Source organism: Nicotiana tomentosiformis, chromosome 2, assembly GCF_000390325.3.
Source record: "Nicotiana tomentosiformis chromosome 2, ASM39032v3, whole genome shotgun sequence".
NCBI lineage: Eukaryota > Viridiplantae > Streptophyta > Magnoliopsida > Solanales > Solanaceae > Nicotiana > Nicotiana tomentosiformis.
In genome coordinates, this window is record NC_090813.1 from 93,592,853 (window position 1) to 93,664,085 (window position 71,233).

General features: G+C 35.4%; 7 protein-coding genes across 8 annotated transcripts; 4 read left to right on the forward strand and 3 right to left on the reverse strand.

The window, feature by feature from the left end:
• Positions 1-6,066: 6,066 nt before the first annotated feature.
• LOC104112422 (thaumatin-like protein) lies at positions 6,067-7,882 on the reverse strand. The gene is made up of 3 exons (XM_009622342.4): positions 7,732-7,882; positions 6,676-7,139; positions 6,067-6,587 (listed from the first exon to the last, which is right to left on the reverse strand). The coding sequence occupies exons 1-3, from the start codon at positions 7,793-7,795 to the stop codon at positions 6,324-6,326; spliced, it is 792 nt and encodes a 263-aa protein (XP_009620637.1). The 5' UTR covers positions 7,796-7,882; the 3' UTR covers positions 6,067-6,323.
• Positions 7,883-15,373: 7,491 nt separating this feature from the next.
• Positions 15,374-18,242, forward strand: LOC104112421 (serine/threonine-protein kinase D6PK). The gene is made up of 2 exons (XM_009622340.4): positions 15,374-16,409; positions 17,221-18,242. Exons 1-2 carry the CDS (start codon positions 15,694-15,696, stop codon positions 18,092-18,094), a joined length of 1,590 nt encoding a protein of 529 aa, XP_009620635.1. The 5' UTR covers positions 15,374-15,693; the 3' UTR covers positions 18,095-18,242.
• A 3,171-nt stretch (positions 18,243-21,413) lies between these two features.
• Positions 21,414-26,253, forward strand: LOC104112423 (glycerol-3-phosphate acyltransferase RAM2). The gene is made up of 2 exons (XM_009622343.4): positions 21,414-22,087; positions 25,209-26,253. The coding sequence occupies exons 1-2, from the start codon at positions 21,455-21,457 to the stop codon at positions 26,106-26,108; spliced, it is 1,533 nt and encodes a 510-aa protein (XP_009620638.3). The 5' UTR covers positions 21,414-21,454; the 3' UTR covers positions 26,109-26,253.
• Positions 26,254-33,453: 7,200 nt separating this feature from the next.
• On the forward strand, positions 33,454-34,805 carry LOC104112420 (probable prolyl 4-hydroxylase 7). 2 transcript variants are annotated; one of them, XM_070195778.1, is made up of 4 exons: positions 33,454-33,611; positions 33,769-33,826; positions 33,913-34,088; positions 34,197-34,805. In XM_070195778.1, exons 1-4 carry the CDS (start codon positions 33,591-33,593, stop codon positions 34,398-34,400), a joined length of 459 nt encoding a protein of 152 aa, XP_070051879.1. In that variant the 5' UTR covers positions 33,454-33,590; the 3' UTR covers positions 34,401-34,805. The 2 variants fall into 2 exon arrangements, with proteins under 2 accessions (XP_070051879.1, XP_070051880.1); XM_070195779.1 differs by having other exon boundaries at positions 34,541-34,805.
• Positions 34,806-36,719: 1,914 nt separating this feature from the next.
• On the reverse strand, positions 36,720-40,648 carry LOC104112419 (uncharacterized). The gene is made up of 9 exons (XM_009622339.4): positions 40,263-40,648; positions 39,727-39,804; positions 39,187-39,639; positions 38,649-38,784; positions 38,337-38,499; positions 38,029-38,157; positions 37,653-37,847; positions 37,079-37,201; positions 36,720-36,999 (listed from the first exon to the last, which is right to left on the reverse strand). The coding sequence occupies exons 1-9, from the start codon at positions 40,447-40,449 to the stop codon at positions 36,907-36,909; spliced, it is 1,557 nt and encodes a 518-aa protein (XP_009620634.1). The 5' UTR covers positions 40,450-40,648; the 3' UTR covers positions 36,720-36,906.
• An 8,631-nt stretch (positions 40,649-49,279) lies between these two features.
• LOC104112417 (uncharacterized) lies at positions 49,280-51,441 on the forward strand. Its single transcript, XM_009622338.4, has 3 exons — positions 49,280-49,702; positions 50,084-50,257; positions 50,352-51,441. The coding sequence occupies exons 1-3, from the start codon at positions 49,449-49,451 to the stop codon at positions 50,389-50,391; spliced, it is 468 nt and encodes a 155-aa protein (XP_009620633.1). The 5' UTR covers positions 49,280-49,448; the 3' UTR covers positions 50,392-51,441.
• A 1,222-nt stretch (positions 51,442-52,663) lies between these two features.
• LOC104112416 (probable inactive receptor kinase At1g27190) lies at positions 52,664-55,080 on the reverse strand. The gene has a single exon (XM_009622337.4). It carries the CDS (start codon positions 54,781-54,783, stop codon positions 52,975-52,977), a length of 1,809 nt encoding a protein of 602 aa, XP_009620632.1. The 5' UTR covers positions 54,784-55,080; the 3' UTR covers positions 52,664-52,974.
• Between the last annotated feature and the right edge of the window lie 16,153 nt (positions 55,081-71,233).

Here is a 71,233-nt window from a genome sequence, read left to right on the forward strand (position 1 = left end):
CCTTCAATTAGTTGATTTTTACTATTAAGCGTCAAAATGCTCCCGGGTTATCCAAAACCCGATTCGGACATACGCCCAAGTCCAAAATTATCATACGAACCTATTGGAACCGTCAAATCCTGATTCCGGAGTCATTTTCTCAAAATGTTGACCGAAGTCAAACTTGTCCATTTAAAGTAACTTAAGGAACCAAGTGTTCCGATTTCAACTCACACACTTTCAAATCCCGAACCAACCATCCCCATAAGTCATAAATCATTAAAAACACATACGAAAAATTTTATTTAGGGGAACGGGGTTCTAACAGTCAAAACGAACGGTTGGGTCATTACAATTGTGGTATGATGGTGTTGAAATATATGACATATCAACCAAGCAGAATTTCAATTTGCGTGCTTATTTAATGTGGACTATTAAAGGTTTTCCTGCGTATGGAATGTTGTCTGGGTGGATGACTGCTGGGAAGCTAGTTTGTCCTTGTTGCATGAAAAATAGTAAAGCGTTCACTTTGAAACATGGCTGAAAGCAATCATGGTTTGATTGTCACCGTCAATTCTTGCCTGATGATCATGAGTTTAGAAGGATGAAAAATGCATTCAAAAAGAATAATGTGGAATATGACTCTCCACCTCCGATACTTTCAGGTGAGGAAATTAGGGCGAGGGTCTAGAACTTCAGTAAAGTTACCGAGGCTCCACCTTATATGTTCCCCGGATATGGTGTTAATCATAATTGGACGAAACAGAGTATATTTTGGGAGTTGACTTATTGGAATGATAATCTTCTCCGACACAACCTTGATGTCATGCGTATTGAGAAAACTTATTTTGACAATTTTTTAAACACAGTGATGGATGTTAAAGGTAATACAAAAGATAACCCGAAAGCTAGAATGGACTTACAAGAATATTGCAGGCGGCCTGAATTATACTTGCAAAAAGCAAACAATGGTAAGGTGTTCAAGCCCAAAGCAAGTTACACATTCACTTTGGAGGAAAGACGATAAATTTGTGATTGGGTTACGAAATAGAAGATGCATGAGGGTTATGCGTCGAATCTTGGAAAAAAAGTAGATATGGAGGTAGGGAAGTTGAGCCATTTGAAAAGTCATGACTGCCATGTTTTCATGGAGACCTTAGTGCCTATTGCATTTTGTGGTTTACCTGAAAGAATCTGGAAACCCATCACAGAGATTAGTTTGTTTTTCAAAGACTTGTGTTCTACCACATTAAGGGAAGAAAACCTACTTCGGATGGATCAGAACATTCGTGTAATTTCTAGTAAGATGGAAAAAATATTTCCATGTGGTTTCTTTGATGTGATGGAACACCTTGCAATATACCTTGTACACGAGGCACGACTTGGAGGGCTTGTTCAATGCAGATGGATGTATCCCTTTGTGAGGTAATATTATAAGTTTGATGTAATATTCTATTTTATTTGAATGTTCTTGGCTAACATGACATTATGTAGGACAATTGGAAAATGAAAATAATTTGTTAAGCAGAGGAATAGGATTGAAGGATCTATATGCGAAGCTTATCTTGCAAAGAAAACTGCACATTTTTGTTCTTATTATTTTGAGAGTAACGTGCCATGTTCTAGGAATAGCCCCAATAGGCACACTGTCGAATGTGTGAATGATCCATTATATCCACCAATGTCCATATTCAATCAACCAGGCCGATGTTCTAAGGATGTTAGAAAAAGAAGTTTGAGTGATATGGAGTACAAGTCAGCTACACTTCATGTGTTGCTAAATTATCTCGAAGTTATACCATTTCTCAAGTAAGTATTGATTTATTAGTTATCAAAATGTAAAATTTACGGTGACTACTTATTGATGCAACTACTAAAAATATTTGATGTGTCACAGTCACTTCGTGGGTCAATTTGGCCATGATGCTGTATATACGAGATTTGATACGTGGTTCAAATAGTTTGTAAGTATATATATATATATATATACGTAGTGAATGTATAAAAATTGATTCATAAGTTGTGCTAACTTATGAATTTTGTTAACACTTTGTAGGTAAATAAACCAAATAATGTTGTAAATCAATTTTTGAAAGATATATCTTGGGGACCCGGGCTGGTCACAACAATGTCTAAGTACGTAGTGAATGGTTATAAGTTTCATACAGAGGATTGCTCTAAAAATAAAAATAGCAACAACAGCGGGGTGTGGGTTCAAGGTGGTGATGGCAACCAAGTTGGAGATATTGATTATTATGGTGTGGTCAAAGAAATATTACAACTAGAATATACAGGTTGGCCATATAAGAAATTGATACTCTTTAGATGCAAGTGGTTTGACCCAAATCCAACAAGAGGTACAAGAGTACACAACCAATACAACATAATTGAGGTTAATCATACGAGGGAGTATGATCGCTATGATCCTTTCATAATTGCACATAACGTTAGGCAAGTGTATTATGCTCCTTATCCATTGCGGCGGAATAAGTCCGATTGGTGGGTTGTAATAAAAACTAAGCCTGTAGGTAGGGTGGAAGTCGAGAATGTGTTAGATGTTGCATATCAAAACGATATCTCCAGTGTTCACCAAATAGTGGACGATAAGTTAGAAAATGATTTGGAACATCCTGAACGCACATTGGAAGAAGTTGATATAAATGAAGTAACAATTATAGAAAATGAGGATGAATAATCAACCGATGAAGCTCAAACAAGTGAGGACGAAGAATTCTCGGACGAGGAACAATACGTCGATGATGATTAAAAAGTTAGTTTTTTAAAGCACTCTCGTTTTATAGCTAGTTTCTTATATGTTTCAATCTAAATGTGTATTATATTATGCAGATGGAAAGCAAGGGTCAAGGTAACAATGACCCTACTAGTTCTCGGGGTCGAGAAAAGGGTAGGAAGGGAAAGAGGAGGGTAGAAAATAATAGTCCCTCTTGTCCACCCTTTTCAGAGATGCCTATGTATTATCCTCCACCACACGTCTATACTGAGCTGACACAGCATCACGAGCCATACACCTTCATTCAGACACCTGGTCTTCCATCACAGGGCCATAGGACTATACGTCTGACATACAGTCCAGCATCCTCATAGCCACATGGATCACATCTATCCATGTCACAACCACTCGGATCACAGCTATTTGGGTCACAACCATCAGTATCACAGCCACTTGGGTCGCATCCAGCTATGTCGCAGTCAAAAGGATCGCAACCATCTTTATCATCGACTCCATCTATTGCAGGTCTTCGCCTGCGAGGTAGTAGCTCTGACCCGCCTGCACCATCTACACATGCCTCTGATACACATGCTTCGGATGTTGATGACGAGGTAGTGCATTATGATCGATATGGCATGATCATTATAGTACCTGAGGGGTGATGGGTAAGTGTTATTCATTATTTTTGCGTCTATTAATTTGTAACATTTTTACTAAGATATTAATGTATTTTTATTGTTAAATTGCAGGTTCAGGCTAGGTAATAAGACTACGAAGATAATCACCAATGCTATCAGAAAGCTTTATGATGGCCCTTATGCGACTTGGACTGATTGCCCATTCTCGCTGAGGAGCAAATTTTCAATCAATTTAAGGTATAAATATTCTTTTAAATAGTTTAATAATTTATATTTATGATATTTCCATCTAATAATTAAATTTTGAAATGCAGAGCAAGTGTGTATGGGAAGACCTCTATAGCGCGGAAGTGGCTGCAAATTTTTATCATAAAGCTCGCAAGAGATTGGCGGATGCTTTCTCGAATGCTAGAAAGAAGAACAAGAGGCCTGGATGGTTACTTGAGAATTTGTGGAATAATTTGCAAAGGCAATGGCTTAACGCGGAGTTCTTAGAGAGGAGCGAAAAAGGAAAGAAAGCTCGCACATCCGAGAAGGGAGGCTCCTTGCACACTGGTACGTAATTGCTTAAATTATTTTACTTTTCTAAGTATATCTATTCTGTTTATTAACTAAATTAATTTATTTTCAGGAAAAGAAGTATGGGCGTCTAATGAGTCATGATGAGCTATTCAAGGAGACGCATATTTTGAAGAAGAAGAAGAAGAAAGAGGGGGATCAATATAAGTGGATCGAGGACCGGGCCTCGACTGAATATGTAAGCTTTCAATTTTCTTTAAGTATTATAATTTACTTTTATAAAAAATTTGAAATACTGATTTAATTTAAAATAATATAGGGTCGCTACCAAAGTAACGTGGAGGAATTCATCCGTAGTCATCCAGCTGGTGAATCGGGTGAGCCAACCCAACTTTCGGACGAGGATGCTGAAAGAATATGGTTGGATTCTGTTGGCGGTCTAAAATGGGGGAAGGTATACGGGCTTCCTACTAAATTCTTCCATCGCTATAAGTGTGGAATGCAAGGAATAGAGACTTCCTCGCAAGGCGAGGAACTTAATAGGGAGAGCCTCTCCGCTATGCGGGAGACAGTGACAAAGCTCACATCCGAGCTAGAAGAGGCCAAGGAAAGAGAAAGGCTTAGAGATGCTCAATTCCTTGGCATGCAAGCTCAGATCAGAACTCTCCTATCTAGTGGAGCTTTTCTGTTGCCCTGGTCTCGTGAGTCATCTCCAGAGGGTCGACCTCCACGTGATCGTTCCTCCCGTCCTGCTCGTGATCGTTCCTCCCGTCCTCTCAGTGATCGTTCTTCCCGTCCTCCATAAGTCCGTTCTCTATACCGTCTTGTAAATGAAAGTTCATCAGACGGTGGTGATGATGTTGTAGAAAATACCCCTTGACTTTTATATACTTTGAAGTAGACAAATAGAACAAGTTTTGAACTAGTTGTAATTAGTTTTAACTTGGTTTTGGATTTTTATGTTCAATTGAACTTTAATTTGTTAGTTTAAAAGTATTTATTGAATGTTTTAGTTGTTGTTGTTGTGTTGTTGTTATTATTAGGTTTATTGGTATGCTGGCAGGTGGTGTAGCTGCCAAAACAGGCATTTTATGCCAAAATTAAACCCAGAAAAACCGACCAACGTTGATCGAATTTTAATTAAAAAATAATTATTCCAAAATACCGACCAAAGTTGGTCGGTTAATGAACATTGAATTCCCTGAATTCAACATTACCGACCAACTTTGGTTGGTATTTTGCCTGCACTGTTGAGGTTACCGAACATAGTTGGTCGGTAATATTTTATTTTAATTATTTTAAATATATATATATATATATATATATATATATATATATATTCAGTTACCGACCAAAGTTGGTCGGTTTTTTTTAATTTTAATAATTAATAAAAAAATATAAGTTAGTTAAACCGACCAACTTTGGTCGGTAAAATTAAATTAATAAAATATGTTTCCGACCAAAGTTGGTCGGTAAGTACGTAAACTTGTCAGATGGTGGTTTTAAGCTACCGACCAATGTTGGTCGGTAATTTCCGACCAACTTTGGTCGGTAAAATTAAATTAATAAAATATGTTTCCGACCAAAGTTGATCGGTAAGTACGTAAACTTGTCAGATGGTCATTTTAAGCTACCGACCAATGTTGGTCGGTAATTTCCGACCAACTTTGGTCGGTAAGCCATTCCGACCATCAAAACACCGTCCATACCCTAATGGTCGCGTTTTGGTCGGTAATTGGCCATAACCGACCAACTTTTATTGGTTTTTTTGATCGATTTTTAGCGTATTTCTAGTAGTGGCAGATTTCAGTAATTTACAAAGCCAAGCATAAGATCATATGAGAAATTAATTGTTTGAAGGTTGTCATAAACTTTATTCAGTTAAATTTTTGATGAATCATAGAGTGATGATAACTTTATATAAAATTTTCTCTTGAAATAACCTAATATGTATTTAGTAAGACTTTGTATAAAGATAACTACTGTTTGATACCCGTCCTCATTTTCAACACAATTAAATAAAATCTGGTCACTTTACAATTTCATTTTACAGTTTTGAAGCCTAACCTAAACAAAGTTGGCGTATCTGTTTTATTAGTTTATCAGGAACTCGGTAACTATATTCTATAGTGATATTGTTTTGTGTTAAATGAAGCCTTGACATTCATGTTGATATTATCTTTCACTGCACAATAGAAATTATAAGGAAAAAAAGAATAGAAGGTTGTATTCATTTATCTTATTGATGAAAATAAAGCACTATGGCCGGTGGGGAACCTAGTAAATAGTAACCCACTCTAGCCATGCTGCTATAATTTACTAAGGAGTTGATCAGAATGTAGACTCAAGATTATTTTGTGTACAAGATGACACTATTACATCTAACTAAAGATTAACATGATTGCTGATTGTATAAGGGAGAAGCCGCAATAGTAAAACGAGGAGGAACAATTCAATCAAGTAGACGAATATTGTTCGGTGCCCCATTTATCTGGACAGAAAGTTATGACAAATTGATCGGATGAACAGCCAACCACAGGTGAAGGTGTGTCAAAAGCATAAGTAACGTAAGAGGGACAAGATTTCTTGAACAAACTCGAGTACACACTTGGCTTGCATTTGTCGGGGCTCCCATATTTGTTCCTGCAACAAAATGAGTCGAGATTGAATGCCAAGCAAGCACTTTTACACGCCACCACTTGTCCTTCATCATTTATAACCTGTCAAAAACATAAAACTATGCGTCTTAAAGTGTACTTCCCTGATAATTTAAGTATTTAGATGAGATGGTTATACAATTCAACAAACCTGAAGCTCTGATGGGCACATGGCATTCAAGTTTCTCGAGCAACTTCCAATGACGCACTTTGATGCTGAAGGTTTTGATGTTACAGAAACAGGGAGGTTATATCCGTCAACTAAGCTCACATCATAGAAACTTGGTTGTCTTTTGTCAAATTGTATAGACATTTCTACTAGTGTAACTGGAGGAAGGCCTATGGTTCCTTCACATTCGAGTTTTCCGTCACAATCGCCAGTTTCACAGGCAGGTTTGTGATTGGTGGGATCGTCGAAATTGCAACCAGTTCGAGCCCAAATGCGTCCGCTCCAATCCCCTGGGGCACCGATTCTGCGAATTCGGCCTGGCGGAAGGTAGAAGCTGCCGTTTGCTATAACTGGATGGCCTGCATTTGGAGCTGTTGCTGGCCATATAGGAAAGGGGCATTTGTTATTGATGTAGATGGTGCATGCCTCCACCTCTCCGAGTTTACCTATATAAAAATTATACCAAGTTTTATAAATACTAAACTTTAGTAAGTATTTGAAAGAGTTTATGTTTCGTCCATATACATCTATTCATAAAATGAGATCATTTATAAGATAACTATAGGTAAATTTCAATAATAAGCATTAATTGATAACTTGATAACTATACTGTAATATGTCAACTATATTAACCTAGTAAAAAGCTTTTGCATTCTATGCCAGTTTATATAGCTTAAAGCCAATTCAAAATACAGGTAAAATATTAAAAAAAATATTTGGGAGTATTTAAGCTAAATAATAAATTGTCATAAATGTTCAATTTTTACTTTTTCATTTTATTTTTTTCAATGAAATTCATGTCCAAACATCAATTTTCTAGTACTCTTTTTCAACTTCTAAATTTAAATACTTTTTTTTATTCAACCAAATATTGTGCAAATGCCTGCTTAAGCTTTGAAAAAAAGAGAGCCATTTGTAGCATTTTCAACCGTCAAAGGATGGCTGGAGATATGGATAAATTAAAATGAATTAAAGAAAAGATTCAAGGGGAAAAAAGAAATTTTAAAACAGCAACTACATTTGAGTTATCTTAAATACCTGATGTAATGAAGTGCCATATCAAGAAGAGAAGGATTGTTGGAGATATCGATGAAAACTTCATCCTGGTAATTTGCAATTTTGACGAATGTAAGGAGCTAAATTAAGAATGTATTTATAGTTGGGATATTAATAGAAGTGGTCCAAATCCTTCTTTGATTTTACTTCAAGTCTTTTACATAGACAATCTTTGAAAATAAGAAAACAACCTTAAAGAGAACAGGTGTTTTACCTCTCCCTTTAAAGTATGATTTATCTTCCAATGGAAGGCTGTATATCATAAATGAGCCCTGGCATTTTGCCACAGGCTTATTGTATATGAGGTAGGGTTGAGCTAATCAACGTAGAGTTTTTCTTTCTTTATTTCTTTTTCTGCAAAACATATATAGTCTTCAAGAAATAGTTCTCTCCAGGCTGTAGTGCAATGCTAACGCTTGAAGGCTCTGATTAATTTACTATTGAGTGATAAATTGAAGTAAAATATATATTGTATCACTTAACTATGATTAAATGAAAAGCCAAGAAGTAAAAGACACACGTCATGTGATGCATGGACCGAGTCCAAAACTAAAGTATATATTTGGCAAAATACATAAAGATCTCATTAAACTTGTCCTAAAAAAAAGGTTTGAACACCTAAATTAAACTGGTAATTTTTAAGTTTTAACCCCCTAAATACATTGTGAGTGAAATTTTATTCCACCTTAATAGCTTATGTGACAAAAAAATAAAAAGAAAAAAATAATTAAACGCGTGACATAAAGAAAATATAAAAAAGTGGGCCCCTTTCTTTCTCTTCTTCCGATCTCTTCAACCACCCCCTTCTTTCTCCTTCTCCCCGTTTCTTCTTCAGATCAGTTTCTTCTTCTTGTTGTTTTCCTACTTCTTTTCTTTAATATCTTTCCATTTATAGAAGATAGAATATTATTATTTTTCTTCCCCAAAAGATTCCCCAAAAACTAATAAAATCATCCCAACAACAGTTCACCTCAATTAAAAGCTCATTTTCGCCGGAATATACAGTATTTTTCTTGAGAATTGATCACAACCCAAGACTTTGCAAATACAATTGCACGTAGAATAATCCAACATGAACAAAGAGGTAAGTGGGTTCTTTGGGCGGAGAAGGGTAATAGATTTGCTAAAAATAAAGCTAAAAGGGAACAATGGTGAATCTTTCATGAGATACTATTGAACCAACAAAAAAAAACAAATCTTTGTTCTCCCTTGGTGCTCTCTTGTCTCTCTGGTGACTGAGAGATGAAACAAATCTTAATGGTTAATTAAAATTATTAGTGTAAACTATGAGCAAGAAAACAGGAAAATAGGAAATACCAAAAATAAAAGATTTCTGACGTGGCGCTGATGCTAACGTGGTTTTGACGTGGCGTATATGTGTAAAACATCTCATATTGTGAGACTGGTATTAGTATTTCAAGGACGGAAATAATTCACTCCAAATAAATTTAGAGGGATAAATAATCACCTGTTTAGCTTAAGTGTTCAAACCTATTTTTTGGACAAATTTAATGGGGTCTTTATGTATTTTACCTATATATTTTCCATGTAAACACCCCTCTCCTTTCACTTGTAGGACAAATTTTGCGGATTCATAATTTTAATACGTGGAAGTAGAATATCATCAAGGAACGGAGTTAGGTGGGCAGAAGGGAGTTCACCCTTTTGTCCATGGTGAATCTATGTTTAAGGTTATGGGTGCCCAAGCACCCATTTACTTTGGAACCCGACATAATTTACATAGAAAAACTAGCAATACATATAAATATATTCACTAAGCACCCAACCTCAGTAGCAAATTCAGAGGAAAAATAGCTAAGCACCCATGAGTTAAAAAATTTGAATCTGCCACTGCCTTTCGCTGAAAATTATATTTTCTGGCCGGTAAACATAGATTATATACTTATTATACATAGACAAATACAATACATGAATTATACATATATTATATATTTGATGGCTGTTTTTAATTTAAGCAATTATGTAAGCGGCTATTTGGGCTAATTCTTCTTCGGTTTCTTAATATGAGCAATAGATTTCAAGCAAATGACGGTGATTGCGGTCGTACCATTAACAAAAGCTACACTACCATTGTACTATTTCCTCCGTTCACTTTGAACTTTTCACACTCCTTAAGAAATAATAAATGAAATATGTATTTTATAATTTTATCGATAATAATGATAATATTTATAAAAGTTTTGAGAAATGATTTGGAGAATGAGTAGTTAATGATACGAGTAAAATATGGAAGAAAAAAAAATTGTCTTTCTCTTGATTTAGTATAATGGACAAGTAAAAATAAAAATATATTTTTAGTATAGTGGACAAGTAGAAGTAAATGGAGAGAGTACAAAGTAGGGATGGGTATAGTTTGGGCAAATCCAAAATCCTAACCGAAATCCAAAATTTTAGATTTTTGGTTTGGATTTTGGATTTAATTTTTAAATTTTGGATATTGGATTTGGTACTTCGGATTTTTGGATATCCGAAAATTCGATATTTTTATACTTTATATTTAGTCAATTATCTATATGTCAATAGTAATAAGTTCAATACCCTACCCATTAGATATTATATCATATATTTAATTTGATATTAATTACTAAGTTAATGTGAGAATACTTTCTATTTGGACATGATTTTACAAGTGTTGCTTCTTATCAGCTGTATTAATTATCTTATGGATGATTGGCACAAGAATGAGAGACTTTTTAGGTAATTTAACATGAGTACTTTATTTGAATACTCATTTTTATAAAAAGTAGAAACATCTCAACTTATACACTCAAAACCGAAAATTCATAATATCCAAACCGATTAATTCGAAACCGAACTTAAAAAATCCGATTCAATCTGAACTTATTTGGATTGAATTTGGATGGTCATTTATTCAATTCGAAAATAAAAAATTCAAACCGAAATTCTCATAGCTAATCCGAACTGTACGAACATAATTTCTAACTCGAAATCTTTAGATAGCATCAGCGCCATTTCAAACGCTCCGCCGTTTGACTCCCAATGGAACCAATCATTAATTCCAACTTATATCATGTTTGGCCATGGTGAAAAAATTGAGAAGCGTTTTTTTCAAAAGTACTTTTGGTGTGAAACGGTTTGTATTTGACTAATTAATTTGAAAAGTACTTTAAGCAGTAATTAGTGTTTGGCCAAGTTTTTAAAAAGTGCTTCTAAGTGTATTTTTTCAAAAGTGCTTCTCAAAAAAGTGCTTCCTAGAAAAAGCTACTTTTTTCTACTTCTCCAAAACTATTTCTGCTTCTACTCAAAAGCACTTTCTTTTCTTCTAAAAGCTTGGCCAAACACTTCAACTTTAGAAGAAAAAAAATACTTTTTTTTTCAATAAAAACACTTTTTTTCAAAAAAAAAAATACTTTTCACCTTGGAGAAACTTGGCCAAACAAACTGTTATTGAAAATCAATGTGCATCACCGTCTTCACTTTTTTTATTCAAATCATCCTCGTCATCTCAAGATTGCTAAGTAGGTTTTACTCTTTTACTTGTATCATTAATTTCTATTTTTTTTATAATTAAAAAAAAACAGAAACAACCCATTGCACTAGACCGCTCTAGGAGTCGAGCGGGTGACTTATTTTTTCATCTATTGTAGGTAATGCTATTTTGTATTTCTAGAAAAGACGGTTTTGTATAGGTAGTTAAAATCAGTATTTTAAAAGGATTTTTTGGAACTCGCCTCGGGACTCGTTTCGAGGTGGGGCACTATCAAAACGCCTTTAGACTTATGTGTGGGGCTTAGTTCTGTGAGGCTTACGCCCTGAAACGCCCGACTATGCGCCCAAAATACGCATAAAGCTCAACATCCTGGGCTCGCTCAACAGTTCTTATGCAAATCATGTGTGGTATTCACTAATTAGTACTTTTTACTCTCAAAATTTCGTAACAACTGAATAATTAAAGTTCTTTCATATATATATAAATATGAAAATTTTGAATAACTCAAATAACGAAGCATAATGTTGCATATTTATTAATTGAGAACATTATGAGATGTATATCATTTGAATATTTTTTTCAAAAAATAGATAGCCAAAATTTATATTTTTACTTGCTAGATCTTCATGACTTAGTTCAATGTCTCTCAAAATTATTATACGTCTATTATTTTGCTATTTAAAAATAATTTTGTATTTACTCATGAAGGAGTAATAATTTTAAATTATAGTATTGATAAAATTTATAGTGTATTTATTATTAAGGAGGTAAAATATGCAGTTTAATAATATTTTTTAGAAATTATAATGTTGCGTAAAGCGTCTTTCTTTCTTGGTGATCATTCAGTGAAGTCATTCTGGATCCCTGACTCGTCTCACTCTGAGCCTCGCCTCCTCTTCAGACGTGTCCTCGACAACCTGGCCAGGTGAAGCCCCCTTCTCATTGGCACAGATGAATCAATGTTTGTTGTCAGCCTCAATCCTTCGGTTTCCGGATTGGGCTCTACCACTGAGCTACTGAGGAACAACAGGAGAATCAATCTCATAGAATTCAATTCCCGTTCTAAACCCATGACCAATATGAGCTCGAAACTTCCTTCGTAACTCTCGGAACAGTTGTGGGTTTATCAGAGCTTGAGAATCTAGCTAGAGCTATTTGAATGTCTTGGCCGAAAATGCCGCCTACACCCCCCAAGAAGTCGACTACGCCCGCAGCAGAGGATATGGATGATGAAAGCCCGCCAGTGAAAGTTGAAGCACAAGTTCATAGACCTCTCTCTCTTAATAGGCGGCAAAGCAAAATAGGAAAGGGGTATGCGTATGCCCATTCCTCCTTTGATGACTCCCAGTAGAGAAAGCCTAAATTTTTCGATGTGGATTGAAAGGAAATCCCGAACTCCGTAGTAAGGCACATGTTCTAAAAAAGAGAACAGACGTCTCATGCCGACCCCGTTTGCAAAGGCCGATAACGCAGAAGTATCCCCGATTCAAAATAGGTGACCTAACGACCGCCACCCGACTAAACAGTTGGTGGGCTTATCATGAATTAGGTCGGGGTGGCAGGAGAGGAGATAGAGCTGGTAAAGATGACCAGCAGAAGCCTCAACAGAGGAAGAATTCTGCACGAGATAACAAGGGACGTTAAGGAGGACGTGGTAGAGATGGCCGCTACTTACACATCTGGAGTTCCAGATTGATTCAGTATGGAAGTTAATACAAAATTATGTACATTGAAAGAAGTAAGCATCTTATTATCTTTCTCTGTAACTAGAGAGGTCCTTTTTTGATCATTTTGATAGAGGGGGATGAAGAAAGTCCAGCGGGAACGCGCAGCGCAAACGAACCAGGGCTGCTATACTGAATCCTTCGTGTTCCGATTCTGATAGGTACGTTTGACATGTCATTTCCACGATTAAATAATATTTTATTCTCTTTCTTCTTAAGGTAAGATAAAGGGCCAGGCATGGTGGGATAGGAGTATCCGGTCATGGCTACTAAGCTATTTCTTTGGAAAGCTCCTACTAAGATGAGAAATTTCCCGATAAAGCTGCTACTCGGAAGTGCCAAAGAAGGAAAGAGCAGGCGGCAGTGGTGAAGCTGGATGCTCGAAGTCATTTTAGATACAGCAAGGCCGGTCACCGGTGGCATAAGATCCTTCTCTGCTTTAAGACGTTATAGTTGATTTATTAGTAATGCATTTTTTATATTTGTAAAACCTGCTAGATATTTTATTTTCTATGAGTTTCTTTAATTTTTTCAGTTTTCTTGAACTTTGAATGTACTTTTTATATTTTTTGTTTTACAATGCTATATTATTAATTTATAAATTAAAAAAATAAAGATATGTGGGGCTTACGCCCCACGTCCCAAGACTTACGTCTCGTCCTGTATCAAATAAAACGCCCCGCCTCACGCCTTTTAAAACAATGGTTGAAATTGATTCTGAACTTAGTCGGGAACAGGTTAACATGAATGCATCTATATTGATTGAATGAACAGGTAAATATTCACTTACTAGTAGGATTAATGATATTTGAATTGAAACAATATGTATTGAACATAGTTGGGACTTCAACTTTTTCGTGGTCAAAATTGGTACTGAAAACTAGTTCCTTCTGGATCATTGAATTGTCAATAAGTTCTGAGAAATATTTAAATTTTGGAGGACTGAGATTCAAAATTGCTGACTAGTTTTATTGTTAGCAACCTAACCAATCGAGTCCATTACTCATACGGTCACTCAACTTTCCAAAATTATTTACCAAAGTCATCTTTCTTTCGTTTGTAATAACAAAGTCACTCAACTATGCTTATAACACTCAGAAGGTCACTCAACCAGATTTATCAAATATTAGATAGCCAAATAAATACATATTTTACTCTCTAAATTATTAACTTTTATCTTTTGCTTTTTTTTTGCCCTTTTAATATTATAATTTTTTCTCTTTTTAATCAACATTTAGACTTACCTATAGAACAAAATATTTTATTTAAAAATAAAAAAAATATTTTTCTAGCATATATAATGTCGAAATAATAATATAATTGGGCATAATATTCAAGAATATGTAATGTATATTACAAAAATACCTTTAAATAATTATTTTCTATAGTACGTGCATGGAATATATATTTTAAAACTTTTATTTTCTTTTATTCTCTATTGTGTAAATAATTTTTTGAGTTTTTTTGTTAATATCAAAATTATTATTATGAACAAATTGTTCTAATTAACTTTCTACTATGCTCAATATTTTATTATTCTAACATTATATATCCTTAAATGCTATTTTAATTTTTTTTAATTTAAAAATAAAATTTATTTATTCTAAGGTAAGTCCATAATATAAATTAAAAAGAGAAAAAAATTATTATATTAAAAAGCTAAAAAAAAAAAAAGAAGATAAAAATTAATAATTTAGAGGGTAAAATAGGTATTTGGCGATCAAAAATTTGAGAAATCTAATTGAGTGACATTTTGAGTGCTATTGGCATAGTTAAGTGACTTTGTTGTTACAAACGAAAGAAAGATGATTTTGGTAGATAATTTCGAATAGTTGAGTGACCATCTTAGTAATGGACTTCTAACCAATCCACCCCTATCTATCACTTTTTTTTTTTTTTTTGTTGTTGTTATACTGAATCTTAAAAAGGGACCGTCCATATCAGTTTCATTATATGTATCATTATCTTATATTTCTGCAAGAAACCATTTCACTATTTGAACACATAGAAATAATAATTAGTGATTCTCAACAAAATTGGGAACAAGTAAATATAAGAGTATCTATATTTATCGAATGAACTGGTAAACATTCAATTACTAGTTGGATTAATAATATTTGAATTATTGTTACTGAAAACTAGTTCCTTCTGGATGCTAAATACAACTCAGATAAGTATTCAAATATCTGGGGACTGAGATTATCTTGGCACTATAAACTGTTACCCCCCCCCCCCCCCAAAACCAAAAAAAATAAGTACTCAATAGAAATCGAAGAAGACCTAATTGGCCCACATTGCACTTTATGTGCAACAAGAAGTGACAGACTTGGGCAATATGGCATTAAAAATTGTGGGTTGGGTTGTTTATGTTTATAAAAATGTGATAGGCTTTTGCATCCTTGTTACTCCCAACACAAACACACAAATCGTTGTATTAAATAGAGTGGGTGTATATTTAACTGTAACTGGTCCTATATATTTTGTCTCAAGCTGTTTGATTTCTAGGAGTGTGTAAATAGATGACTACCCATTCAAATTTGAATACCCTTTTGAGTCCTTATATGCACAAGTTTTAGCATATTCTCTCTCTCATTTCTCTTTGACTACCTCGGCGTCACCAAAACCCCATTTGACCACCATTCATTTTCCCTCCTTTTGCCAAACTCTTTAGGCTTTAAACCCCAAATCTCATTTCTACTTCTTTCAGTCATTTCATCAAACAGGTGTCTTTCGTCCCTATAGTCAGTCATGAATAATAGAGGAGAAGCCAATAATAGCATAGACACTGAGCCCACTTCTCTCAAGGTCAGTTTCCAAGACCTTAGTATTAGCAATACTAACAGTACTAGCATTGATTTTTGTAGTACTAGCTTTACCCTATCTGAGAATAATAGCATAGGCAGTAAACTGAGTTCTGATGGTGGTTTTGAAGGGAAAAAAATGGAATCTTTGAATGTTGAATTGGAAAAGGCTGTTGAATATGTTGACAGTGAAAATACCAGTTTTAGTTCAGTTAGTTATTGCAACAGTGCTGACCCAAATGAGGCTAGTTTCAGGGGCATTTGTGCATCAAAACCTCACAAGGGTAACGATATTCGGTGGGATGCAATACAATGCGTCAAAGGGAAAAATGGAGAGTTGGGCTTGGCCCATTTTAGGCTTTTGAAAAAGCTTGGATTTGGCGATATTGGGAGCGTTTATTTGGCAGAGTTAAGGGGGATGGGATGCTTGTTTGCAATGAAAGTAATGGACAAAGGGATGTTAGCTGGGCGGAAGAAGGTGATGAGAGCTCAAACTGAGAGGGAAATTTTGGGCTTGTTAGACCATCCGTTCCTCCCAACCCTTTATTCACATTTCGAAACAGAGAAGTTTTCGTGTTTGCTGATGGAGTTCTGTAGTGGAGGAGATCTTCATTTGCTCAGGCAGCGCCAGCCCGGCAAACATTTTACAGAACAAGCTGCAAGGTTTGTCTTTTATTCTAGTTTCTGCAATTTTCAACTGTGTAATTGCCAATTTGACTGCATACGTACCAAAATTTTCAATTTGTATTTGTTTCTTTGTTTCACGTAGTACCATAGGTATCTGGATTAAGTGTCTTATGTCGCTAGATGTTGTTTGATAAACTTAGTGCTCTGCTGCTAGTCATTTCATCACGGGTCTGGCTTGCTGATTTTCCTTGAGTTCCCTATACAGTATGCAGTGGCGAAGCCAGAAAATTCAATAAGGGTGTTTTTGAACACCTTTTGTCAGTGGGCTATGCAAGGGTGTTCAAAATCTATTTTTTGATGACTAACAAACAAGTAATATCTCAGTCTATACACAATGTAATATTTCGGCAAAGGGTGTTCAGTTGACCACCCTTAGCCACACATAGCTTCGCCCCTGGCAGCGTGTGTGACATTAGAGTTTTAATGGTGATTGCTCATTACTTTCGATCGTTTGTGTCCCTAATTTCAAATCCTAGGAATGCAGTTTGTTAACACTTTCACTTAGTATTAGCCACTGTTGAAGCATAAGGTTATTCACTTTGCTTTCATAAAATCCATGAAAAAATGGAAATTCAGAATCTTGTAATTATACTTGAAATATTTAAGCATGGTCTATAGTATAATGATGGTCTGAGATGAATTTAAATGGGGAACATGATCTATTCTAACTGGACCTTAATGCCATGCAACAGTGCATTTTATTTGGTCTCAATTTTGGTATTAAACTTCCAATTTTCTGTCTATTTTGAAGTCTCATAAAGAGTTTTTTTCCTTTTCCTGGTGGCAGGTTTTATGTATCAGAGGTGTTGCTCGCCCTTGAGTATTTACACATGATGGGCGTTGTATACAGAGATTTAAAGCCTGAAAATGTTTTGGTGAGGGAAGATGGCCATATAATGCTGTCAGATTTTGATTTGTCGTTGAGATGTTGTGTTAGTCCCACCCTTTTAAGATCCAGCGATGAGCCATCTTGTGCTATCTCTTCATACTGTATCCAGCCATCATGCATTGATCCAGCGTGCAAATTACCTGTCTGTGTAGAGCCTTCATGCTTTCAACCTTCGTGTTTTAAGCCTCGTCTCCTCAACCAAAAAACAACCAAAACGAGAGGTGATCGTACACCCGTGGTGTCTGCTGGTTCACTTCCTGTGCTGGTCGCAGAGCCAACTGCAGCTCGATCTATGTCCTTTGTTGGAACACATGAATATTTAGCCCCAGAAATAATTAGAGGCGACGGTCATGGTAGTGCTGTTGATTGGTGGACATTTGGGATTTTTCTGTACGAGTTACTTCACGGGAAGACACCATTTAAAGGCAATGGAAATAGAGAGACATTATTTAATGTTGTCGGTCAACCTCTAAAGTTCCCTGAGGGATCAACAGTTAGTTTTGCTGCAAAAGATTTGATCCGAGGTCTACTTATGAAGGATCCTCAAAAAAGACTAGGATTTAAAAGAGGTGCTACAGAGATCAAACAACATCCTTTCTTTGAAAGCGTTAACTGGGCTCTCATTCGAAGTACTCATCCTCCAGAGATTCCTAAACCAGTTGATCTTACATTTTTTAAACAATCTTGCAAGTCATCGTCATATGCAAACGAGAAGGCTGCTTCTGATTCGGATAGATCATCTGGTCCTTATTTAGATTTTGAATTTTTCTGAATAAATCTTGGAGGTGGATTTGTAGGTGTCGTTCTTGATGCAACTAAATGGCATTCTTTGATTTTCATTTTGGTTAGAAAGTAATTTGTTTCACTTTACAATTATGTTTTCTTTATTACATGCCAGAAGTATACAAGTAGTTCTCCCACCAACTTTCTTCTTTTAACTGCTTTCCAATAGAAACTTACAAAAAGAAAAAGGCATTGGAATCTCCTGAAAATGGTTTTCCTTTTCATGTTAAATACTTTCAGTAAAGTGAAAGGAATATAAAAGTAGCAGAATACCTTTTCTATTCATTGTTTCATTCTGTTAATTAGATACTCGTTGAGGACCCTCCGTTTGAGGTGGTGAAACCACACTTTTCAGGACACACTTTAACAGAGGCTATCTTTGTCTTGAACAAGGACAACACAAGGACTTTTCCTATAAAAACATCTTCTGTAGTTTATATAAAGCAACTTAAACATGTGGACAAATGATGATAAAGTTTTCTTTTGTTACAAATTTTGCAGTGTTGAGTCAGTGTCGTTTTCCACCTTATATGTCAGTGTTGCTTTGACTGACGATTCTACAAGGTGGGTGGGCTTATTTTGGGTATTTTCTTTCTTTCGAAACTGTGCTGGAAAAAATCTATTTGCTTTCTGTTGTCTTTAGTCTATCATTCTTCTTTAGTTTTCCTCAAAAACAGTAATATCTTGAGTTGGATGCCGACATTCTGTTCAGGGTTGTGCAGTCTAGGTACCAGATTAAAGTGGAACCAATTTCTTGAATCGAAGCTTGTGCAATGGAATCATAGGCAGGAAGCTACTGTGTTTTTTCCAAAGTGCATTTTCATAGATACGGATGGAACAAGGGAATGACACATCTTTAAATGCATTTTGATTTCAAAAAGACAAAAGCATTTTACCACTCAAAAGTTAAAATGAAGAATATGATACAAAATTGCATCCAGTTGTATGTACGACAACCTTAGGCTATCATATTATGTGATCTTGTAAGTCCATATTATTCCGGCTCCACTTAGTTATAATTCAAAAATTAGCTCATAAGGCGAAAGGTTGCGGACTGCTTATAAGCTGCTCAAGCCTCCCGCTAGTCTGATATTAGAGTGTAGTGTCTAACTACTCCGTTCTAATTTATTTGACTGATACCATATGTTTGGACCCATCTAACTTTGATTTTAAAAGCCAGCTCATCAGGTAAAAGATTGCAGATTGCAGATTGCTTATAAGCTACCCATTAGATACACATAAAATTACACACTTAGGCAGTTAACTTAATTGCGAGAGGTGATCATGTATTGAAGCAATCAATTTTTCCGGCGTCTAAACTGCCAAATATCGATGATCCTGAAAAAAAGATAAAGAGATTGAATGATCATGTATGCCGAAAGATTTCCAATATAATGCCAATCATGAATGCTAAAAAGTTACTATATCTTAAATTTATTCTCGTGTGTATAAAACAGGCCATATAATGTCAACTCATCCTGGGATATGGCTCCAGGAAAAATCCTTCTTGTTCCTACCTTTAATTACTTTTAATGATCACTTTAGCAATCTCATTAAGATTGTAATTAATTATTTCTTTTCGAACTTTTAACATATTTATGGCTATGTTCTACACTAAAATGTAGAAAGAAGCATCTATGTATCTGATGTTCAAGTAACGGCGGATACAGAATTTAAAGTTTATGGATTTGAGATTCTAGTCATTTGAAGTTACTGGATTCTAAATTAATAATTTGTACATCTTCAATGAATTTTTCAAAACAAATTTTTTACCCTAAAAAACAGGTAACAATTGAATTTATATGTGATTTTAAGGATATGCGGATTAATTCAATACAAGTGATTAATGACGTTAGATTAAGTAAATGAAATACGTAATAAATGGCCAAACCAATGATAAGAGTAATTCTGAACTCGGTTAATGGCTCAATGAGGAAACTACCTTCGATTCCAAGCTTGCACTTACGAAGAACTTAAGAACAAAAATAAGAACTTTGAACAACAAAGAGAATTGAAATAAATTGCCTTGGTATGCGTGTTACAATGTCTGTCATGAATAATCAGCTTCCCCTTTATATAGTAGGCCCTAAGTACAATTCTAAGAAAGGTAAAAAATTTCAGTTTCGCTAATCACTGATCTTTTGTCGATACGGGCCGAGATTCACGTCGTGATATCCGGTTGGGCACGGACATCACGGTCCTTTGTTAGTCGTGTGCAGTTGTTTGGTAATGCTCTCCGAAGTCTTGATCCTCAAACCGTACCCGGAGGACATGGCCCCGATACCCCCGAGGGCAGGTGTTTTGCCCGAGCCCCGATACGAGGGGCTCCTCGCTCCGACTCCAATTCATTACGGTCATGTTCCTGCTCCGTTTGTCTCACCGGAAAATCGAGGTGTTCAGTGAGCTCAGTTTTACCCGTATACATAAATATATGATTTGGACAAAAGTTACCGACTTCTGCCGAATCCGTTATCTCAAATACTAGCTCCACTCCGGTGTTCAAGAGTGAAATCTGACAAACGCTGGCGGGTTCGTCAAAGATGTTTATAGAATATGCTACATAACGAGTCAATATAATTTCCCAACTAACTTTACGTCTTATTGAGACGGAATTTACAAGAATATTGTGGCTTAGAAAGGATAATTAAGTCGGGTAAAACTCTAACAACTTTCAGTATTATTAACATAGTACATGACAATACGCAGCCCTACTCTTTTAGGAAATTAATGTAAACTGAACGGTGCACCTATAACAAGTTCAGTGGGTTTACAAAACCCTCAAACTGCTTCTGTAAGGTTCTTCCTCGGGTCCTTTTTACCCGTCATTTAAAGTTTTGGCAACCCGTAAGGAATTTAATAGCATTAACTATATAGATTATTTACTAAATTACTTTATCGTCTCTTACTTAAATGGTTACTTAATAAGTAACTACTATGCTTTCTTGGAGTATTATGGGTGGAATTAAAAAAATAATTTAACTCCGCTTTCTTAGTTTTTTAAAGTGACAAATATTTTGGACCGAATTTGATTAAAGTAACAGATAAAAAGGATTGGAATGAAAAATAACATGTCCGATGAACGTATTTGATAGTACTACGAATTAATTGTAGTGCTAAAATTAGCATGACAATAACATTATGTCATTAACCTTGATAATCTCGGTAATCCCAAAGAGAAAAGAGAGATAAACCATTTTGGATATCACGTTAAATGTTTGTCCACATATGAAATGCAGCTTGTTTATACCGTAGCTAAGCTCTATATTTAAGGCACAAGAAAGTCAATCGATTTGAACATTCCCTAGAAGTGATAAGCGCCATTATTTAGTGCTTAATACAACATAAATCAATGGCTAAATTAGATTCAAATTCTCCTCCTAAATTCCCAACAATCCAACAATGTGAATCAAAGGGGCGAGAAAACCACACAGTAGTAGCAGACATGGATGGAACTTTACTTGTTGGACGTAGCTCTTTCCCTTATTTTGCACTTGTTGCCTTTGAAGTTGGTGGTATTTTTAGGCTTCTTTTTTTAGTATTAGCATCTCCTTTTGCTGGACTTCTCTACTATTTCATCTCCGAATCCGCAGGCATAAGAGTCTTAATTTTTGCAACATTTGTTGGGATGAAAGTGTCCGATCTCGAGTCCGTGGCTCGTGCTGTTTTGCCTAAATTCTATTCTAGCGACTTGCACCCTGAGACATGGCGTGTTTTCTCGTCATGTGGGAAAAGATGTGTTCTTACAGCGAATCCTAGGATTATGGTTGAACCATTTTTGAAGGAATATTTAGGTGCTGATTTGGTTATTGGGACAGAGATATCTGCGTATAAAGGAAGAGCCACTGGGTTTGTGAATAAACCTGGAATTCTTGTAGGTGAAAATAAGGCTGTGGCACTTCAAAAGGCCTTTGGTTCTACATCTGTACCTGATATTGGACTTGGTGATCGCAAGACTGATTTTCCCTTCATGAATTTATGCAAGGTTTGTACCTCTTATGGTGCTATTTCTTTTTTTAATCTGTTTTATAAAATTTTAAGAAAAAAACACAATTTTATACGAGTTTCACTTTTATATTCTCACTAGTCTTGCGACGCGTGTATTCATTCTCAATAAATACATATTTTCTAAAAACTACATAAATACTATAAATGATGATTGTTGATTTTATTTAGCAACTCAATAAATAAAAAAAAAGATGACAATATAGAAGTTTTCAATCATCTTAGCCAATATTTTTAATATAAGATTTATTCATTGCAAAAATTTTACAGGTGTCATGCTAATTTTTTACGTAGCTTATAAAATAAAAATTACAAAAAATTATATAATGTTGAACATTGATCCCATTTAGCTAGCTTATTATGAAAAGATCATGCTCGTAGAAGTCCTCATATGCCTTATTATGATTTTTGAGAGTTTCTTTGGGAATATCTTACAAAAATTATTGTTGTTGTGTAACTTAATACTCGAAACAAACAAGTGATCACACAAAAATAGTTCATTGCAATTCTCCAAAGATTTGTCAAATAACGAATTAAATATTTTGGTCTTTTAGACATTTGAGAATGTAGATGTTGGCTCTATAGCTCCTTAAAAAGAAAATAATAAGTGACAATGTAAAGTCTAAAAAAGACCGATGTTGAGTTAATATTTTCTAATACATAACTTAATAATAAAAATTATAGGAACTTATCATTTGTTGAACAAATGCAAAGGAAAAATAAAATAATGATAACTCATTTAGAATTTATTTTATCTTCTACTATTTTATCCGTATTACTTTAAGTTTGTATTTTTATCAATTTGACTCTCAATACTATATTGTAACTAATTTTGCTTTATTTTTTTTATTTCTTTTACCATCAATATTATTATGTGCACTACAAGTTTTGCAATTACTTATACGATGAATTTGTAAAATAAGTTAATTGGATTTTCTAGCTAATTAGTTGATTAAAAAACTTATTTTGTTAAATTAGTTCAAAAGTTTAATTATTCATTCTAAACATTAGAGGAAATAGTTTTTCTTCATTCAAATTTTTAATATTAAATCATCCCAAGTTTAATATTTATTATAACTATATTATTATCCAATAAGAATTTTATGTTCAAAGGATAAAAATATCGATCTGACAGTTCACATAGAAAATTTTAGTTATTTTTAAAACTTTAAATATTAAAAAAATATTTAAACTATAATTTATTTTTTAATGTAAATCTATCTGCAGCTGTAGAGCGGTCAAAATGGGCTTGGCCCGTGAGGCCAGCCCAACCCAGCCCGCTATTTGGGTAGGGTTGGGCTAGATTTTTTTTAGCCTATTTAAAACTGAGGCTTAGAAGTCCGGCCCAAGTTAGCCCGCTAGCCCTTGAGGCTTGACTGAGGCTGGGGCCTGGGCCGGCCCGTAGGCCAAAAATTAATTAACTATTAGATATTTAATATGTAAAAAAAAGTAAAAACTAAAAAAACTATTAACTATAATCCTAATTCCCCAACCCTAGATTGCTCATTTACCCTTCCATATCAACTAAAATTTAAATTTTTGACATGCATGTAATATGACAAAATTAATTTTTCTTTTGTTTAATTAATAACGAACTCGAAAAGTTTTGGTTGCCAATAATAATCTTTTTTTAAAAGAAAATATTACTTTAAGTGGCCAATGATCAGCTTGGATTACTTTAATATATTATTAATATTTAAATTGCTCTTCAGTATAGAAAAATATCAATTTTAAATACAAAAAAGAAAATTGACCACTAGTAAATTTTAGGAATTTTAAAAATTTTATGAACTATAATGATGAAATCAGCAAATGATGTTAATCCTAAATTAAAAAATCTCAGCATATAAACTTATTGAAGCAATCCCTGAATCTGGGAAAAATAAAAGAAAAGTATTAAGAAAATATTCATGTAACTTTAAAAAAGTAGAGTTAGAGATACAGAGAATTTGTATTTCAATTACGAGATTCATCATCAAATATCAAGCTTTTTGTACGCTCTAAGCAAACAGAAGTTGTTTATATTTTTAATCGACTATGTCACGAAAAAATATTTAAGTATGTAAAGAAATTCTTTTTTCTAAAAAAAAAATTGAAGGGCCGGCCCGCGGCCCTCTTAGGGCTGGGTTGGGCTGGCCATTTCAAGGCCCATTTATGTGGCGGCCCGACCCTACCTAGCCCACCAAATTTAAAAGCCTACGAGGCTTGGGCTGGGCTAGCCCGTTTTTTGACGGCTCTAGCAACGGATAAAAATATTGACCAACATATGATTATAATAAATTATAAAATTTAATTATTTTATTCACTTTATTAGAGTGCCAAAATCCAAACCCCTCAATATGTTTAAGTAAAATGCAAAAATGAAAAAGTGACAACTACCTTGAGTCATAATGTTAACTACACACGTTTAAGATGCAAAGTTGGGTAGAATTAATCTACATAACTAAAATAAGAAAAAACTTACTAATAAGTAAAGATTTAGTTGATTTCAAAGTCCTATATATTAGAAAAATAATTAAATGAGTTTTCATAAATAGTAGGGAATTAATTAAATGAATATTTCTAAATATTAAAAAAATAATTAAATGATTAATTTGTCTAGTGTAAACTTTAATTTTGAATGGTAAAAAAGACGAACGACATTTCACTAAGGATTTTCGTACTTTTAATATAGTATAGATAATGTATATCAAGCCACACAAAAGTAAAATTTTAGGTAACCATGCATAAAAAAAATAATAATATTATACCTGAAAATAGGACAAGTTACCTTATAAAACACCTTAAAATACACTTAGTGCATTTAGATCCTTCTTTATTTGGAAACCTTGTACCTATATTTTATTATTGACAATCGACATGCAGTGAAACAACAATCTATAGAATGAAAACGAGGGAGTAATAACTTATTACTAGCACAAACAAGAAGGTCTTCAATGCAAGTGATAAAATTGAAGTTTTACGTACTATATTTTTACAAGATCGTATCATTTATAAATGACAAATAACCTGCTATTACGTTTTTAAATGTATTATTAATATAAAATTTCTTTACATTTAAGATAGAAATAATATGATTTATCTTCTATTACTCTTTGCAGGAAAGCTACATAGTACAACCAGAACCTGGTGTGAAGCCTTTGAACCAAGACAAATTACCAAAGCCTATAGTTTTCCACGACGGCCGACTTGTTCAAAAACCAAGTCCTTTAATGGCACTTATGATAATTCTTTGGATCCCAATTGGTTTCCTCTTAGCATGCTTGCGCATAGCCGCTGGCTCGCTCCTACCGATGCCACTAGTCTATTACGCTTTTTGGGCTCTTGGTGTTCGAGTCAAAGTCAAAGGCAACCCACCTCCTCCGGCCCAAAAATCCACGGGCCAAACCGGGGTCTTATTCATTTGCTCTCATCGAACTCTTCTCGACCCAATTTTCCTATCAACAGCCCTTGGCCGGCCCATACCTGCAGTCACATATTCATTGTCACGGCTATCTGAGATTATTTCACCTATTAAAACGGTTCGTCTTAGCCGTGATCGTGTAACGGATGCTAATATGATCAAGAAATTGTTAGAAGAAGGTGATTTGGTTATATGCCCCGAAGGGACAACGTGTAGGGAACCATTTTTACTTAGATTTTCGGCCTTATTTGCAGAATTGACCGATGAACTTGTTCCTGTTGCTATGTCTAATAAAATGAGCATGTTCCATGGCACGACGGCTAGAGGATGGAAAGGAATGGACCCATTTTATTTTTTCATGAATCCTAGTCCTGCATATGAAGTGACATTTTTGAATAAATTGCCATATGACTTGACTTGTAGAGCTGGAAAATCAAGTCACGATGTGGCGAATTATATACAGAGGACAATCGCCGCAACATTATCGTATGAGTGCACTAATTTTACTAGGAAGGATAAGTACAGTGCTTTGGCTGGAAATGATGGAACTGTGACAACAAAACCTGGACTTGCACGCAAGAAAGTGATGGGCTGCTAATAGAGAATATTGTGCGGGCTTTAGTAGTTGTCTTCATTTGTGGTCATGTTCCAAATTGTAGAGAGAATTAAACAGTTAACAGTTGACGAGAAACAGAAATAAACTGCAAAAAATAAATAAAAAAACTCATTAAAGTTATTGATCATTTGGCTTCGAATCTTCATACAAATAAACTATAATTGGTATATTTATCAGACTAAACAAGAATCACATAGTTACATAATTTAAACATTGCAATTTGATCTTTAGAGTGAACATATTCTTCTTAATTAGTTTAGCCAGTCATGCGAATTTTAAAAAAAAAATCGGGATAGTTATTGTCCATTTGCAGTATAAAAGCTTCAACTTTCTTAAAAGGTATTTTTTAAAGAATAGTAAGTTCTTAAAATGAGAATAAGAATGAAATCATGACTGATAGGCATAAGTTCTTTCCTTATTTAATTGTCTTAACTTTTCTCATAGTAACTTATTTGAAGAAACATGTAGCATAAATTACTTACCTTAATACATACAGGAAAGTAATCTACGAAAAAGTTTCTCTCGATAGGAAAAAGTAGTTCATTTCTAAGTGCAACAAGAGACTACGCACAAAGCATAGAAGTGTGGTTGTCTGAACTGTGATGGATTATCGACTTTTACTTCTTCTATATTTCATTTCCATTTTCCCAGACATTTCTCATTCTTCTCTTCGATTCTCCTTATGGAGCAGTTATAAAGAAACGTAATTCCTATCATCTCTCGCTCTTTTACAAGTTAGTATACTGTTACTTATTTGAATAATGTTTATCAATGCCTTTGCTTTTTTTTTTTCTTCCAGAAAATCATCAATTCTGAAATTGAGGAGTGGCTCTTCGTCGACTTCAATTGATCCAACACGGGTCACTCAAATTTCATGGCACCCCAGGTTTGTTACCCTTTAATATTTAGTCTTTTTATCGCTGATATCCGACAGTTGGAAAGAATGCAGCTTTATGGGTAATTTGATGCTTGATATTGATTTGAATTATATGCAGGGCTTTCATATATAGAAATTTTTTTGACTGATGAAAGGTGCGATCATCTCATCTCTCGTCAGCCTTTTTCCTCTTTCTTGTGCAGCTGCTCTCTATTCCTCTCTTTCTTTCTGAATTTTGGGAAACAACTTCTTACATAAATATAGGGTAAGACTGCGTACAATAGATTCATATGGTCCGGTTCTTCCCCAGATCCCGCGCATAGCAGGAGCTTAGTGCATCAGGTTGCCCTTTAGTAGTGCGATTAATTAAAGCTCATTTAATATAGTTACTACTTGTTTACCCTAAAAAACGGATAACAATTGAATTTATATGTGATTTTAAGGATATGTGGATTAATTCAATACGAGTGATTAATGACGTTAGATTAAGCAAATAAAACTTAAGGGTGATTCCGAGCTCGGTTGATGGCTCGATGAAGAACCTGCCCTCGATTCCAAGCTTATACTTATGAAAAACTTAAGAACAAGAATAGGAACTTCGAACAACAAAGAGAATTGAAATTAATTGTCTTGATATGCGTGTTACAATGTGTCCCATAAATAATAAATTTTCTCCTTTATATAGTAGGAGAGTTTTACCCTAAGTACAATTCTAAGAAAGGTAAAAATCTTCTATTTTGCTAATCATTGATTTTCTGCCGAGATTCATGCCGTGATATCCGGTTGGGCACGGACATCAAGGCTCTCTGTTAGTCATGTGTAGCTGTTTGATAATACCCTCCGAAGTCTTAATCCTTGAACCGGACCCGGAGGACATAACCCACAATACCTCTGAGGGCAGATGTTTTGCCCGAGAACTAATATGAGGCTCCTCGTTCTGACTCCGATTCATTACGGTCACGTTTCTGTTCCGTTTTGGCTTACCAGAAAATCGAAGTGTTTAGCAGGCCCGGTTTTACCCGTATACACTTCTCCTACTTGGTATGAGAGAAAATAATTTCTTATTAACACTGCCTATTACTTGAGTGTTTAGTTACTATGTTTGTTTTGTTGGGAATAGACCCCCTACAGAAATAATATTCACATTAATAAAAGCGGAATAATAAGTAGCAACAAGAATAAAAGAGTGACAACGATACCAAGATGTTTTACGTGGAAAACCCTTGTAAATAAGGAAAAAATCACGGCCCCGAGACGAGCAACTGATATCACTATAGCAAGAAATTTTACACTTTGTAGGTCCGAGTAAAATACTCCAAAAATCACTACAACACTCAAAAGAAATAACCTTCTTTTGATATTCTCACCTCACTGCAATATCGCTCACTCTCTATTTTTCTCACAGAATATTTTCTTATATCTTGTCTGTGAAACCTCACTCTTTCTTTATCTCTTTGTTGGTGTGTAGAAATGAGAGTTGAAGCTCTCCTTTTATAGCCAAAGTCTCACTCTCTAAAGCCTGCAATATTTGACAATTTGCACACATTTTTCTTCTTTTTCTTCAATGTTGACAATTCAACAAAGTTGGCTACCAAACTAAAGAAATTAAACAAAGTTGGCTACCAAACCAAAAAAATTCAATAAAGTTGGCTACCAAGCAAAAAATATTTTCCTTAGGCACATGCCTATTACTTTGGCTTTTGAATGAGATGGACCTCATTAATCTCCCCCTCCAGTCTCATTCATCTAGAGGAGGTAGCACTGTCTTCTAGTTTGAGTGCATGCTGACAAGTTCTTTGCATAGCTCGAACTTGTCTCTTGGTACCACCTTAGTCAGCATATCTGCGGGATTCTAACTTGTAGAAATCTTTAAGACATTTAGAGATTCATTCTCTACCATTTCTCGAATCCAATGATATTTCACATTGATGTGTTTGGTCCTTGCATGGTACATGGAGTTCTTGCTAAGGTCTATTGCACTTTGACTGTCACAATAGACGACATATTCTTTCTGATGCAATCCAAACTCTTGAAGGAACTGTTTCAACCATATCATCTCATTGTCAGCTTCAATAGCGACAATATACTCCGCTTCAGTTGTAGAGAGTGCGATACACTTCTGCATCCCCGACTGCCATGATATAGCTCCCCGTGAAAATATAAACAATTATCCAGTAGTGAATTTTCTGTTATCAATGTCACCTGCCATATCAGCATCTATATAGCTCTTCAAGATTGGATCAGATCCTCCAAAGCACAAACAATCTCCCCTGGTACCTCTCAAGTACCTTAGTATCCACTTGACTGCTTCCCAGTATTCTTTTTCAGGATTTTCAAGAAACCTACTGACAACACTAACTGCGTGAGCAATATCAGGTCTAGTGCATACCATTGAATACATCAAACTTCCGACGGAAGAGGAATAAGGAACTTTAGTCATGCTTTTCTTTTCCTCTATTGTTGTAGGACACATCTTCTTGCTTAACTTTAGATGACTAGCAAGAGGTGTGCTGACTGGCTTAGCATTCTTCATGTTGAAGCGTTCCAGTACACGTTCAATATACTTCTCCTGAGACAGCCACAACTTTCTGTTTGTTCGCTCTCAAACTATCTTCATACCTAGAATTTGTTGTGTTGGGCCCAAGTCCTTCATATTAAATGACTTGGACAAATCTCCCTTCAACTTTGCGATCAACCCCTTGTTTTTTCCTACAATTAACATGTCATCCATATAAAATAATAAAATAATAAAGTTGTTGTTAGAAATATTTTGAAGTATACATATGGATCAGAATATGTCTTTGTGTAAGTTTGACTTTTCATAAATGAGTCAAACTTCTTGTACCACTGCCTTGGTGCCTGCTTCAACCCATAAAAACTCTTATTCAGTTTGCACACCATGTGTTTTCTTTCAACTACTTCAAATCTTTCTGGCTGCTCCATATAGATCTCCTCTTCCAAATCTCCATGAAGAAATGCAGTTTTCACATCCAACTGCTCCACTTCAAGATCTAGGCCAGCTACTAAGCTCAAAATTATTCGAATAGAAGTCATTTTGACATCAGGTGAGAAAATTTCATCAAAATTAATACCTTTTTTCTGCTCGAAACCTTTAACCACCAATCGAGCTTTGTATCTGACCAGTTTGCCATTTCCATCTTTCTTGAGTTTAAAGACCCACTTACATTTGAGTGGTTTTTTACCCTTTGGAAGTTCAACCAGCTTGTACGTGCCATTTTTCTGCAAAGATTCCATGTCTTCTTGCATGGATTTCATCCATTGGTTCTTTCCTGGATGAGACAACACCTCCTTAAGACTTTATGCCTCCCCTTCATCACTGATGAGGACATACTCTGTGGAAGGGTACTTGCATCACTCTACCCTTGGCCTCTCTGATCTCCTCATAGGTTGAGGTTATTCTTCTTCCTGAGGGGGGTACTCCACTTACACGACATTATCATCAAGTTGCTCCCCCTGCTCAATAACCTCACCAGGTTGCTCCCCCTGCCCGGCAACCTCGCCGGTCCTACTTTTTGTACTTGTGGGATTGTTAGAAGTAGAAGAAATAGTAATAAGGTTAGGAATTATATTATTCTTGGCCTTCTCTAGCATATCATCACCAGTTCCAACTTCACTTTCTTGGAAGACTACATCTCTGCTTCTGATGACCTTCTTCTTTACATGATCTCACAATATGTATCCGAACTCTTCATCTCCATATCCGATGAATATGCATGGAAATTTATCAACCAACTTTGTTCTCTGCTCCTTTGGTACATGTGCAAAAGCTCTGCAACCAAACACATTTAGATGCGAGTAGGACACCTCCTTGTTGGTCCAAACTCTCTCTCAGATGTCAAAGACCAACGGAACTAATGGACTCCTACTAATCAGGTAACAAGCTGTCTGAACTGCTTCACCCCAGAATGACTTAGGCAGTTTAGCCATTCTAAGCATGTTTCTCACATTTTCCACAATGGTGCAGTTCATCCTTTCGGCTATGCCATTGTGTTGTGGGGTTCGAGCAATTATCTTTTCATGTCTGATCCCATGGCTCGAACAGTACTTTTCAAATTCCCTTGAAGTATACTTACCTCCATTATCACTTTGGAGACGTTTTAGCTTTTGGCCTGTCTTCCTTTCCACCAGAGCATGAAACTTCTGAAAAACTTGAAACACCTGATCTTTGGTTTTCAAAATATAAACCCATAATTTTCGTGAAGCATCATCAATAAAAGTAACAAAATATTTGTTACCGCCCATCGATTCAATTTTTATTGGACCACAAACATCAGAATATACTAAATCAAGCATATTTAATTTTCTTTTAGACGATGTCTAAAATGAGACTCTGCGTTGCTTACCAAATAAACAGTAGTCATAAGGTTTTACCATTGTACCTTTGGCATAAGAAATGAGTGATTTATTGGCAAGAATATGCAATCCCTTCTCGCTCATATGACCCATCCTTTTGTGCCACAAATCTGCAGAAATTTCATCTTGTGCCGCGTTCAATTCACCTTGGCATATTTCTGCATTTGTCCTGTACAACATGCCACGAGCAACCCCCTTGCAATCACCAATGATCCCTTGGTGAGTTTCCACTTTTGATTTGTAAAATAGTTCCCGTATCTATCTCGGTCTAAAGCAATTCCCGAGATCAAGTTCATCTGCAAATCAGGTACATGCTGCACGTCCTTTAGAACAAATGTGCATCCGACATTTGTCTTGATACAAATGTCACTGATCCCTGCAATCTTTGAGTAACTTGTGTTACCCATTCTCACAGGGCCGAAATCACCTGCTACATATCTACAAAATATTTCTCTTACCGGTATGGCATGGTAAGATGTTGTTGTATCAACTACCCATTTCGACTCTGGATCTGACAAGTGCATGCATTCCTCTCCGTCGTTTATAAAGAGGACAACATTATCATTGTTTTGAACCATGGCGGTTGTGTTGTAGTCATTCTTCTGGCCACTGCTTTCACCTTTGCCCTTTCTTGGATTTGGGCAATCTCTTTTGAAGTGATCTGGTTGATCACAATTGTAGCAATTTCTGACTTTTGATTTGGATCGGTTCTTAGACTTCCCACGAGCTCCGGATCTACTATAGTTGCTCGAACTCCTTTGATAACTCATGCCTCTGCCTTCTGTGATGAGAGCTTGTCCTTGATTTTCAGGCTTTTTTCTCATCTTCTTATTGACTAGAAGAGCCGATGTGACATCTTTCAACTCAATGGTAGTCTTACCGTGCAGGATGGTTGTTGCCAAATTATCGTATGAAGATGGCAACTAGTTTAATAGCAAGATAGCTTTGTCTTCTTCCTCGATTTTCACTCCAAGATTGGCGAGTTGTGTGATTAGTCCATTAAACATATTTAAATATGACAAAAAATTCATAGCTTCACCCATGTGTAGGGCGTATAGCTGCTTCTTCAGGTACAATTTGACACTCAGCGTTTTGGACATGTATAGGCTTTCCAACCTTGTCCAAATGCCACATGCGGTGTCTTCATCAATGATGTTATTTATCAAATCATCTGATTAGTGCAACCTGATTACACTAGCAGCCCTTTCATCCAAGTCAGCCCAAATCCTTAGCTTTCATGGTATTAGACTTTTTGGCATCAACATCTAGTACCTTGTGTAATCCTTGTTGAATGAGCAGATCCCTCATCCTTCTTTGCCATGTTGAGAAACCGTTATCTCCGTTAAATTTTGCTACCTCGTACTTTACTCCTGACATTTTTTTTTTACCAAGTATAGTACTACCGATAATGAATAGTATTTCTGTGAACGAGCAGAACTTGTGCTCTGATACCAGTTGTTGGGAATAGACCCCCTACAGAAATAATATTCACAGTAATAAAAGCGGAATAATAACGTAGCACCGAGATACGATAATTAACAAGAATTAAAGAGTGACAACGACACCAAGATTTTTACGTGGAAAACCATTGTAAATAAGGGAAAAACTACGACCCCGAGACGAGCAACTGATATCACTATAGCAAGGAATTTTATACTTTGTAGGTCCGAGTAAAATACTCCAAAGAACACTACAATACTCAAAAGAAATAACCCTCTTTTGATATTCCCACCTCACTACAATATCGCTCACTCTCTATTTTTCTCACATACTATTTTCTTATATCTTATCTGTGAAACCTCACTCTTTCTTTATCTCTTTGTTGGTGTGTAGAAATGAGAGTTGAAACTCTCCTTTTATAGCCAAAACCTCACTCTCTAAAGCCTACAATATTTGATAATTTGCACACACTTTTCCTTTTTCAATGTTGACAATTGAACAAAGTTGGCTACCAAACCAAAGAAATTAAACAAAGTTGACTACCAAATCAAAAAAATTCAACAAAATTAGCTACCAAACTAAAAAAATTTTCCTTAGGCACATATTACTTTATCTAAGTAGTATAAAAGACTGTTTTCTAGTACTATTACTTACTAAGAATATACAAAGCCAGCCTCTTCTTTATATACGCTAAAGGTAGACTGGAGAAATCCACGGTAGCTGACAATGTATCAGGAGAGAGCATAGAAAGTGAAGTTCGGACAAGCTCCGGCATGTTTCTTGTCAAAGCTCAGGTTAGTTCATGTCCTGACTCTCTTCTCTGTGTTGCTATTACTTCTCCTTTTTAGAACTTTACCTCTAGTGGACATTTAGTGTTGAATGTTAATATTGTTACAAGTATTAGATGAGAAAGAACACTTAATTTTTTATTTGTTTCTCTCTTCATTAAAGGATGAAGTTATTGTTAATGTGGAGACCAGAATAGCTGCTTGGACATTTCTCCCAGAAGGTACTTTGGAATCTGTGGTGTTGATTGGCTTCATCACTATATGCCTAAACTGAATTTCTGACTTTGTATACTAACTTGTTATTCAGAGAATGGAGAATCAATTCAGATATTGCATTATGAAAATGGGCAAAAAAACGAGCCACATTATGATTATTTTATGGGCATGGTCAATCAAGAAAATGGTGGCCATCGCGTGGCTACTGTCCTAATGTATTTATCCGATGTTGAAAAGGGTGGAGAAACAGTTTTCCCTTGGTCAGAGGTAATTCCAGTTTTGTATAATTGTTACTGGCTTTCTTTTTTCTTTTTTCTTTTTTAACAATACTAGAGACGAAAATTTTCTTTTCTTCTTTGTTATTGAAACCTGCAGGCCGCGGAATCTCAGCCAAAGGGTGATGACTGGTCTGATTGTGCTAAATATGGCTATGCAGATTCGATTTGTCACCGTGAATTTCAATGTGACATTATAGGTGTCCATCAGCATATTCATGTAGGAAGTAGTATTAGCCATTTTCAGTCAGTAAGGCACATTATGTATTTAGATAATAAAATGGAAGTCGGATCCAAGATTTAAACTTGGTGAAGCACTTAAAACAATGTACCTTTGAAATTCAGTTGAACCCATTGAGATGGGCTGCATCTGCCTATGAATAAAAGTGACACAAAATTAAGTGAGATGGTAAGTATACTGACATATCCATGTTTTGTTTGCAGTAAAACCTAGGAAGGGTGATGCATTGTTGTTTTTCAATGTACATCCTAATGCAACAACCGATCCTTTGAGTTTGCATGGAAGTTGCCCTGTCATTGAAGGCGAGAAGTAGTCTGCTACGAAGTGGATTCATATAAGGTCCATTGACGACACACCATCAACAGATCAGTGTGTCGATCAGAATCCTGACTGCGCCTGCTGGTGAATGTGATAAAAATCCTTCTTCCATGGTGGGCTATGAAGGTTTTGTAGGTCATTGTAGGAAGAGTTGTAATGTGTGCTCATGATAGGAATACATACTCGGATTTTTCTATATCATTTTACCAGTAGAGCAAAGTGTATCCTCAATTGTTGTGTATCTGTTTTTACATTATGTTACCCTTTTAGACACCATATGCTAGTAGCAGAATAGAGCATCGTTTATCACATTATTTGGTAACTTGGTGGCTGGTGCTATAGAGCCCTGTGCCTCACTGCCTTGCTTGATGAGTTTATCTAATCTGATTCATCTAGCTTGTCAAAATTAGCATAAGCGTAAAAATTCTTAATTTAAGTATTAATTATAATGGACTTTTAACCTGGGATAAAAAGATGCCCATTTTCTCCCCGGCTTAATTATTTCATACGTAAAGATGGAAATTCTAACTGCCAAGTGCCAACCAGAGAAGATAAAGAGGAAAATTATGAAAAACATAACAGTCCACAGAAAAAACCGTTAATTTAGTTAGAAAACTAATGAACAGTTGGAAAACAAAAATCCAAATAAAAAACAATGAGAAATATTCATCAAATATTTCCAACACAACTTTGATTAATCCATGACTACATTACAGAGATCATCATCTTCATTCCGGCGACAAGGATCCTCCGGCCGCATTTGGGACAACAGACTCAATACAACGGCTGATGGCGGGCCACCAACAACCACTGCTCATGGAATCGGAAATTCTCAAAAATATAGAAGAATCCAATTTGACGAGGTTTCAAATGTTGCCACCACATCTGTCGGAACAGAGACAAATAAAAATTCTTATGCGGCGGCAACCTCTGAACCATCTTCTAGATCTAAAATTAAGCCGCCCAGGTGCTCTTTCATTGCCATTTTTAGAGGATGCACTAGAACTCATGCATCCTAGAGATTTTGTTGGAGCTTTTCTTGTTTTATTCTTTTCTTATTTTCATGTGCCATATGTTATAACTCTACGCTAATTGTGTTCTTTACAAGCAAGAATCATTATTACACAGTGAAAGACAACATGACCAATGTTACACAAATTTCTCAACAGGTGTGATGGGAGCGTAAAAAACTTAATGTACCCATACAAGCAGAGGCGAATTCAGTATTTTAACCCAGAATTTTAACCGACTGAGTTCCAAGCTAAATACTCTTATACATTTAATGAATTTTTCAATATAAATATAGGATCCAGATACATATTACTGGGTTCACGGGAACCCGTAACTAATGCACCGGATCCGCCCCAAGAACTTGTGCACACTCGTATCCAGTTCGTAGCAATAAACCAATTTGTACAACATAAATGAAATCCATTTGGTACGCGTTTTGACAAAGATGATCTCAATTCTCAAGGATATGAAATTTCCAAAATTTGGATCTTTTAAACTGATTCGTCATGAAAACGTATTGGCGGCTTAATAAAATTAGTGGTCTAAAATCAAATTTTAATAAGGGAAACACATGCAAAAAGTAGTGTAATGTAACCTTTATTTCCATACTTGCTTTTGTAATGTAACACTATTACAAAGACATAAAACATCGAAGTTATAGTAATATTACTATATATATTGGTATAAGTTAATTCAAGTTCCATGTATTTGCAATACATTACTTTAATGTTGTCATTAAAAAACTTTATTTACTAATATAAAGAACTAAACGGTTTATTTCAGATTTCTAAAATATTTCTATTGTTAAAAAGTTGGCTTTCTTTTTATAAAGATTTGTATTTTTTTTTTCCTACAATATTCTCTGAACGAAAATAAAATGATAAAATTCATTAACAATTTTTGGGGACCCATAAAATTGGGGTTTAACGCAAATGCTTTACTAGCTTCTCTTGAGCCGAGATTGTTACATCTGATAATTGCTACAAGTATGGATAACATGAACCAGCTGTGCGATCAATTCATTTCCATTCTCAGGGTCAGGAACACGAACTGTTGAAGAAAACTCTCTTTTCTCTTAATTTTCGTGTTAGCATACACTACAGGATAGAATTCAAAAAATGGCCAAGGCTATACATTCAGATGAAAGTTGGAGACAAGGAAAAAGTTGGTTTCTGTGTAGTATCATGAAGTAAGACTGGCTCGCAACATTTGAGTCTGTTGCAAATGTTTCTGCCATGGTTTAGACGCCAAGTTTGTGATACTTGGTGTAGTCAATCTCTTTCATTCTAATACAACACAACATATTTTCCGGCAAATCCTCTGCTTTGTTTCCCTGCACCATATTTACAAGTAACATCAGATACAAGTCTTCAAAAGGTAGCCAAATCCTCTTTAGAGTTGTTAATAGTTACCTGAATTGTCAGACCGAAGTCAAGGACACAGTTTTTCAATCTGTCTTTAAATGATTCCACTCCTTTTCTAGCGAGGTAATTGAATCTGTGAATGTCTAAATCAATCTCAAAATAGTTTTCGCCCTGCAACAGCCAACACTAAAGATTTCAGTATGAACACCAAGAGAATTTTGTTTGATTTTACATGCAAAATACATGAATGTCTGTACATAGCAAAGGAGGGAATATCCACATGAAAAGTTATAAGTAGTTGTTTAATTTGCACGACAAAAATGTGATTGCGAATATCTGTTTGAATATTCCTTTTGTCCAGGTTCCACCATCATGCAAAAAGAGACTTTTATTTGAAGGAGGCATAAAAGGTTTTGTTGGAAGTTTGTTTTCGTAAGAGCTAAAAGGTGATATATTGTTTGTATGCAGTAGAAAAATGTCAATATTTTAAGGGGCACAGTTAAAAAGTCGTCTTGTTTTTTACAAGTCTCATATTCTCAGAGCCTAAATAGTAAATATAACCAAGTCAGAAAAAAATAAATGCAATGATGCTAACTGCACAAAGTTTCTTGGATTAACCTACCAAATAAAATTCATGCTGAGGACGTGAGAGCACAGGCTTTTCATTGTATGCATTCAAGAGTTTCTTCTCGGCTGCACTTAATTGAAGATCATCCGTGTTTGCAACTCGGCCCAAGAATTTCAATCTTTCCCTAAAGGGTGCATTTGTATCCATGGGAAAACTTTTGATCTTCTCTATTTCGTCATGTATTAATCTCTGTCCCACAGATCAAGGAAAAGAATAACTAATTAGCAATTTATTCAAAAAGGGCAAATCTGTATGTACACATTAAAAACAAATATATTCGGTTACTGGATTAATAGGTTGTACTTGTTTTACTAAGTGTTACTGAGAAATCAGAAAATGTAGTCATGTAAAGAAAATTCACCATCCTTACCTGGAGATTTTCTTGAAATTGAACTGGCATTTCTTTTGAGTAATTTTCTGAAAGTTTGAAGTAGAGAACAAAATTCATCCCTTCTCCATCATATTCATTCTGGAAGATTGCAGGAGGGTATAACGGTATCTGAAATGAGACAACAGTCAATCAATTTTTAAGACAAGCAGTCATTCATTAATAGCATGACATTATCCAAAATCTTGTCTGCCAGCATCTTCACTGGGCAGGTTTTAATTGCCGGATCTGAGCAATAAAAAATAAGTCTAATCTCGTAGGAAGATATGAAAAGAAAAATATTCTAATACCTGAAGATTCACAACAAGAATAGCAGGAACTTCACTAGATGAATCGATGGCTGGAAGTTCCACAAAGCGTGCAATATGATCAATTTTCCTTGCTGACAAGAATACATCAGCCCCGAAAGGATAAAATGCAGCACAGTTTGGAGCAAACTCTTTCTTCTTATCCCTGCCAAAGAATTTAGAGGGATCTCTATATTCAATTGAACAAAAATAAACACAAGGAATTTACTCAAGAAAGAAATGGACAAAGTTGGAGACATGTCTTATATAATCTCATGTAACAGATAGAGTCCATCATCAGAAGCTTTCTCTTACCTAAAGTAGTTTTTGCCACGGACCTTGAAAGTATTTGGCTCAATTGATGACCAGCAGTCGGACATTTTCCTCCCCAACGGGCTGCAAGGAATTTGAGAACCAGCTATTGGTCTTTGAAGAACGGCTTTTGGCGATACTGGAGATAAAAAAGCAGACAAGTCAGTAACATAACCCAATTACACTTTCAAGGTCAGCGCGAATTCAGTTGTAAATTGTAGCTCTATGTAGAAAAATTAACTCCCTCAATTGTCATCTATGAATTTTTCTGGGAAATGGTAACAGTACATTCATCAGCACTAAAGCTGTCCACCCTATTTACAGATCAACTAGACAAAATCTTGTTCATCTTACAAGAACTACTATCATTTAATGTATGTTTAGATAGGTTACAGCTGATCTAACTGACCAACTCAAGATGAAATAATAGAGTACTAATCTCAAAATGTTTTTAAGGTTTCAGAAGCGGTTTATGCAAGAAAAGCAGCCAATTGGAGACTTTGACTGCCATTAAAAGTATATACAAGGTAAAAGCACTTACGTAATGCCGAACTTGAAGTTGTTTCTCTCCATCTAAAAGATAACATCTGGGTCAGGGATGATTTTCTACGGGTGCGTGGTGAGCTCGGGTTTAGCGATTTTTTCTTTTCATCCGAAGAGGCAACGCCAGCAAGACAAGGCAGGCATGGGTTCTGACTCCCACAATTGTGGAAAAATCTTGTTTCAACCTTACCACCACCTTGATCAATGCCTCGGGGCGTTTTATCAACAGGGCTTGGGCCATCCATCTCAATTTGAGGATTGTTGGACTTAACTTGAGAATCTGCTGATGAGTTTCTTTTTGCAGCATCCTCTTTGACAACATTTGGTTCTTGACTTCCAAATGACTGTTCATGTTTTGCCGGGAGGCCAGAAGTAGCATTTCCATTGTGATACACAAAATCAGAAAACCTTGGAGAAACCCCGTTCGAAAAAGAACCACTTTGTGAAAAGACTGCACATTTTGAAGTTACAATATAACATCGATTAGAGACCTAAACAATGCAATGAATTTGAACTTCTAACGAGGCAGATGACTTACCATCTTGAACGCTATGAAAATCGTCGTCACAGTCAGATTCAATCACCATCTCCGGGTCAAACCAAGACTCTGCATTTCCTGTTTAGGGCACATAATATGACGAAAACAAATTTGAGTCGTGCTCTATATAAGCCTCCAAGTACAGAAATTTAAGATCTTTACTAAATATATAGAAAATTTTCCATTAGGGTGTTGACTAATATACACAAAAACCAAACGAGATTGGAAACTCAATAAAAGAAAACTACATAAAAATGAAAAAGTTCATAAACAAATAATCTCAACAAGATATTTCAATACTCAAGTCAGTAAAAGCTAATAGCAAGAAATCAACTACCTAGATTCAAAGAGCAACTAGAATTTCCTAGGTACTCAAATTGTTTAATGAATCTAATCAACAAATACATCTCTAACTTTACCTATTTTCGAGCTAGATGGGGAAAAATCTTAAATGGAAAAATTGAAAAACGAGCTAAGGATTAAAATTTCATGATTTCAGAAAGAAAATAGTAAGTAGAGAATAAAAAATAGAATACCTTGAAATGCAGGATTGTTGTAAGAAAGATCTGAAGAAACAGATGGTTCAATCTTACTGAGATTATGAGAAGCCGAATTGATCTTTGACACATTTCTCCTTCTGCTAGTTTTATGTTTCTTCCTATGAACAAACTTCCGCCCCCTAATTCCCACACACCCTTTTGGTTTCGATCCACATGCTCCCATTTTTCCTCTTTCAGCTCTCAGAAAAAAACCCCAAGAACTGAAATTCTCAAAATTTGAGTCGATCACTCACCAACAAGAACATATATACACAACAGAGAGGTTCTTGATGCTAATTATCAATATTCACGTTTATTATTATTTGGGTTTAGGAATCAAATATCTAATCAATATAAGTGCAGCAATTTGTACAGAAACTACTAGTAGTAGAAAAGTTAAGGGACAACTTTATATAAAAATAGGTTTAGTTAATTGTTGAGTTGGGAATTAATAGGAGTGGATGATTGGTCAACGACAAAATACTTCGACTGTCGATGAGCACTTTGGTACGAAATTTCCTGGGTGCTTGGTCCCGCGTCCCTTCATTATTGCCACGTACCTACCCATACTCAAATTTACCTCTCCTTTAGAATACGCGCTTAAAAAAGTGGTTTGTTTTTACCTTTTCTACTGTTTTAGTTTAGACTTTTAAATTGTTTTTGCATTAACGAATATGTCTTCCTTTTGTTTAGGACGAATGTAGTGTTTAACTAGTTTATCTCGTGTTAATAAATGAAAGGCTCACTTTGCATTATTAAAATCACCATGTTTAAAATGAAGAACGAATTTCAATTTGTTGGAAATCAAAACAAGACCTCTTTAGAAACAATAAATAACTTACAGGTAGAATTTCACTGAATTTTCAAGAACATTTTCAAAGCTAGTTTTTAAAGAAATTGAAATACAAAATATATTTTTAATCCAAACGCATTTATTAAATATGCATCATAAATTCATATTTTAATACGATGACTAAGCATTAGCTAAAAGAGATTGATTCGCTGATTGACTATCACTGTAAAAATAGCCAAATCGTAATTAATGTTATGAATATTTATTTGTTAAGAGTTGGGACATGAAGTTCCTTCACATCACCACGTGAATATGAGTGCTAGAATGAAATGGATACAGATAAAGCATAATAAGATAAGAATGTAAAATTGAAGTATAATTATTTTAATCAATGTTAATAATATTTCACTAATTGTTATTTATCGTATTATAATCTATGTCATAAAGTTTATGCTTGTAAACCAAACTATTCTATTTTATGTTGTTAAAAAGCAAGATAACGTGAAGTAACAATTTAAACAAATTAATTAAGTAACTAATTAACCATACTTTCCTTTTTGTCGCACTCACAAGAGCAGACATCACTAATGACTTCGTGTAATATTACAATTAAATAGGTAACTTGATCACATGTTAATCTCTGTAGGCTTTACCATTTTCAAAGTTAAGATAAGATATTAGCCAAATATTAAAGCCAAAATGGCCTCGTGGCCACTTAAACTTGCGTCCAATTGCCAACCCGGTACACAAACTTATACATTTCCCATTTGAACACTCTAACTCCGATATTTGTTAATTAATAAATCACTTTGACCGTTGACCATGCCTATGTGGAGGCAACATAGCTGACATGACCAAATTGTGTGCACACCACACTTAAAAAGCGCGTGAGTGTAATACTTTGATGGAAAAAATATTTTAAAAAATATAAATAATGAAAAGATAACAAAAAGAAAAAATAAAAAAGAAAAAAAACTAAAGCTTCCTCTGTTCCTCCCAGCCCACTTCGTCCTCCTTCCCCATCCCCATTTCTTTAGTTTTATATCCCATCCCCAGTGATGCAATTCCATCTCGTCCCCGTCCCCTTTCCATTATTAATTTTTACTTGAAAAAGATTAATCTGTGCTATTGAGTACAAGACTTCATAAGAAGAAAAATAGAAAAGGTTATCCACACAACTCGGCAAAAGAAAATCTCTGATTATAGTGCCGAAGAAATTTTTCTGGTCATTGCTCCTTTCTTTTTATTTCTTTAAATTTTTGTGGAAGGGGATATAGAATTGGGTTATTTTTGATTTGTTTGGTATGGCTTGGTGGGAAGGAGGTTTAACGGAGATGGTAATTAGGGGTTTTGGACGAAAATGGTGGCTGAAAATTCAGAGACATTTATCAGTGACTTCTCCGGCCAACTAGAGTTTTTCGGTGGTCTATCAGTTTCTTGGATTTGGGACTTGATCGGAGGCTTCGCCGATAATAGCTTCTTTTACTGGGGGGGGGGGGGGGAGGGGGGACGTGAGTTTAGTGATGAAAATAACATGAAATTTAATATATTAATTTTAAAAATGGGACTCACAAATAACACATGACAAATAATAAATAGTCTAACATATGATGTGTTGATATGTCACCGTAATTGATATACACGTATTGTTGGATGTATTTTTTAATACTCATTTTGTCAAGTTGAAGTGTTCAAATGAGAAATATATAAGTTTATGTACCGAATTGACAATTGAGCGCAAGTTTAAGTGGTCATTTTGCCAATATTAAAACGAGTGAAAGAATTCGGCGAAAAGGACCCGCAAAAAAAAACAAAAAGGAGTGCGGGTAGCGCGTGAAGGAGTCTTAAAATTTCTGAGATACGAGGCCGAGTTGTTAGGCTAAATACGTGACGTCCACGACCTTTGAACTGTCGAAGAAATGGTCCGTGAAACTAACGCGTCTTAAATAAAAGGGTTAAGGAACACTGGAACAACGTTGTGATCCCCACGTGTTGCTATTTATTTTGTGGACCCACTGCTTCACCACCTCTCTATTGCCCACTCTTGACCCGCCCAACATTTAAAGAGCCCATGGACCAGTTGGGCTCTTCTATGTATCAGGCTTGACTTGATTTGAGGACCCAAACAATGTGTGTAAATAATCTATAAGCGTGAAATTTAAAAATAGCCAGATTTATAAGTAGTAATTGAAAAACAGTCACAATTTAAAAAATAATCGAAATTTAGTCACTTTTCATGTAAAGATAAATCTGAACGAAAAGACTGTTCAAAGTCAGGAAAATATTCCAGCATAATATACTCGAGTTCGAATTTTTTACATGTGAACTTCCAGCATAATATACTGGACTCCAGTATATTATGCTGGAACTCTAGTATATTATGATGGAGCTCCATCATAATATAACGGAGTTGCATAATATACTATTTTAGCATAATATGTTGGAAGTTCATACACAGGTGCTCTAATCTCCAGTATATTATGCTGGAACTTTCCGTGTTGCAGAAAAATAATGGCTATTTTTTAATGGCTTTGCAAACGCTGGCTATTTTTTAATTATCAATCCAAAACCTGGCTAGCCCGCGCTATTTTTATGATCTAAAAAGATCTCATGACTTTTGAAAATTTTGCCACACCTCTAATGGTGTTTTGATGGTGGTGAAAGTCAAAATAGTAGTAAAAATGAGGGCTTCAATAGACGAACTCGCACTAAGGGTGATTTAACTATAAGAGAAAGTTCTAATGATCTCGAGGTAACTCAAAAATACAGGTATTTGTGGGTTCAATGTGAAAATTGTTATGGATTAAGTTATAAAAAAGATTTTAAATCAAGAACTAATAAATATAAAAATGTGGATATCATTTGATTAATGAGTCTGAGCAAATATAGGATATCAACCTTGATTTTTGGTGTTATTAATTAGAAATAATGTTGATTGCTTAACGTGCAAGGAGATAGCCTTGATTTTACGTCTCCATCTTCGGTTGGTGTGTTTGGATAGTGTCTTCTCCTAAGAGGAAATTCGTCTGCTTTATAGTGGTAGTTGATCTCTGTTTCTATATGATAAGATTTCTTACTTATTCCCTTAATCCAGTTGCTCAAAACTAAAAATATCTGATTGAGGATATGGTCCAAAGTCAGCAGAGAAGAAAAAATGCATAGAAAGGACATAAACAAAGTAGAGGTTGGATCTTCTTTGAAACGTGGAGATAGCTACACCTATATAATTAGCTGTCGGAAAATTGCCTCACGCATGTTCTAGTCAAGGCATCATATGCATTTAATTTATCGCACCAGACACTATTTATTCACACGGTGATCTAACTTCAATGTTCAGTGTTTCACAGTAATTTATATTTGGACTCTTCTCGTAAAATTTAATCTATTGACTGCTCGAACTGCAGCATTGGACCTATCACCAAGGCACATACTCCGAACATTGTTTGTCGAAAAATTATATTGTATGTGTTAAATATTTTTTTTATATGTATTATCTTAAATTTTGAATATGCTTAGCTAAATTTCAGTCTCCGCCATTCCGCCACGCCAATGGGGCTGTGTACGTCCCTAGCTGCCTGATCTGTTGTATGACATATTTGTTGCTCATGAGTCACAATGAGCCAACGGTGAGAAGGCAATACCAGTTTTCTACAATAAATTTCTGGTCCATGTATACGGATGTGACTTTTAAAATGTGTTACTAGCGCACCATTCCCTAAATACCATATTTTTAAAGTCTGATTTGAAATATACTATAGACTTAACTCACCTTGAAATTTAATTCATGTAGTGACAATTGTATCAGACCATATTAGGACACTACGGCCATACCTTAATCAATTGATATTCTAATACCCTCTTATGCTTATGGAGTGTGAATAACATAATATGGCGATCAAATATTGAGTAATTTATAAGTATAAAAGATGGATCTAGTTTTAATACCATTTTAAGAAGGAAAAATAAAACTTAGACTAATTCAACCTCAAAAATTAGCACCGGAGAAAATTTCTCCGATGAGCATATAAAAAGAATACTACACCCCATACATCAACCAATGCGTGAATGTGAAACTCTGCCATGTTCTCCAATGATTTGATCTGACATCCTATTTCAACTTCATGTGCAATGTATTACAGTATTCTGATAAATTGGTGTCACTATCCAAGTTGTGAAATAAGAGTAGAAAACTAGTAAGGAGCGTGATTAATGGCTACACCACTCTTATCAGCCTGCTGAAAACTTAAATATCCACTTGCTACTATTACTTATCCTTCTGATTCAATTCTGCAAGCTCATGTTACCTTCTTTTATTTTTCTTATATTCTATGAACTTGTATCTCATATTTGAACTTTGAAAATCTGGCATTCTCTAGGAAGACGGACATGACGATATTTATTTTTATTAGAGTACACTTCAAAAGTTTTAAACCAATATAATGCTTAATGTTACATGAACGTAATTCCATGTTGTGAATCCATGGCCTCCCAAACAAAGTGTTGTATCTCATAACCTTCCATGTTGTGAATCCATGGCCTCCCAAACAAAGTGTTGTATCTCATAACCCCTGTAACGACCCGTCCGGTCGTTTTAAGAGTTGTAGCCTCATTCCCCCATTTATTGCTCATTCTGTACTTTATAACTGTATTGTGACTTGCTCGGGTAGTCAGTTCGAGTCCGGTGAGGTTTTGGAATGAATTGGTACATTTAGTTTCAAGGTTTAAAGTTTAAGTTAAAATAGTGAACGGATGTCGACTTATGTGTAAACGACCCCGAGATAGAGTTTTGATGATTTCAATAGCTCCGTATGGTAATTTTGGACTTAGGAGCATGTCCGAAAAATTATTTGGAAGTCCGTAGCTAAACTAGGCTTGAAATGGCTAAAATAGAAATTTAAGTTTGGAAGTTTGACCGGGGAGTTGACTTTTTAATATCAGAGTCGGAATCCAGTTCTGAAAATTTTTATAGCTCCGTTATGTCATTTATGATTTGTGTGCAAAGTTTGAGGTCAATCGGACTTGATTTGATAGGTTTCGGTATCGAATGTAGAAATTGAAAATTCTTAAGTTCCTTAAGCTTGAATTGGGATGTGATTCGTGGTTTTAGTATTGTTTGATGTAATTTGAGGTTTCGTCTAAGTTCATATGCTGTTGTAGGACTTGTTGGTGTATTTCGTTGAGTTCCCGGGGGCCACGGGTGAGTTTCGGAAGGTTAACGGATCAATTTTGGACTTGGAGAACAGCTGAAGAATTTCTGGTGTCCAGCTCTGGTTTCCTTCTTCGCATTCGCGAGAGAGGTCTCACGTTCGCGAAGGGGAACTGGGGCAGGCGAGAGTTTGTTCTTCGCGTTCGCGAAGCAAGGGACGCATTCGCGAAGGGCGAGGGCCAGTGTGCATCGCGAACGCGAGAGAGACCACGCGTTCGCGAAGAAGAATGAGGGCTAGGGTGGACTTCACGCATTAGCCTACGTGTTCACGAGTGAGGCATCGCGTTCGAAAAGGCATGGGATCCCTGGTCATCGTGTTCGCGAAGAGGAAATTTTGGGCGGTACATTTTGTGCTTCGCGAACGCGAGGCAAGGGTCGCGTTCGCGAAGAAGAAATCCCTGGACAGAAACTTTAAGTTCTGAAACTATTTTTGACAAATTGGAGCTGGGGAAGAGGCGATTTTTGGGAGATTTTCAAGAAAAATAACGGGGTAAGTGTTCTTAACTCAATATTAGTCAAATTACCCGAATCCATGGTTGTTTTTAACATTTAATTGAGAATTTAAGTTGGACTATATTGTTGTTTTCACCGTGATGGCCGGATCCATTTTCAACATGTAAGGGTGCTGACTGAGAGTTTGATATTTTGAGCTTTAACCTGAAATTAGAGACACTCCAAAGAACAAGTGTAAAGTAGTGTGTGTTATGAAAAATTGTATCAAATAACCACTATTATCCTTAGCCCCACGCTGGGCGCCAAACTGTTTACCCTCAAAATCGGATAACAATTGAACTTGTAAGTGGTTCTAAGGATACGCGGATTAACTTGGCACAAGGTGATAAATTAAGTTGCACTTGAAATAAATAATGATAAAGTAAATTTACACGAATTGGATAATTTCAGTCTTAGAAGGTTAGTCACCCTCGATCTAGATGCACTTCGATCGGTATCAAAATACAAAAGAATAAGAGCTTAAAGAGAGAAATAATAATATATTACTTTGGAATACATGTAGCAATCTGTTCTATGAATTATCAGATGATAAACACTTGCCTGCACCGGGTGTTTACACCTTATGTAATTTAGTTAACCATAGAACACAATATAAGGTCTATTAGGAATCTTATTTTAAATAAATAAAAAATAAAAAATAGAATTAAGTCATACTAATATAATCAGGGTTGCCGTCAGTTCTTAGTTCTTATTTCTTTTATTCCTGTCTTCTTATGGCGTTCTTTTATTTCCGATCCGATCTACTTCCAAAGTTTGCGTCATCAAGAGGAGCACCTTTAATGGTACGAGAACTTTCACTATCTCCTTCACCAAAATCAAGTTGTCTGCTTCAACGAACAACTTGAAATAAAGGATAGATGAGTCAACTGAAAGTTTCACCCTCTATTTATACCATGAAATTCAGAACTGCAAGATCATATTAACCTATTATATTATGTAGATTACTCTTCTAATTATGTATGCTAAATTTTCGTCATGTTAAGAAGATCCATCATTAGTGGGGTAAAATCAGATTCTATTTCGTAAAGTTTTTTCGTTTGTTAATCTTCATATGTGTTCCACTTAGAGTATGCTAAAGTAAATTCTTCTTTGTTAAGTTTAAAATGTTTAATATATTTTTCAAAGTTAAGATGCATATATAAATAATGATAGTTACCCTAGTAGAAGAAAAATTAATTTTTATATTTGTAGAGGCCAGTGATGGCACAGAAAGTGAACAAGAAATTAATATCGTCATTCATTAACGTTACAGACTAGAGTTTGCAAGACTCTATTAAGTATTTTTAATATTATTCTTTAGGATGATATGGAAAATACATGGTAATTAACTATGATTAAAGACTAATACTTTTAGTTAAATAATGTGACATGTGTTATTTATTTATTGGATGGGTGTAAACACCTATGCGGGTAAGTTTTTATCATTATTAGAACCTCTTTATATAGTAGAGGAGTTCTACTTTAGGTACAATTCTATAAAAGGTAAAAAATCTCTTGATTTACTGATTGTCGGTTCCTTATTGATACGTGCCGAGATTCCCGCCGTAATATCCGACCGGTCACGGATATTCCGGTCTTCTGTGGGCTATGTTAATAATATTTCTTCGAACTCGTTCGGAGCTAGGATCGATTCCGGGATCACGGCCTCGATATTCTCGAAGGCAGACGTTCTGACCCCGGATGCTAGCCCGGTAGGGTTTGGGGTCAATTTTCAGTCCTTTATTGCCATATTTCGAGCTTGACCTATCATGTCGTAGGCGAGCTCCATTTTGATTGTATACGGTCTCAGTTCCATGGGGGAAGTCCAGCAAAGAACAAGACCCTTTTTTTTTCAGATGAGAAAGTGCTTGCTAATGTAAATCTTCCAAATTACTGATTGAACGAATGAGACGTGAGCATGTGAATAACTCGTAAAATAGTAGTACTAGTAATTAAATTGATAAATTTACGGACTAAAAGGTGCTAATTCAATGCTGATAGATTGCGTGCGTCACTTATTTATTTATTTTTTTAAATAAAATTCTTTGCTGCTATTATCAAATCACATAACTAACACCAGTAAATATGGGAAGGGCCAAATCTAGACTCTATAGTAGTAAAAGTGAGGTCCCCATTGGCTGATTTGCATGAAAATGAGTAAAAGAAAGTAAAGGAAGTGTTCCCGCGGAGACAAATCAATTACTTCTATAAAGTAAAGAAAGGATATCTCACTTTACTACTATAAACTTGGTGACCCACTCCCCCCCTTCGAGACCGTCGGCCAGTCCTTCAATTCTTAATACGTACTCACATCCGATAATTACATCAGATCAAACAAATTAGCCAGCCACAAGTTAAAGTAGGAATATGTATTACTTAACTATGGATAAATAATAAGGTAAAAGATTATATATATATATATATAATTACTTGGTGCAAATAATGTGTAAGATTTTTCCTTCACCCCACCTCCTCTAACATTCCCTCCCTTTTTGGCTTTTGGACATTAACTAACTTTAACTTTTCCACATTATATATTCATCTAAAGCAAATGGAAATCTTTCATGAAAGATCATTAGAGCAACATAGAATTGCCTATATTAGTCTGCTATCATGGCCATGAACTACTCCTGTCTTCTTACTCATGAAATAATCTACAGCTAACTCTGTTGGCAATTAAAAACATAGAGTTATGGGTGGTGATGGTGCTATACGCAGGGTTAATGGTATGAAGGCTTTCTTGGGAGTTCTTCTTTTACTTAGTTTACTGTGGCTTGTATTCAATGGGAGTTTAGCCAAGCAGGCAACATCTACCACTAAGACAATCAATCATTTTGATGTTTGGAAGACAATACAAACTGAAAGTCATTATCTTCAAAAGAATTCAAATCTCAATTATGTCAGCGAAAGAAGAGCGTCTACTGGACCCAATGCCATTCTGAACAGGTATCTACTCTTTCTCAGTATATATATATAATCACTTGTATGCATTAGTATCACTTGTATGCAAAAACTTTCCAAATGTATTTTAAGTTGTAGCATATTACCTCCCTTAAATATGTTAGCATATTACGTGGTATTTTTTATCCTAGCAGCCGTGTGACCAAGAGGTCATGGATTCAAGCCATGAAAATAAACTTTTCAAAAAATATAAGGTAAGGGTTCGTACAATAGATCCAAGGTGGTCCGACATGCTCATTGGGGAGTTTAGTGCAACACTGCAACGAGCTGCCATTTTTACTTGTCAAATTAATCTTTCATGTGACCTAATAGTAAACTCTATCAATATATAGAAGTTAAAACTTTTTTATGTGTATGTTTTTTCAGGAAAGCAGGGAAGGCAGCCAGGGCTGCAACCAAAATAGTTGATGATAGGGCAAACAAACCTTTAGATGTTTGGAAGATAATAGAAGCTGAGAGGCAATATCTTCAAAGGAATCCAAATGTCAATTATGTGAGCAAAAGAAGAGTGCCTACTGGACCAAATGCCATACACAACAGGTACATTACTGTTGATCCATATATGCATTAGTACGTTACCAATGAGAAAAACTTAACGTTGTAGTTTATGATGTTTATGTTTCTTGGTTTTCAGGAAAATAGGGAAGTATAGGGAGCCACCAACTCGAGCTTGAGCTTAAAAAACAATTGAAAGTACTCTAGTAAAGAGCAACAAGATCCTTCAACCATCTTTACAACATACAAGCAGTGATAACAAGTAGGTGTTTCCTTAGAATGTACTAGTAGCTATATATCTGTTGGTAGACAGAGGCGAGTGTAGCCTTACTGATTTAGTAATTTCGATATTGAATATAAATATATGTGAAAAGTTAGTAAAGTTTCAACAAATAGTAACACGCGAAAAATTAGTAAATTTTGAACTCATAACTTTAGAAGTGCAATGGATTAAATTTTAAGAACTTAAAGGTTGAATCTATAAAATCTAAATTCTGGAACTGTCTATGGTTAGGAGTTAGGACACTGGAGATGTTGTTTGTAGAAAAGTAAATTGCTATCACCTGAATGAAATTCTAAGTAAGGAGAATTAAATTAACGAGGGAAAGTAGATTGGAAAGTAAAACTTTTCAAGACTGAGGAAATATGAAAGCAGGATATGATTTGATTGTGGAGTATATGCTACCCACTTTTTTGTTCCTTTTTAGTATTTTAGGAGGGTGTCATTTATAATTGGGACACTGCAAAAGATAGACAGAAATATTGGATAAATGCATTGAAAAATGGGGAGTTTCCAAGATATTAATTAGTTTTGGGGAGTCTTTCTTGAATGATTATGTTGGCATTTTTGACTATTCAAAGGAACAAGTTTTTTACTTTCTGGCTCGAGTGGAATTATTTTTTTCTTTAAGTAGCAAATTTCACAAGGTAAAGCTAAGCTCCTAAACGAGACTTATTAAAGTTTACTTTTGTCCAATATTTTTAGCCTTGACTGATGTCCAGTAAACAGCAATTATAAGATTTAATCCTCACTTAGACTAATGTTTCAATTTTCGGTGGCATTCTAGTTTCTAGTCCAAAAAGTTGGTCAGAGTGTTCAAAAGGTAGAATTCTGATCTTTGAAAGAGAATAAAGATTAATCATAAAAAAGAAGATTAGCATATGCACATGCATGATCATAACCTCCACTCAATCCCTTCCCCGGGTTATTTTATCTATTACATCCACGGACAATCTAGTGGTCAAAAGTCTACAATTCACATTGCAATTTCACGAGTTTAAATCTCAATGACCAATCTACGTAAGCTTTTGCACTCACTTGTTAGTTGTTAGCTAAGTGAAAAAAATATTGATGGAATAAGTTTATATCTTTAACAAGGTGCCATTTGGTGAAAAAAAATCAATAAAATCTAAGGCTGAAATGGACTAAGAGACATGTAATTTGTGTTTGTAAAAAAGTCGTTACACTGTCCATACCTCTAACGAAAGAAAGCTGCTTTCCCCTGTCTCTTTTTCCTCCTCTTTCTGGGCTACGTTCTAAATGTGGGGAGAGTGGAATTTGGCCTAAACTGACTTTAGTTTTACCCTCCAGCGCCCTAAGGAAATGAGAGGCCTTAAGCTGAATAGCTAATTAGCAACAGTATTTGATAATGAGGCCTCCTTTAACCTTAGCCGGTATAGATAAAATGCAGCATCGGGCTGAATGAGCAACTATTTAACTTTAGTACCCTATCTCACTCCAGCTCACCAAAAATCATCGCCAAAGACATGGAATTTGAAAATTAACTGAAATCACTAGTTGATGTAATACAATTCTCTTTATCATTAATCTAACAACAATGTGACATTCATATATGCTTTCAAGTTAACAGATTTTTGATAGTTAAAGATGAAGCAATGACTCCAAAGAGCATCAATAGAAAATTCAAAACTCAATATGAAACGTATTAATCTTCGCTTGTGAACATGAAAGAACGGGAGGGTTGAAGTATTTGAACAAACACGTGATAACAAAGTGACCATGAAAATCAAGCATGTAAACAGAATGAAACGTGATCTTCCATAATAAACATATTAGACATTACATCCCAAACAAGGATCTTGAATATGTCTAGACAACTTATTTTTCAGAAAAGCTATATATATATATATATATATATATATATATATATATATATATATATATATATATATGCACACATAAATCCACACACACATATAAGTATATGTCAAACTCTGGTTCAATTTTTTCCCAAATCAAACCAAATAGATGCCGGATTTTTTAGTTGGTTTGATTCGATATTTTGGTTTGGCGTGTCTTTCAGTTTTTGCTATACACAACTAGTTGCAAGCAACACATGAATAACAAAGGCCATTGATTCAACATTAAGAAGCAAACACCCCACCCAATTGCTTCCGAACAAGAGCTAAACTAGCAGTAATATAGGCTAGTTTCAAGAAATGAGACGTTTAGTTGAGGATCCTCCGAATACATAACATCCAATGCTATATGCAACAGTAATCACATATATGAAGAACAATTAACAGTCGCTTCCTATACTACATATTTCAAACAAGCAAAATACTTAAGAATAATTTGTCCATTTTGCAAATATAATACAGCAATATTCAAAGGGTGTACACTCTTGAACCAATCAAAATGGTGTCGTGCCACTTACACCAGTAGGAACTGAAGACTTACAGCAGGATGCATCATATTCACTTGGTTTGTAACATTTTGAAATGCTTTGAAAATTCCGGCTTCAAATAGGACTGCTCGTAGTAGCTTCTTTGCCAAATAGTAACGGAAATTCATCATATTGCTCGGAGAAACCCTGTCTTTCAGCCATGCTCTTAAGTGCTTCATAAACCTGATACATAGACCATCTGTCCTTGGGGCGAAAAACCACAGAATTACAAGCAATTCTTAGGAATTGTACAATCTCTTCATCATGCCCCTTCCCACATATGTTCTGGTCGATTGCATCTTTAATGCGACCTGAAACAGAGAGCTGATTTACCCAGTCCACCAAGTTACCCTTGAAGCCCTCTTCACCAGCAGTAACTTCAAGAGGTTTTTGTCCAGTAGCCAACTCCAAAAGCACTACCCCGAAGCTGTAAGCATCCCCTTTCAGTGAAGGCACCATTGTGCTAGAGTACTCCGGAGCTACATAACCAAATTCACCCAACTCCCCATTCACAAAACTAGACTCTTTTGCATCTGAAGGCGTCATCAGCCTTGCCAGCCCAAAATCCATTAATCTAGCATCCAAGTCTTCATCGAGGAAAAAAACATTAGAACATATGTTTTGGTGCAAGATAGGTGGGTGGCAACCATGATGTAACCAAGCAAGGCCCCTAGCAGCACCCAGACCAATTCTAAACCGAGTAGGCCAATCTAATTCACTTGCATTCCGATTCAAGAATGAATACAAAGTACCATTCGACAGGTGCTTGTAAACCAAAAGCTTCTCTTCTTCAACAACACAGTATCCCAGAAGTGGCACCAAATTAGGATGCCTAAGTTGGCCTAACCTATTCATCTCAACCCGAAACTGCTTCTCGCTCAGTTTGCAAGCATTAAGCCGCTTAATGGCAAGCGCAGAACCATCGCGTAACACAGCGTTATAAGTAGTCCCTGTTCTAGTCGAGTTGATAACATTGTCCATGCTGAAACTATTCGTGGCGACCAACAAATCAACTAATCTAACCTTAACAAGCGGTTTCTGAAACAACATAACCTGAGTGAGCTTGTGTGCCCTCAGCTTCTCAGCCCAACTATCTGAGTCATCGCCTCTACCAATCCCATACCCTCTCTTCCTCTTCCCGGCCTTAGTGAAATACCAATACCAGGCACCAAAACCCAACAACATAGAAGCAGCAGCACCAAAGACACCTGCCGCAATAATAATAGCTAAGTTTTTCTTACTGAGTCCTCCACATTTCCCCAAAGGTCCACCACAGAGTCCACTATTTCCTTCAAAGTTAGCCGAATCGGCCGAGTCGAAAGCTGCCGGAATTATACCGGAAAGTCGATTGTTTGCCACAGATAAAGTTTTGAGCCTACTGAAACTAGAAAATTCAGGGGGAATATTTCCAGAAAGTTTGTTATCATTGAGCATTAATTTATTCAAATAAGCGCATTTAACTAGATCAGCAGGGATAGAGCCAGAGAAATCGTTACTGGACAAATCTAGGGTTGTTAAAAAAGGGAGCCAAGTACAAATTTTCGAAGGAATTGGACCGGAAAAGCGGTTACCGGAAAGATCAAGGGTTGTTAAGCTGGCACAATACTCTAACGATTCTGTTACCTTCCCGCCGAGGTTCATGGTCTGAAGAGCGAGGCCGTTGATTCGATTTTCGCGTTCGTTCCAGCAATTGACACCTGTAAACTTGCAGATAGCGCTGACAGTGGAATTGGTAAAGTCCCATGAGATCAGATTCCCGCTTGGATCTTCTAAGGATTTTTTGAATCCTTCTAAACATTTGAGATCATCTTCAACTACAGCAGCATCGTAAAACTGAGGAAGTACAACAAAAAGCAGAATTAACTGAAATCTGAAACGAGTCATCGTGTAATTGAGCAGAGCCTCCTAGGGTTTTTTAGGGATTTAACAGCTCTGTGTAATTGGTACGAGGTGTTTGATAATATGTACAAGAGAAATGGGCAGGAAATAGCAAAGCTAAGGAAGACGAAGACGGCTGAGGCATTGACTTGCCAATATGAAAACCCAGTCTGTAATTACAGATTCTTTTTTTCTCTGTATTTTACTAGTATAGTATGACTATTACATTAGTGGAGCCTTTGGAGGGGGTGATACATTAGTTAATGCGTAAAGATAAATGGAAATTGTTAATGAATAAAGGCCAAATTTGACTATTAAAATGGTTAGTTTGCTTAAAGGAAGAATATACAACTCTTTAAAGTATTGTTGATGTTTGAATAAGAAAAGTTTAGTCCCCTAAAAGGGCCTTAGATAGTTAAAGCGTAGATTCAAATATTCTTGTCATATAAGGTTTATGGCTGCGCCTAGAATACCCAATTAATGTAAACCTTTTATTCTAAAGAAGAATTGGTTTATTCCACAAAATCACTTTTGAATGATTTTGGTTGACTAATACAGATGCACATGGCGTAAAAAGGAAAAAATACTCCATACCAAAAAAAATTATTTTTAGAATTCGAACCTAATGAAGTATCTAGTTTATGATTTTTGATTAAGAGTAGAGGAATCTTATCTATCCACCACAATCTTTTATGATATATTCGAAGTATACCTATATTCACTTATGAGTTATTTGGTTTGTGTATAAGTTTTAATAATCATTGAATTCATTGTTCAATTATCTATATATATATATATATATATATATATATAATTGAGGGTCTAACCAAGGTGACTTGGCAACTCTAATAAATCAGGAAATGTATTTATCTATTATCTCATTTTTTTTAGATTTATCCCTCTTATTTCAACATAATAATCAATTATTAAATAACAATGGCACCGTTTCAGTTACTTATACTTCCGTTAAGACCTATGAAAGAGGAATAAAGCACCCGATTCTCAATCGACAAGCGAAAACTTAGGCTTTTCCATTTCAAGAGTGTGCGCGAAGCCACATCTCTTTGGCGCCACATATCTTTGGCGCCATTACGATTTCATTCAAGGAAATCTCATAGGCATTCAGATGAATCTTCACAAGTTTGTCATCACCGGTAAACCTTGAACTTTGGTACCTTGAATCTTCACAAGTTTATGATAACTTTCTATAAATTCTCTATTCTCATGTGTTTGAGTTGGATATGACTGACCGTAATTTCCTTCACAAACACTGGTTGTAACCTATTATTTTTATATATAATCACCCCTCCCCTAAAAATGGAAATTGTCCTCTATCGTCGACATGATCATATTAGAGGCATTTCTGAAAACGGGAAGAGTGATGACTTGATCAACTCTAGAATTCAGGAAAAAAGTGTCAATTCATCCATGGTGGTATTATCAGGTCTTTCTAAGGCATTTGCCTTAATCAGTGAGAACAAGTTCTTCTATAAACAATGCCGAGAAAACGTAAGCATAACATCTTTCTTCTTTATCGTATTGGCAGGTTAGAGTTATTTGAGCAGTTTATGGCATGAGTTGCTGATAAGAGTTAAGACATTATATTGTGGCTGGCTGATGGTCTTAACGAGGAAAGATAAGATTATACCACTTTTGTTACCTGCATTGTAGCACTATAGATTTTGAATTTTGGATATTCTTATAGTTGTAAAATGGTACGAGTACAAAGGAGGGGAAAGTGAACGAATGCCAAGAAAACAAACTAAGAGACCCAACGGCAAAATATTCAGACAAAGAAGGAAAAGTTGAATTAGTATTTCAGAAAACATAAAGAAGAAGCATATCGCAGCATTACTAACACTTCACTTTTGTTAACATCATTCGCTTGGTTTGTTTTACTTTACGTTGGCTTCAGAAAATTTTATTTTTATGATCCAAATTTTTATTTTTACGCAAGGTGTTTCTTCCTTTCTTTTATTAAGCAGTCCGCAGAGGCGGATCCAAGATTTGATGGCTATGAGTATCACTCATGGGCGGATGCACATTTATCGAAGCAGTGTCATGCGACACCGTCGTAATTGTTTGCTAAATATATGTATTAATACTGTGAGGAAGAGCATAAGTAGGAAAAAATGATACCAATATTGACATAAATAGTCTCTTGGCGCATTGATTATGTGCTTGATTTTACTCTAAGAGGTCAGATGTTCAAACATCAACTAGCACATCATTTTTGCAAATATTTGAGAGAATGTATGTGGTTAAAAATTATGATGAAATATAATTTAATTCATAACTTTTTCTAACTTTAGACTCAACAAAACCAATAGACTAAAGCTATTTCTCGTCTCTAAGTATGATAACTAAAGTTATTAATTAACGTTCTTCTGTAAATTTCAACACCGCTTACAAAAATTTCTGCGTACGCCCCTGGTGCCACTGCTTTTAATGCAAACCAACCATAATGAAGAGATTAAACTTGGGTGTATATTTAGTCGGTTCGATCCATTTTTTATTAATTCGGTTCGGTTCGGTCCATTTTGAATTAATTCAATTCAATTTAAAAGATCGTTATATGCATAAATGAATATATCACAAAATTGAATAAGTTCTTTCTAATTCGGTCAAATTCTCTGGATTCAAATTTGATTAATATGATTAAAAAATATAAAGTAAAAATAAAATTTTAAATTAGAAAATACACCACTTCAATCTACATATAGCTCGATTAATATTATGTCTTTGATGCATCATTTTAATTTCTAAAATTAATAAAATAACATTAGATGGATAAAAAGAGAAAATGATTAAAATCACATTCAAATAAATTTTAAGATCTAGAAAAAGAAAAAGGAAGATATACAATTTAAATAAATAATAAAAAGGAGATTGTACAAAATAGAGTGAATAACAAAGGTGAAAAAATTAAAACAATTTAAAAGAAGGAGCACACAGAAAAGAAAGGGAAGGGAAAACAGATGACAACAAAACAACTAGGACCACAATAGAAACAAAATAACTAGGACCACAATAGAGATCCTCGAGTTGCAATGCTTTAACCGTGGCACCTACTCCCATTTTGTGACTTTGGGATGTTACCCGTTATATATGTTCAATATTTTGAGGAAAATACCAGCATATATATACGATTTTTTACTCGAGTGATCGGGTGGCGTACCACCCCCAATCCCCTACATAGATCCGCCCTTGGCAGTCAGTCATTTCTTCATATCTTTTTAGATTTTATTACTTTGATTATTTACAAAGAAAAAGTTGCTTGGATTTGCTCAAGTATAAACTGGGTATCATCCTTATTTATCATTTTACCTTGGCATACTCTTGAGAATTTGTTTATTTAATATTGAAAACTGTGATTACAGAGCTATAAGAGTAGTCTAATTAAAACTAAGTTTTGGTCATTGTAGTAGTTGCTTCTGTTAGAACCAAAAATAGAAAGTAAAACAAGACAACTAAAAATTATTATAGCGTATAAGAATGATGTTAATAGAATTCTAATCTCACTCATTGAATTGTAGCTAACCGCTAAATTTGGATTGGTGGAGCATTATCACATGCAGGAAAATTCTCAAAACAAGAATATATAACATTCACGAAAAATATTTTGGCTTGGCTATAAATATTATTAAGTGCTATTTGAAACAAGATTTAGAGATCAAATACTTTTGTTTTTCAAACTTCAACCAAAAAATGTCCAAATGCATACCTAACCTTTTTATTTGGGTTTTTTTTTCACTTTTAGTTCGCGCGAGAAACTATTTACTTTTGATAGTCGAAAAGGTATATAAATTTTGTATAATTATTTTTTATATAACATACAGAATGTGTGTGTGTCTATATATATATATATATATATATATATATATATATATATACAAAATATATATTTTTCGGCTAAATTTTTTTAAAGCGGTTATACAATGTCATTTTTTCTTTTTATTTATTTCACAAGTTGTAATCAATATAATAGTTCATGATAAAATCATGAAGATATGTTTGATTAGTAAAGATTGAGTTTCTTTTATATGACATTAATTGTTTAGTCATATTTTATTTTTGTTGTAAAAATTTACTAGTTAAGTATAAGAGGAGGGTAGACTGATAATGAAAGCATAATGGAATGCGTATGATTTGGGGGAGGACGTTGAATTTCACTCCAGAAGAAAAAGGCGGGTCAAAACTTAAGCTAATCCAGCAGTCAAAGTCCAAGGGCATTAATTGTTTTGCAAAAACTTAACTAACACTATCCTTTACGTGGCTGCAATATTGGAGACTTAGCTCCGCCATATATTTTAGCTTTATTTTTTCAAAAAAAAATTAAAAAAATTGTTTGTTTATGAAATATGATCATGTTTTGGGGAAAAAATTCAAAAAATTTTAACTTCCCAAAAACTAGTTTAGGGCAATTTTGGGTGAAATGTTTTCTTCCACTCACATAACTTTAATTTTTCTTCAAATAAAATGCATGACCGAACACAACTTTAACTTTCAAAAATTATTTTTCAACACAATTTCAACAACTTCTTTTTTAAGTTTTAATCAAATTTATGTCCAAATGCTAGTTTAGACTTGGGAGATAAAACTTGACTAGCTTGAATACTAATTACACAAAGTACTTATTAATGGCTTATATTATTAAACTAAAAATTGTTGGATTCATTAAGTTGGTTGTTACTTATAACAGATGGATAATGAGTTGAGTTAACGCTAATGTCGGATTTTTCTCTATTATTAAAAGTTAGCAATATTAATTATTAGGCACATGGCTCTTATTACAGTTGTTGGATCACTGTCTTATACAGTACTCCTATATTTACTTTGGGAGACGCTATTATGTTTGTTGAATCTTAATTTTCGAATGAATTTAATGTTAAGGATAAGACTCCATTCTGCTACTATACGCTCTAAGAATCCTTTTCGTAATATTTAATTTCCTAAATATTGCAATGGCACGATATTAAATGTAAACGCTTGTAATCTAAAGAAACCTATAAAAAGGTAGATAATAATCTCCTATGACCTGTTAGGATTTCAATATTATATAAAAATTTACAAAGATCTCCTATTATTTCGTTATCTTCTTTTGAGCTATTTTATTATTATTATTATTTTTGTAAAAAGAATCGTATTAAATTAACATTTTTAATGAGTTATAAATCGATTTCGTTTCTGGGGTTGTTCCACATTTGCCCGTAGTGGTCTAGTTCCATGTGGCCGGTACAAATGAAGTTGGTGAAGGAGGTCGTTCAACTCTAAATTATTTATTATTTATAACTGTACACAATAAATTTGCGTCAATAACAATAAAATCAATACCGAAAATATTGTAACAATCGTAGTAAATAAATTTAAGAGCTCTTGAGCTTGATCTTGAATCTATATTTGTTGCAATGAAAGATGATCTTGAATTTAACTCGCACGAACTTTGATTTGAACTCGTACTCTTTGAACCTTGATTTGTTCATCGTTCTTGAGCTTGAACTTGAACTTGATTGTTTGAAGCTTGAAACTTGTAAAAAAACTTCAGGTGTTTGATCCATGAGCTCTCTCTTGCTTTTTGTTATAACTTCTGGTCTCTTTTATGAGTTTTGAAGATCCCTATTTATAGTTGTGGAATGGAAGAATTGTCATAACAACAAACTCTTTCCGACTAATCAGATTGAAGAGTGACAAGGTTGTATTTGATTGGCCAGAACATGTCACTTGCACATGTGGTGCGGTTTCATAGGCCTTTTAATTTGACCTGGCATACCTTGTCATTTTGACACATGGCACCAAACTAGGCCTCTAGGAAGATGGCATATTGGGCCTTAGTGGACTCATCATTTGTAGCCCAACTAAATGGCTAGCCCAAACAATATTTATTGGACTTAATTAATTCTATTATATTAGTCCATAATGTTTATTTGGACTAATATACCTTGAATTTAAAGTACCGTCCAAATAATTTTATGAATTTAAATTCAATTAAATTTTGTATGCTTACAAATATCCCATACTTCGAGACTTGTTGGGTAAATATCTTGAACTTGAAAGACGAGGATTGAAGTATTACGAGACTAATACCCAATCGTCCCCTTTTTCAAGGAAAATCACATTTTCTTTTCCTTTTCAATATGCATCTTTCACGATTAAGAGAGACAATATTGAATCCAGCTTATAACATTGTAGGATGTATTGTTCTTATTCATACACAAGTGCCAGGTAGTTTCCCTTAGGAAATCTCCACGTAAAAATGGGCTTTGACTTGTATGGACTAATGTTTAGATAAGAATTTGCATAGCCAATCCAATACCAAGTCATGTGGGTCTTAATATTTTGTCCAGATAATAGTGCAATGTAATGTACGTGTCTCCTTCAAAATCAAGCTTCCTTCACCTGCTTAATTAGATTTCTACTTGGATCAAGCTACCGTATCCTAGTTCATGTTGGAAACTAAAACTTTGGAGCCGCCTAAACAACTGATCCCCCATCGCCAAAAAAATATTTAATACCATATTTTGATAGCTATATAAACTCATGCTCGTAGGTTCATCGATCATCGCATAGCAACATATGCAAGCCATCTCAGCTCCGTGCTTTGACGAATAGAAAGCATTAGCGGAGGTAACTTCTTCTTCTGTATTTTCTGTTGCCTTTTTCTGTCCCTTTTTTTTGTTTGTAGGTCAAGTAAGTAAGAGTCGCCCAGTGCCAAGTTGACGGGCAATTCCATGACGGCATATAGATGATCAAATCCACAACAACACGTAGACGGACAAATCCCTCGCAACATATAGAAGGACAAATCCTCGACAACATAGAAGAACAAATTCATAACAGCATATAGAAGGATCAAATCCGTAACAACATATTGAAGAATAAATCTATAACCGCATATAGAAGGATCAAATTGGTAACAACATATAGAAGGAACAAATCTATAACTAGCTTAAGGTGCAAAGGGACTTAATGTCCACAATAAGACTAGAAAATTATAGATTCTTTTATGGACAACCCACGAAAAGGCCAACTTAAGGTGCAAAGGAACTTAAATATCCACCTTAAGATTGGAAAATTATTGTTCCTTTTAAGGACAAACCCGCGAAGAGGCCAACTTAAGGTGCAAGGGACTAACATGTCCACCTTAAGCTTGGAAAATTACGGTTCCTTTTAAGGAAAAATCCATGAATAAACCAACTTAAGGTGTAAAGGGACTTAATGTCCGCCTTAAGATTGAAAAATTATAGTGCCTTTTAAGGATAAATCCGCTAAAAGACCAACTTAAGGTGCAAAGGGATTTAAATGTCCACCTTAAGATTGGTGACAAACGCAAAACACACACTTAAATTGTACTCGTTAGTCAAAGATAGTATAGTATAATATCGTGTCCATAGGGATTGGATTTAAATAGTATTCTCGTAGTTTCTAGCTTGATTTCTATCCAGGAGGATCAACGGTTGGGATTTATATGATTAATAATAAAATTTAACTAAGAATCTAAAATCTACAGTTATTGACTAGTGACTATCGAAACAAGGAATAAGCAATTAAGGTTATAAGTAGAAAAGGATAGGGTTTTGACAGAATAAGTGCAAGATAATTGTTCGGGATCTAACTCTAGATAATTTACTTCCAATGTTCAAGTGAATCTCTCGAATTCACTCTATTATTAGTTCAAACATTCAGCAAAAACTCCTCTCTCGATTAAGTCTTAACCTCACGAGATGAACCAATTTAAGCACTGTGAAGATATGCAGGAATGTATAGTGGATCGGTCTTTAGGAAAACCTCTTTCGATTATTCTCCTAACTAGATTTAATCAATGATTCATCTAGCCTCTTTCGATTACTTAGAAGAATCTATGAACTCAACCAACAATATAATGCAAAGATATCATAAGTTGTGCCTCTTTCGATTACAAGAACAAGTGAATATAGATGCAACAATTAAATCTTTCAAAAACGATTCAAATACATAAAAATAGAGTTATAATCCACAAATAATCATCAACACACTAAATCCATCAAAACCCAAAAGGATCTACTCCATAGACATGGAGAAGTTCTTCACAAATGTAACTAAAGTGTAGAAAAACATAAATTTAATCCAAACCTGGATCTTGAGTGAGGAAGGAATGATGAAATCCTTGTGCTTGTGTTCTTCCAACTCCTCCTTAGCCTCCTTCGCCTCCTTTGGTCGAAATTGTATCAAAAGTCTATCTAAAATGGTGTTTTGGTGTTTTTAAACAGCCCCCAAAATAAACCCCGGACGAAACTACCCTTTTTAGCGAAAATGGGAAGTCACTCTAATATTTTTGTGCTACCACGACGCGTCCCGCGCCGCCCCATCCGGCACGCATGTTGGGAATTCCAGAACGTGCCAAAAAATCATTTCTAGCCACTTTTTGCACTGCCGTGCTGCGCCTCGCGCCGTCCCATGCGGCGCAACAGTGTAAATTTGGCCAGAAATTGAGTTTTTTCACTTTGCAGAAAAATTGCACTAGCGCTATGAGGCCCGCGAGACGGTATTACAATTTTCTCAGAGTGAACTCATTTTCTCATTTTTTTTTATGTCCAGACTTGGTCTTCGACCCCCGAACGTGATCCCGACTTAATTGCTTGGGCTTCTACTGAGACTTCAAAGCTCCAAATAGCTTGAATTAGCTCTATAACATCTACATAACTCGGAATCACTCCTACAAGGCATGAAACACACAATAAGTGCAAAAATACTACCAATTAAGGCTCGACACAAGTAAAGTGCAGTAAATTAGAGTGCAATGAGTGACTAAAATACGGGATTATAGCCTATCATCAATTGGAAGACTAGAAACCTTCACCTCGAAGACTTGGTGGACTTGACGACATCGACTTGAATATTTTGCGAACTTTGAAGATTTGGCGGATTTTGCAAACTTTAACTTGAAGACCGACAAACTTGAAAATTTGATGGATTTGAAGATTCAGCGGACTTTGACGCTTCAACCTAAAGAGTAGTGGACTTTTAAATTTCAACTTGAAAAATTAACAGGCTTGAATACTTCAACTTGAAGACTTGGAGGGCTTAAACAACTAAACTTAAAGATCGGCAAATTTGAGGACTTCAACTTGAAGACCGACGGACTTGAGGACTTCAAATTGAGGACCGACGGACTTGAGGACTTCAACTTGAAGACTTGGAGGGCTTAAATATTTCAACTTGAAGACCGGTGAATTTGAGGACTTCAACTTGAAGACTGACAGACTTGAAGACTTCAACTTGAAGACTTTTAGGGCTCAAATATTTCAACTTGAAGAGCAGCGAACTTGAAGATCGACGGATTTAAAGATTTGGAGAACATGAAGACATTGTGAACCCCTGAATTTCAGTGAAAATACTTGGTAGCCTCCTAAAAGACTATAATAGTCCCATTGAAGACACATGTTTACCATGGAGGATTTTCCCCTATAAGTCATATGAGATCCAAAGTTCAACAGAAGAATGATATTTAAGCCCGATTTTCAAGTGTAGGTTGAATGAATTACTTTCATCATACTTTATTTGGAAAACGATCGGGGCAATATATATCTTTTGAATTTACACGACTGAACATAGAATGAAGCTCTAAGCTACATACTGTAATGCCCCGTAAACTTTCGCCAAGAAATTTAAGGTTTCGTGGTGCCAAGGTAGGCTAATGTATTGTATTTTCGGACTTTTTGGGTTGAACAGTGTGTTGGGGAGTTGAATCATTTCGACCTCACGAAGCCAGGTCTGTAGCGCGCTAGACCATGTTATATCCCTCACGAAGCCAAGTCTATAGCTCGCTATAGAGCTCGTGAAGCCTGGTATTTAGCTCGCTACAGAGCTCGCGAAGCCTGGTCTGTAGCTCGCTACAGAGCGTGCCTAGCCTGGTCTGGAATTTGGAGGGTCCATTCTTCTATCTTTGTAACCCAGCCCTATCTCGTTAAATAGACGCAATAGACTATGTTTGAAGGGAATATCTGATATTTTTAGAGAGATAAAATGAACTAAAGTGAGAGGAGAAATTCTTAAGCTAATTGTTCATCAAAATCTTGCTCAAGCCTTGAAATTCAATAAGAAAGCTCACAAGATTTTCACCCAAGAGGTAAGATTCTAACCCTAGTCTTCAATTTCGAGTTTGGGTAGAAGATGGGTGATTGGGAGTATGATACTTGGGTATGAGAGTATTATTTATACATGCATGTACCAATAAGGTTTTTGAGAAGATTGTTGAGCTCAAATGGGCAAAGAGTGGGTTGTGGAGTGAAGGAAATCTTATGGAAGAACCTTATAATCAAATTTGCACACCTAGTGTTTGATGAAATGCTTAAATGAGGTGAACCCACGAGTATCTTCCTAATAATGGTTCACTTTTATTATGTTTCTAAATAGATTGAAGTTGCTAGGATTTTCGGAACATCTTAGTAATGTAAAGAAAGCTCAAGAAAGATTGGAGCCGTCCGGAGGTCAGTTCACGTGAGAAGGCCATTTTGGAATATAGGCCTAACTTCAAAAGGTAAGAATCTTGGAAATTGTGTGATTGGAAACCATGTATGCGAGGTGACGAGTACGTACTTGATTTATATGTGCAAATTATATCGGTTAAAATTCGTAGATACCCTTATGTATTAAATTGAAAAATTATTGGAACTCATTAAATCCATTATTTGTCATGCCTCATTCCTTGTTTGGCGAGGTTCTTTTTATATTGATAATTTGGTGTGATTGCCACTTGACTTTTATGTGAACTCTGTGTTTGTTTGAGTTGCCATTTTTATGGAAAATACTTTCATTATTGATTTTATCTACAGATAATTTAAATGGGAAATTTAGTTTACAAGATGAATAAATCTATTTATTTCCTGAAGTTGTGATTTAAAAGAGGTATTGTTCCTTGATGAATTACTTTTCAGTTCATGCTGTTGAAAATTTGGTATTGAATTATAAAGGCCGTGAATCATACTAAGGCAAAGTGCTAAATTGTAAAGTATTATTTGGTTGAGTTGTTCACTCCCGAATATTTTGTTAAGATGTTGTACACATTATGATCGAGCCGTGGGCTCCTTATTGTGGAAAATAATATTATTGTCGATTTCTGTGGCAAGTTGTGATATTTGAGCACTTGAGATAAAATTTTAATATGTTGTGATATTTGAGCACTTGAGGTGCAATTTGTAATATGTTGTGATATTTGAGCACTTGATGTGCAATTTATGATATGTTATGATATTTGAGCACTTGATGTGCAATTTGTGATATATTTTGATATTTGAGCACTTGAGGTGCAATTTGTAATATGTTGTGATATTTGAGCACTTGATGTGTAATTTATGATATGTTGTGATAATTGAGAACTTGATGTGCGATTTGTGATATGTTGTGATATTTGAGCACTTGAAGTGCAATTTGTAATATGTTGTGATATTTGAGCACTTGAGGTGTAAGCTATGTTATGCTGTGATATTTTGGCACTTGAGGTGCAATTTATAAAATATTGTGATATTGATACGCATGCGGTGATATAAGTCCAGGGTGTTGAAACGCATTCGGTAAGATAAGGTGGGCTTGATACGCGTGGCTAGTAGGGAAATTACTAGAAGTCATGCGGTGTGATAAGGGTGACTAAAACACGGGATGCTATTTCGGGAAAAATAATTTTTAAAACTAAATGTGAAGGCTCCCGCGGTGATATAAGGAAAGATTGTAAATTTATTTATAATTTGGGACTACGAGCCAGTACTTTGGGAGTGACCTTTGTAAAAATATATTTATGATTTGGGACTACGAGGCGGTACCTCGGGAGTGCCCTTTGTTGATATTTCTCTATGGCTGCACTTGCCTTTGGTTATTTTATTTTTCCGTGGTAGGTAATTCCTTGTGTTCTTCCGTGAAGTATTATTTTATTTTATTATGTGTTTTGTATTTCTTGTTATAATGTGTTGGCTTTGGTTCTTCGTACGAGACTCTAAGGATTTGTGTTTCTGGTTTTTACTGGTTTTCGAGGTTGAGTTGTTTTGAATAAAAGAAATGCTGCCATGTTTTGATTTAATAAGTTTTACATCCAAAACAGTAGCTATCTGGTGCTTCGTTTTAATTGAAAGGTTATTATCTTCACCCAAACGATTTCTAAAAAAATAAATTCATTTCTTTGTTGATTTTTTACTTGATTTAAAAATTATAAACTTACTTTATTGAAAATAAATTGATCCTGCGGATCATATATACTTTGATATTTTGATACGTGAGTTGTACGTGTGGTTGTGATAGAAACATGGGCACGAGGTGCCGTGAAAATATGTAAGTGGGCTAAGACTCGTATTTTATGATTATGAAATGGGGTGTCACGGGGTGACTTTTATTTGAAAAGAATTATATTCGAAAGATATTTATTTGAAAGAATTATATTCGAAAGATATTTATTTGAAAGAATTATATTCGAAAAATATTTATTTGAAGGGAGTATATTCGAAATATATTTATTTGAAAAATTATATTCGAAAGGTTTATATTTGAAAACTTATAGGTGAGAGATTTATATTTGAAGGAGTTGATTAATTGGTTGTACTTGTGTTCATTATTTGTTTGATCAATATTTATGGTGTTCTTGTTGCCTTGTTGTTTACATCACTAGTTGATTATTGTTGCTATCACTGCTATTTATTTTTTTATTATTTTTGTATACGATATTGCACAGGTTATTAGACTAGTGAGTGTCTTGACTGTACCTCGTCACTACTCCATCGAGGTTAGTCTTGATACTTACTGGGTATCGACTGTGGTGTACTCATACTACACTTCTACACATTTTTGTGTAGAGCCAGGTATTGGAGATATCGGTCTCGGACAGAGTTAGTGTGTTGATCGCAAAGATTCCAGGTAGAGCTGCTTGGTCATCGCAGTCCCTTGGAGTCATTCCATGTTATTGTACTGTCAACTCTTATTAGAACAGTATTGTATATTTGATCCTTGTGATCATTACATGTATTCTGTTAGAGTTCCTGACTCAGTATTACCAGTCTTAGGAGGTTGTTATTATTATTTTCGATGTTGGTTTCGACACTTGTATTAAATTATTTTAAAAAAATGGTTCGAAATGTAATTATAATCGGCTTACCTAGTCTTAGAGACTAAGTGCCATCACGATGCCTGTGGTGGGATTTTGGGTCGTGACAAGTTGGTATCAAAGCTCTAGGTTCACAGGTTCTACGAGTCACGAACGAGTTTAGTAGATTCTTGCGGATCGGTACGGAGACGTCTGTACTTATCTTCGTGAGGCTACAGAGCTAGTAAGAAAATTTTCACTTCTTTTATTCCTTATCGTGCGGCATTTATTCAGCTTGAAACATATATCTTATGTTCTTTTGCATCCACTCGTGTATGAAATTATGCACTCGGTATCAACTATGCACCAACGGTTCGTGATACTACAGAGGGTCTATAAGGGAGCCATGGTTGCTCAACCATTGTTACAACATGTCGTCCAGATCGTGGATGTGGAAGTATTGAGAGATCATTTAGTGATGCACATAGGGGTGCAGCAAGTCCTGATATCTGGTTGATAAGTACGATCTTAAGAAGGTTTAATTAGTTGCCTAATTATCCCAATCGTGGTAGGGTCAGGAGGTGGATGTAGATCTGAAGATAGTTGGTGGTATTAGAGATTATGTGGTTCATATGGGATTATTGGACTGTGTCCTATGGCTTCGCGCCAAGTGAAGGGAGTCCACTATCAATGATTAGATTGTAGGGTCATGTATTATATCAATTTTGGCCTAAGATGTATGTATGTGGTATTGAAAGGTGATGATTAAGAGTTGTGATTTGTATAGGATGATGCTGGGACTTGCGGTATTCCCGCGTCCTTAATAATTATACATTTCAATATCAGTGGGGTCACAGAAACAATTTCAGAATACTCGAGGCGCTCAAGTAAGTTCTTTTAATGCACCACCGGCACGGAGTTCCTATAATGGTTATTCCAGTTATCCGGCACATGCTCAGTATGAGCAGCCGTACCCGCATAGGGGTTGTTATCAGTGTGGTGATACTAGGCACATTATAAGAGATTGTCCCAGACTTGGGAGAGGCAGATTTCATCAGAATACTCAGGCTACAGGCTCTATTCCAGTTACTACCCCACATGCACAGTCAGTTAGGGGTGGAGGACAGGCGGGTAGAGGGCGCCCTAGCGGGGGAGGCTCGACCCGTTGATATAATTGGTATGGTATGGCTGAGGCCGCTACACTAGATGACGTCGTTATAGGTACGATCCTAATTTGTTATAAAGGAATATTTTCCTTAGTTTGATTCAATTCTGAGAATCGAGGCGAGTCCTCCTATTATGCTCCAATTATGGATGAGTTTCGTAATTTTGAAACCTATTTATGTGTTTATCCCTGTTGGGAGATTTAATGGTGTTAGCCCCTGTCTAGCATTTTGTTTTGTACAATATTGAGGGCTAAGAGTCCAAAAGTGACTTTCTGTTACTCACTACAATGGGTTTTAATATAAATCCGAGATAGTTTGGTAAAAATTTGTGAAATATATGTCCTACCGGTATGGGGGTTCACTTTGTGTTGTGAAATTGTCTCACGAAATTTATTAAAATGAAGAAAGAAAGGGAATGAAAAAATTTCAGATGGCATAATGTGCAAAATACTTGTGATTCAGAGTTAAGAACGAGATCCTCGCATTTTTATATATGATGTAAAATATTTAAATTGGGATACAATCCGCGATGGAAGTTATATAAGGACGAGGTCCTTGTGGTGTAAAAAAAAATATGTGTTTAAATTCTCCCTTTGTGAAATTAAAATTTGTAAGTATTAATAGGGAGTCATGTCTGTTAGGCTTATGTGATAAATTCTTGTATGTATTTTCTGTGCATATTTAGCCATATTCGTGCTGTGAATATTGAGTGTTAGCCTACGAGGTGAGTGCCCAGGTGGCGTTGACTGTGACTCGTTAATTCAGATAAATAATTATGAGGTCTTCATGCCTCATGACTCGTTGTTAGTAAAGTGAAGGTTTGAAAAGAGATTTTAGTTAACATGAGGTTAATTGGAGATGTTGTAATTGATTATGAATAGATATTAATGCTAAAGATGTGGTTATGGGCGTACATATGATGTGTGTGTAGGCACGAGTTGCTGCAGCCGGTTGAAGGCTCAAACATGTCAAAGAAGAATCATTATTTATTGGTCAAATATATTGGGTAGCAAATTTTATGGTCATATTCATGCTAGCACATCTTAAGGTACTTGTTGAGGGTAGCCAAAGGTCTAGTTTGGGTGATCGACGTAGAGATTTAGAGTTGAAGAAAATGCACGGGTTATTCTCACGATTTTCTCTATGGATATATTAGGTGAATTGCTAATAAAGGTAAAATATGCCAAACTATGAGCATGATGTTTCCCCTATTATTGTCCTCCATGTACCCGGTATTTCATGTGTTTATGTCTAAGAAGGTAGTTAGAAATCCTTTATCCATCGTTCCGATGGAAGCTAATGGAGTTGAAGTAAATGGATAATTGGCCTATGAGAGGTACTTATTTGTCATCCTTGTTAGATAAGTTCGGAAGTTGAGATTTGCATGTGTCGAGTGTTATGGAGAAGTATGTGAGTCGAGGAGGCCACCTCGAAGGCTGAAAGTGTTAAGGAAAAAGAATGTTCACGTTTGATTGTATAGTCAAATGATTGTGGATCGAAAGGTACTTTTATGTGTTATGATTCAAATAGGTACAGTTCATGTCCAGATGCCATTTTTGTTAATGTAATGCCGATAATGTTGAAATTTGTGTTATTGGTATGTTGTGATGCTTTATCTAGTTGTGGATGTGTTTTTAGAAGTGGTTTTGGTATTTCTCTAGCAGGTGGATAGGCCCAAATACAGAGGAGACTCTGTCGAAATTTCTGAAAAATTTGGGAGTTAGTCAAATTTGGGAGCATGAGATGTGTGAGAGAAGAGATGTGTTATGTTAGGTGTTTGAAGCGGACTCTAATTCTCATTCGAGGATGAATGATACTAAGTAGGGGGAGAATGTAATGCCCCGTAAACTTTCGCCAAGAAATTTAAGGTTTCGTGATGCCAAGGTAGGCTAATGTATTGTATTTTCAGAATTTTTAGGTTGAACGGTGCGTTGGGGAATTGAATCATTTCGACCTCGCGAATCCAGGTCTATAGCGCGCTAGAATGTGCTATATCCCTCGCGAAGCTAGGTCTGTAGCGCGCTATAGAGCTCGCGAAGTCTGGTATTTAGCTCGCTACAGAGCTCGCGAAGCCTGGTATTTAACTCGCTACAAAGCACGCGAAGCCTGGTCTGTAGCTCGCTACAGAGCGTGCCTAGCATGGTCTGTAGCCCGATCCGGAATTTGGAGGGTCCATTCTTCTATCTTTGTAACCCGACCCTATCTCGTTAAATAGACGCAATAGACCATGTTTGAAGGGAATATCTGA

What these genes read in the sequence shown, in the direction of transcription:
- LOC104112416 (XM_009622337.4), bottom strand. Translation starts at nt 54,783, where the DNA reads ATGACTCGTTTCAGATTTCAGTTAATTCTGCTTTTTGTTGTACTTCCT.
- LOC104112422 (XM_009622342.4), bottom strand. Translation starts at nt 7,795, where the DNA reads ATGAAGTTTTCATCGATATCTCCAACAATCCTTCTCTTCTTGATATGG. An exon ending in ATGGCACTTCATTACATCAG is followed by an intron (nt 7,140 to 7,731) that starts GTATTTAAGATA and finishes ATTTTTATATAG; the next exon opens with GTAAACTCGGAGAGGTGGAG. An exon ending in TGTGCCCATCAGAGCTTCAG is followed by an intron (nt 6,588 to 6,675) that starts GTTTGTTGAATT and finishes TGTTTTTGACAG; the next exon opens with GTTATAAATGATGAAGGACA.
- LOC104112419 (XM_009622339.4), bottom strand. Translation starts at nt 40,449, where the DNA reads ATGGGAGCATGTGGATCGAAACCAAAAGGGTGTGTGGGAATTAGGGGG. An exon ending in TTCTTGTTGTGAATCTTCAG is followed by an intron (nt 38,158 to 38,336) that starts GTATTAGAATAT and finishes GTCTCATTTCAG; the next exon opens with ATACCGTTATACCCTCCTGC. An exon ending in CTCAGCATGAATTTTATTTG is followed by an intron (nt 37,202 to 37,652) that starts GTAGGTTAATCC and finishes TGGCTGTTGCAG; the next exon opens with GGCGAAAACTATTTTGAGAT.
- LOC104112423 (XM_009622343.4), top strand. Translation starts at nt 21,455, where the DNA reads ATGGCTAAATTAGATTCAAATTCTCCTCCTAAATTCCCAACAATCCAA. An exon ending in CCTTCATGAATTTATGCAAG is followed by an intron (nt 22,088 to 25,208) that starts GTTTGTACCTCT and finishes TACTCTTTGCAG; the next exon opens with GAAAGCTACATAGTACAACC.
- LOC104112420 (XM_070195778.1), top strand. Translation starts at nt 33,591, where the DNA reads ATGTTTCTTGTCAAAGCTCAG. An exon ending in TGTTTCTTGTCAAAGCTCAG is followed by an intron (nt 33,612 to 33,768) that starts GTTAGTTCATGT and finishes TCTTCATTAAAG; the next exon opens with GATGAAGTTATTGTTAATGT. An exon ending in TTGGACATTTCTCCCAGAAG is followed by an intron (nt 33,827 to 33,912) that starts GTACTTTGGAAT and finishes CTTGTTATTCAG; the next exon opens with AGAATGGAGAATCAATTCAG.
- LOC104112421 (XM_009622340.4), top strand. Translation starts at nt 15,694, where the DNA reads ATGAATAATAGAGGAGAAGCCAATAATAGCATAGACACTGAGCCCACT. An exon ending in TTTACAGAACAAGCTGCAAG is followed by an intron (nt 16,410 to 17,220) that starts GTTTGTCTTTTA and finishes TCCTGGTGGCAG; the next exon opens with GTTTTATGTATCAGAGGTGT.
- LOC104112417 (XM_009622338.4), top strand. Translation starts at nt 49,449, where the DNA reads ATGGGTGGTGATGGTGCTATACGCAGGGTTAATGGTATGAAGGCTTTC. An exon ending in CCCAATGCCATTCTGAACAG is followed by an intron (nt 49,703 to 50,083) that starts GTATCTACTCTT and finishes ATGTTTTTTCAG; the next exon opens with GAAAGCAGGGAAGGCAGCCA. An exon ending in CCAAATGCCATACACAACAG is followed by an intron (nt 50,258 to 50,351) that starts GTACATTACTGT and finishes CTTGGTTTTCAG; the next exon opens with GAAAATAGGGAAGTATAGGG.